General features: G+C 49.0%; 3 protein-coding genes across 3 annotated transcripts; all 3 read left to right on the forward strand.

Moving 5' to 3' along the window:
* Positions 1-1,200: 1,200 nt before the first annotated feature.
* DUSP15 (dual specificity phosphatase 15) lies at positions 1,201-24,355 on the forward strand. Its single transcript, XM_083447689.1, has 7 exons — positions 1,201-1,735; positions 6,840-6,873; positions 13,494-13,576; positions 16,344-16,393; positions 17,716-17,790; positions 19,593-19,767; positions 22,299-24,355. Exons 1-7 carry the CDS (start codon positions 1,715-1,717, stop codon positions 22,512-22,514), a joined length of 654 nt encoding a protein of 217 aa, XP_083303815.1. The 5' UTR covers positions 1,201-1,714; the 3' UTR covers positions 22,515-24,355.
* A 6,151-nt stretch (positions 24,356-30,506) lies between these two features.
* On the forward strand, positions 30,507-54,490 carry LOC310680580 (interferon regulatory factor 4-like). The gene is made up of 8 exons (XM_083447432.1): positions 30,507-31,383; positions 31,670-31,859; positions 35,032-35,123; positions 39,777-39,891; positions 41,732-41,842; positions 48,415-48,810; positions 51,472-51,590; positions 53,590-54,490. The coding sequence occupies exons 1-8, from the start codon at positions 30,787-30,789 to the stop codon at positions 53,725-53,727; spliced, it is 1,758 nt and encodes a 585-aa protein (XP_083303558.1). The 5' UTR covers positions 30,507-30,786; the 3' UTR covers positions 53,728-54,490.
* A 5,547-nt stretch (positions 54,491-60,037) lies between these two features.
* FOXS1 (forkhead box S1) lies at positions 60,038-62,744 on the forward strand. The gene has a single exon (XM_083447521.1). It carries the CDS (start codon positions 61,085-61,087, stop codon positions 62,459-62,461), a length of 1,377 nt encoding a protein of 458 aa, XP_083303647.1. The 5' UTR covers positions 60,038-61,084; the 3' UTR covers positions 62,462-62,744.
* The last annotated feature ends 7,514 nt before the right edge of the window (positions 62,745-70,258 follow it).

Below are 70,258 nucleotides of genomic sequence, written 5' to 3' on the forward strand. Positions count from 1 at the left end.
GGCTTCCCATTTGAGGACATCTGGTTTCAACCACTGTGAGAATAGAATCACAGAGTTGTAGAGTTGGAAGGGACCCGGAGGGTCATCCAGTCCAACCCCCTGCAAGGTAGGAATATGCAGGTGGCCCGCATAGGAACTGAACCCTGGACCTTGGCATTATCAGCACCACCCTCTAACCACCTGAGCTAACTTTGGGGCAACAGGCTCTTCTGATACGCTTACTCGCTCCCATCAATACAATTCGTGAGGATGGTGTCGTTCTGCAGCTTTAAAGGCAGAGCCAGCCAGCCTATAAGGATGGGAGAATCTTTAAAGAATATTTAGAAAACTATGGAATAAAAGGAAACATCTTGGCAGAATTAGACTGATCCCTGTATTGTATAAATATAAGTTTGTAGGGAGGTAAAAATAAACTATATAAGAAATATGTAACTGTGCGGTATAAAGTAATGGATAAAGTACAGTGAGATTAATTGGAAGTCAGTTTTAATTTTCCCCCTATAAATTTTATAATTGTGTTCAATACCAGGAGTGTATATGATGATAATTATATTAATCTTCTTATATCTTATAGTGTGGTGGTTTGATTTTTCTGTTATTTGTTTGATTGTATGTTCGTTTACTTGTATGTACGTCTGTTTTTCATAAATGTATTTTAAATTAATAAAGATGGAATTAAAAAAATAAAAATAAAGGCAGAGCCAGCCACACGCGATCCCATTTTACTCCGTTGCTGCTGTTCCTCCTCCTAAACCAATAGGAAACCCCGGCGATCGCTCCGGAGAGGTCTCTCTCTCCGCCCAGCTAAGGTGGCCTCGTGCTTTGCCGACTCTATTTTCGTAAAGGGACATGTAACTCGATCTGCGGCAGGCAGGCAGGCGGCCCTGCGCTCGTACATTCCGCGCCGGGAACATTGCATTCTGCCGGCCTCCCACACTCTCTGCTGCTGGAGTGAATCAACAGATTTCGAGTTGTAGATCCCAAGCAGCCTTCTGCCTGCCTTACTGCGCAACATTACACTAGAGGAGGCCTGCCATGTTCACCCACGATCCAGAGGCCTGTGTGCTGCTGGGACAGCTCCCCAGAAAGCGTTGTTGTTGTTTTTGCAGGGATGTCCCGGGAACTGAGTGGCCGGCTGCTGCGTAATTGCGCACCGTTCTTCCGAGGCAGGGAGGCGCATCTCCCCTGCATGCCCCAACAGCCCTGGCTTGTCACCGAGCCAGGAAGACTAAAGGTTTTGTTCTCTCTGAACACTGGAGCTTTGTCCCGGCGGTGGAGCCGCAGCAGCAGCAGCAGCAGCACCGCCTGCCCTTGGCACACACACACACACACCCCCACGATTACGAAAGAGGTGGAGTTTATCCTCTACTGTCAGTGTGCCAGCCACAGGAGGCGGCCAGGAAAAGGGCATTTCCAGGAGTAGCGTCTTTGCCATCTTGGAGGAAAGGAGCTTTCTCCGGAACAGGAGAAAGAGGCCGGGCGTTTGCAGCAGGTCTGCAGCCGATTTATCGGCTCCCCAAGGGGCAAGCAGAACAGCCACCTTGGAGAGATCCTTTCCACCTCCTGCCTGGTCCTAAGAAGTGAAGGGAGGCAGGCCTAGCGAGAGAAAAACCTCGCCCCCTGCTCCATACCTATTGCTGGGGATTTTGTGGAAGAGAATCACACACACACACCAGGACAACTTCTGCTATCTGCCTAGAGTGTGCGTTGGACCATGGGCAATGGCATGAACAAGGTATGACTAATGATGTGTAGAGGAAACTTTATCTGTGAATGCGATTGGGCAAAGCTGCTACGGAGTGTACCTTTGTGGCTGGCAAGGCCTGATGGGGGTTCTAGGCTCCAGAGGGCACCAGCCTGGGGGGCAAGGCTGAGAAAGAGGGTTTGTTTCAAGCCGGGGGGGAGGAAACAAGGGCTGCCCAAGTATTTATTTACTTACTTGAATGTTTTAAATAGTTGTTTTTAACTGTGATTTTCAAACAGATAATTTTATTATTTTTGTAAACCACTTTGAGATTTTGTACGTAAGGGGTTTATAAATCTTGGGAAACGGAATAAACAAGTATGGCTGGGGTCTATCTCTTACCAGCCCCTGTCAGGGATGATAAGAGTTCAGCAATATCCATAGGGCCACCAGCTCCACGTCCCAGAGATGTTTCACAAAGCTTTTAATTTATTGGAAGCCACCCAAAGTGACAGGGGTCACCCAGTCAGATGAGCGGCATATTATTATTATTATTATTATTGCCACAATGAACCTCCTCTGATTTAAGGGACACACCCCAGCCCGCAGGGTGGGACCCAGACATTTTGGCCACTTGAGAGGGAGGACAAAATGGTCACTCCTCCCCACAGCAGACACAGATGCCAGCTGGACTAGCAGTTGGATCTTTGAAATTGACACACCTAGCGATGGTGCAGCTCTCTCCCACCGCGTGATTAGAGGGGGAAACCCTCAAAGCGATTCACAAAGAGAATGAAACAATAAACGTATCAGCAGAAACAGTCAAAAGATAAAAACAGCAATAAACTAAAAGTAGATTAAAACATACACCTTCATGTCTCCGTAGGCTTAGCTAAGCAAGAATGTTTTCATCACGCACTGGAAAGAGTGCAGAGTAGGTGCCTGTTTGGTGTCATGAGGCAGGTAGTTCCAAAGTGTAGGCAGAATTAATTTCTTAAACATAATAATAAAAAATAAATAATAATACGTTTTATTTATACCCAGCCCTCCCAGGCCAGAGCTGGGCTCAGGGCGGCTAACACCAGTAAAATTACAGTAAAAACATAATGGGGGGGGGACCAATTTAAAATACAGGCTAAAATGCAGTTTAAAATGCAGTCTCATTTTAAAAGTAGCCCATAGATCAAAACCATAAGGGGAGGGAAACATAAGGGTCAGACTGAGCCAAACCAAAGGCCAGGCGGAACAGCTCTGTCTTGCAGGCCCTGCGGAAAGATGTCAAGTCCCGCAGGGCCCTAGTCTCTTGTGACAGAGCGTTCCACCAGATCGGGGCCACAGCCGAAAAGGCCCTGGCCCTAGTTGAGACCAATCTAACCACCTTGTGATCTGGGACCTCCAAAATGTTGTCATTTGTGGACATTAAGGTCCTCCGCGGGGTATACCGGGAGAGGCGGTCCCGTAGGTACGTGGTCTTAGGTGGTGGCTCTAATAGTGCCTGTTCACACGTTAGTTTGGGGGAGGGCACAGTAGGTTGTGTCGCCTGCACAGCTCTGTCCCCCACAGAGGACAATGGCCAGGGGGCTTGGGGGGCGGATGCTAGGGGCTGCAGCTGTGATGCCCTCACATTGTCCAATGGTAGGGCCGGGACCAGCAACTGCTCTACTGGTACAAAGTTACTAGTGCACAGGTGACGGTAGCAAGGATGTGGCTTGAAAGGAAAGGTTTCAGGCAGCTCACAAGCCCAAACTGCTCACCAGGTGTCTTTGGCCACTGTTTCCTTCAGGGAGGAGGGGGCTGTTGATGGCTGCTGGCCAGCAATGCCTCTGAATGCCAGCTGCTGGAAACTGCAGGAGCAGAGAGCTGCTCTTGGGTCCGAATCCTGCATGCCACAGCCAACTGCTCAGCCAGCCACCGTGAGAACAGGATGCTGGACTAGATGGGCCATTGGCCTGATCCTGCGGGCTCTTCTTATGTCCCCCTGGGAATCCAACAGCAAGGAGAGGTCAAAGAGCACTCCCAATGTGCAGAGGTTGTTTTTTGTGCTTCTGTCTAAAGCAGGCAACCACCTTAACGCCCAACCACCCAGCTTGACAACCATCTCTGTCTTGAGAATGCGACAGAATTCTGCCTCCGTTACAGAACTAAACTGGTTCAACGGATATGCCTTCCTACTCTCCAGGAAGCTGCCATCCCACAAGGAGCCTTAGTGGGGTGATTCCACAGCCCTTCCTCCCAGGATTCATTGAGAACGGGAATAATAATAATAATAATAATTTATTTATACCCCTCCCATCTGGCTATGTTTCCCCACCCACTCTGGACGGCTTCCAACAGAATATTAAAATACAATAGTCTATTAAACATTAAAATCTTTCCTAAATAGGGCTGGCTGCCTTCAGATGTCTTCTAAAAGCCTGGTAGTTGTTTTTTCCTTTGACATCTGCTGGGAGGGTGTTCCACAGGGCGGGTGCCACTACTGAGAAGGCCCTCTGCCTGGTTTCCTGTAGCTTTGCTTCTCGCAGTGAGGGAACCGCCAGAAGGCCCTCAGCGCTGGACCTCAGTGTCAGGGCAGAACGATGCGGGTAGAGACGCTCCTTCAGGTATACTGGACCTAGGCCGTTTAGGGCTTTAAAGGTTGGCACCAACACTTTGAATTGTGCTCGGAAACATACTGGGAGCCAGTGTAGGTCTTTCAAGACCGGTGTTATATGGTCTCAGTGGCCGCCCCCAGTCACCAGTCTATCTGCTGTATTCTGGATTAGTTGTAGTTTCCGGGTCAGCTTCGAAGGTAGCCCCACATAGAGCGCATGGCAGTAGTCCAAGCGGGAGATAACCAGAGCATGCACCACTCTGGCAAGACTGTCCGCGGGCAGGTATGAAACCAATATAGCTTTGAGGTTTCCCTATTCATTTCCCCTTAATGCCATTATTGGGCACACATTCCCAAGAGGAATAGATGGTGTTATGGATGACTCTCGTCTTCAAAGAGGTGCTGGAGCTTACAGAATAGGGGGCACATGGTGCCTATTTTGTATGCTGTAGTGCAGGGGTGGGAAACAATTTCTGTAAGCTAGATGCTATCCTCCTGGACCTGATTTGAAAGGTGGGTGAGGCTGCTCCTTTACCAACCACCTGGTGTCACAATGTCAAGTTACTTTGTGCTTTGACGTCCTTAAATTGGGACGTCAAAGGGCCATCCAGAGCTTGCAAAGGACCCTCCAGGGTGCTTCGGCGTTTGCTGCCCATCAATGGTGGTCTTGGTCTGTGGTCAATGGTGATGGAGGTAGCAACTGTGGCAGGTTTGCAAAGGGGCGTTGGCCAAACCCAGCAAACACCAGGAAATCAGAATTATTCCAGCGGAGCCGATAGGAGGCTCCCAATTTCTCAGATCTTTCAACCCCGCACACCTCCTAAGAGCTTGCCAGGCCCTGCAGCTTTCCTAAAATCTCCGTTCAGCACTTTGGCAGCACAGCAAACAGAGATGCATAGCTGTCAACCGTCCCTTATTTGGCGAGAAACTCCCTTATCCCCGCTGCTGTCCCTTATTGATGATGTCCCTTAAATTTCCCGGGTTTCAAAGGAAGCAGCTCCTCTCCCTCCCTCTCTCCCTGCCGGCGAGGGAGGAGGGAGGCTCCAACTGTGTTGCTTGGCTGCGTTGCTCACCCAATAAGGAGTCTAAGAACAACTGGGGGGGTAGAGCTTGCATGCTTTGTGCCGATCAAATCAGCCGCGTTGCCTGGTGACTCGCCTTTGCTCAGCGCTTCCCAGCGGAGAGGTGACGGTGGTTTTCCTTGCTGCATCCCCTTTGCCGGGTTGCTGTGCTGTGGGAACCACCGCTTGAGGCTTCGTTTGGCTGCTGGCTGGGCTTTCTGTCTTTGGCTCGGAGGGGCTCAGAAGTTGAACATACCTGTGCTATGCAAATCCCTTATTTGGGCTGTTGATCCCTTATTTTCGAGGCTGCTGGTCCCTCATTTTCAAATCTGTAAGTTGACAGCTATGCAGAGATGTGTGAAACCATCAGCCCTGGAGAGATCAGGTGCCATTGAACCACAGAGAAAGGAAAAGAAAGAGTCATGTGTGCTTATGTTTCAGGGCACTCACTCGCTGAATGAAGCCCCACAGAGCCTGAATGTTGTCAGAGTTGCCACATACAGCGCATCCGAGGCACTGAAATTTCAGGGCTCAAACCTGAGACTTAAGGGCGGATCCTGGCGATGTCACGGGGGTGGCCCCTGGAGACGGAAGTTAATTGGGAAAGGGGAGGGGAGGAACGCAGGACACCCCCCCCCCCAAGTGTCTATCATATATTTTGCAGCCAGCTCCTGCTAGGCTAAAGCTTCAAAGTTGCACGCAAAGTTAATAAGTTTCTTTTTAAATTAAAAGCACACTTGCTGACACGGATGTTCAAGTCCTCCACCTGCCACCTGGAGAGGGCCAGGTTAACCTGAACTTCAGGTCGGACCCAAAGGTCTGGCAACCCTAGTCAGAATTCAGAGAAACCTCCAGCAGCCTGGGGAGAGCCTCTGTACCATGAAAAGAAACAAAAAGAATATAAAGAAGAAGAAGTTGTTCTGTGTTTGCATCGCTCCACTTTGCCTATGGGCACTGTAATTTACCCATCACAGAGCTACAGTTCCCAGCACCCTTAACAAACTATTGCCCCCAGGAGTCTATAGGGGAAGTCATGTGCTTCAAATGTTTATGGTACAAGAGATGAGTCTTCCTGTGTTTTGGCTCATCTTATTCCCCCCCTTATTCCCCTCCTTCCCCCCCCTTTTCCTTTTCCTTTCCTTTTTCCCCCATCCTTCTTCTTCTTTCCTTTTTCTTTTTTCCTTTTCCATAATGGCTTATGCTTTATGCCATGTACTTTGATATTTTGTGTAGTTTTTTAAAGCTTTTTTCATTATTATTATTATTATTACTATTAAGGAATTTTCTTTTGTCATTTTGGTTGTCTATATTTATGTGTATCTGTTTAAAGCAAAATAAAAGTATTTAAATCAATAAATGTTTATGGTGTGCACTCAGAGCCACTTCCCTTGCAAGCAGAAGCTCTCAGGTTCAACCCCCTCCAGGAAGGGTTGGGAGAAACTCCTGCCAGAAATCCTGCAGAGCTGCTGCAACTGACAGTGACTTTTCTTTTTGTGTCCAACAGATTCTCCCTGGGCTTTTCCTCGGCAACTTCATAGGTGAGTCGTCTGAGAAATGGGCATGCTGCAGATCCTGGGAGGAATAATAGAGGCCTGTGTTTCTTTTGGATTCTGCTGTGAACCTTGGCGGGGATCCTGTGCCTGTCTTAGCCCAGTCAATGCCTGGCAGGCCCAGAGAGGCCTTTCCCTGTGGCTGCATTTTCAGGGCAGGGAAGACTTCGCCATTTCCTTTTTTTAAAAAAAATAATATTTATTAGAAGTTTAAAAGTTACAGAAAATAAGCAAAAGAAAAAAAGAAAAAAGTGAAAAAAAGAAAAAAGAGTCAATACATAAAAAGAACAAAAAAACACACAATACATAAAAACAAAAACAATTAAAAACACATCAAATATTTATCCTTATCTTTCATTAACTTATTTCCTCGACCTCCTCACACCTCCCTTTTTTGTATTCCAGTTATTAACTATATCAGCAAATCCTTTCCATCTTTCACTGCTTTCTGTCATTTAATTATCTTAATTCATTTTAACCTTATCTTACCATCAAAACCTTATTTATTTATACTTAACTCCTTATAATATTTCTACTAAAGTAAGACTTCGCCATTTGCATCTCTGCCTGTTGTCCTGACCTTTGAAACATGCTGGGGCAGCTGGGAGAGAAGCAAATCCTTATTCTGGATTGGTGTTTTCTTCAGCGTGTCAGCAGGAAAAACTGCTGAGTAAAATGTTAGACAGGTAATAGAATCATGGAATTTTGAGCTGGAAGGGACCCCGCGGGTCATCTAGTCCAACCCCCGGCAATGTAGGAATCTCAGCTAAAGCCTCCATGACAGATGGCTCCATTGGTTAGGGTGCTCATACCGCCAAGGTTGCAGGTTCGATCCTCGTAAGGGAGAGCTGCATATTCCTGCATTGCAGGGGGTTGGACTAGATGATCCCCCGGTGTCCCTTTCAACTCTGTGATTTTCTGATTCTGTGGTACAGGGGTAGGGAGTCTTGAGTCTGTGGGCCAAATGCCCACAGGCCTCTCTGCCAGGCGAGGACTTTCCTGGCCCTGTTCAGTACCTCCCTTGGGTACTTTCTTAAAATATATATAATAATTTTCTATTGGTTTTTCCACATATTTTCCAGCATATCATCCTTTTAAACATCATTCCAAAATCTTTGACTATCACAGCCTAAGACTTCCTTCAGCCTCAACTGGTGGTTTTCTAAAATCCTTTCTAATTATGCATTTTGTTACTACAGTTATTGCCATAAATCCAAATCTTAATACCTAAACTTAATTCTTTTCACAATAATTTCTATATTACTCCTTACAAAACTTATTTTAACCCTACAAGCGATGTCAATTGATTGCAATTGCTTTCCAAATACAGTGGTACCTCAGGTTAAGTACTTAATTCGTTCTGGAGGTCCGTTCTTAACCTGAAACTGTTCTTAACCTGAAGCACCACTTTAGCTAATGGGGCCTCCCGCTGCCGCCGGAGCACGATTTCTGTTCTCATCCTGAAGCAAAGTTCTTAACCCGAGGTACTATTTCTGGGTTAGCCGAGTCTGTAACCTGAAGCGTCTGTAACCCGAGGTACCACTGCATCTACAAAACTTCTTCCATTCCTTTAGGAAAGTCTGGTGCTGCCGGTTCCAAATTTTCCCGGTGAATCTCGCCATCTCAGCATCGTTCATCAATTTCTCTTGCCACTCTTATTTAATTGGCATTCCTTCTTGCTTCCAACTTTGGGCTAACAATATCCTTGCTGCAGTTATCGCATATAAAAAAAATTGGGTGCTTTTGCTTGGCTTGAATCCATCCTCCAAGACTTTAATAAGGCTTCCCGGGTGTTGGAGAGAAGGGATTTGGTACAGAGCCCTTTTGGCAAGGCTGGATTGTAACTTAGGGTCCCACCTGCTGTTGCCTGCTGCCCCCGCTCACTTCCCCCATGGCCCCTCCCACCCCTTGGATGTGGTTGCCCCCAGGAAGCTGCCTGGGAGGAGATGTGGCCCCCAAACCGAAAAATGACCTCCGCCCCAGCAGTAGCAGAAGCAACAGTTGCTGCAACCTGCCTGCCCAGCCTTTCACAATCTGCTAATGTTAAAGACTGATCCGTCAGCAGTCAGGAGCACTTCAGCCCTGTTTTTGAGCTTCTGCCCTGTTTTTGAGATTGTTTGAAACTTGAAACCTCAATTTCTTATTATCACTGCCTGTTGTTGTTTAGTCGTTTAGTCGTGTCCGACTCTTCATGACCCCCTGGACCAGAGCACGCCAGGCACTCCTGTCTTCCACTGCCTCCCGCAGTTTGGTCAAACTCATGCTGGTAGCTTCGAGAACACTGTCCAACCATCTCGTCCTCTGTCGTTCCCTTCTCCTTGTGCCCTCCATCTTTCCCAACATCAGGGTCTTTTCCAGGGAGTCTTCTCTTCTCATGAGGTGGCCAAAGTCTTGGAGCCTCAGCTTCAGGATCTGTCCTTCCAGTGAGCCCTCAGGGCTGATTTCCTTCAGAATGGAGAGGTTTGATCTTCTTGCAGTCCATGGGACTCTCAAGAGTCTCCTCCAGAACCATAATTCAAAAGCATAAATTCTTCGGCGGTCAGCCTTCTTTATGGTCCAGCTTTCACTTCCATACATCACTACTGGGAAAACCATAGCTTTTACTATACGGATCTTTGTTGAGGCAAGGTGATGTCTCTGCTTTTTAGGATGCTGTCTAGGTTTGTCATTGCTTTTCTCGCAAGAAGCAGGCGTCTTTTAATTTCGTGGCTGCTGTCACCATCTGCAATGATCATGGAGCCCAAGAAAGTAAAATCTCTCACTGCCTCCATTTCTTCCCCTTCTATTTGCCAGGAGGTGATGGGACCAGTTGCCATGATCTTCATTTTGGTTCTCTTAAATAAGGCTATGTTTAAAACTTGTCATTGAGGCTTTTATACCTTTTTTGTAAACTCAAGGAAGCATTTCAGCCCTGCTCTTGAGTTTGATATCACTTAAAATCATTTAAGGTTTATAATTTCCTTATTTCCTTTTGAGGAAACTGATTAGTTTAGTTAAACGAGTTTTGTAGCCGGCATCTCATTAATTCTAGGTTAACTTTTCCTTAAATTTTTTGGTTTTTTTTATTTAATTGAATTCTGTAGTCGATTACTTCTCGTTTCAGGGATTTTCACGGAAATTATTTTGGTTTTGTGTAATTTCTTGGCTCCGTGACTGTCTTTTTTTCACTGGTTTCACGATCTGCTGGGTTCAGCATTTGCTTCGGAAGGAATGTCAAGTGTGTGTGTCATGGAGGACGGGGAGGAAAAGGAGGCCTGGAATATTGCCACTTTGCTCCTACCCTGCCTGTAACGAAACCTGGAGAAAAGATCGCACCAGGAACTCAGTCCAATACAGTGGTACCTCAGGTTAAGTACTTAATTCATTCCGGAGGTCCGTTCTGAACCTGAAACTGTTCTTAACCTGAAGCACCACTTTAGCTAATGTGGCCTCCTGCTGCTGCCGTGCCGCCAGAGCACAATTTCTGTTCTCATCCTGAAGCAAAGTTCTTAACCTGAAGAACTATTTCTGGATTAGCGGAGTCTGTACCCTGAAGTGTATGTAACCTGAAGCGTATGTAACCTGAGGTGCCACTCTATAAGTTTCAATAGTGGGAGTGGTCCCTACTCGCAAATCAACAGTCAATTGTAACAAAAACTAATCCGTTCAAAAGTATACATTCTGACAAGGATTGCAAACGCAAATAGCGATTACAAACTCAAACAGAGATACAAACTCAAACTCATAAGGATATGTATATCCAATTATGGATCAGAAACCAGTAACTTCATATTGGTCCATAGGTTTGATGTGAAGGTCTTAGTTTCAATCATTGAGCAGAAGTCAGAAGTCAATTACAGATCAGAAGCCAGGACAGGGCCGTTTCGATGTATTCACCTTCATCCGCTGGAAGTATCAAATATTACATGAAAATACATTTAAATTCTAAATTAACATAAATTGTAAAACAGTCTGAGTTCTTGGTGTGCTCTTTTTCTCTTGGTATATTTAATAACAAGAACTCCAACTTATGTAATGAGACCTGAGCATTTCAAGACCTGAGCGTTTCACTTGCCCATTTGGAATTCCAGGAACTTCTGGAGAAAGTTGCATTTTCCTGTTTGTGTTGTGAAAAGGAACTCGTTCCAAAGCAGCTACCTGGGAATGCGCAGGCAGGCAGGCAGGTGTGGGTCCTTGGGTGAGTTAGTTCAAAACCTGTAAGCCACATGGCTCCCAAGGACTGTGCTCGACTGCCTGTTCCCTTATCGATTCCTGGAACTGTAGCATTGGAAGGGGTTCCCCTGTGGTCATCTAGTCCAACCCCCTTCAATGCAGGAATCTCAGCTGAAGAGCTCGCTCTCTGACAGAGGGCCACCCAACCTCTGCTTCAAAGCCTCTGTCACCTTCTGAGAGAGTCCGTTCCACTGTCAAATAGCTCTTTCCATCAGAAAGTTCTTCCTGATGTTTAGTTGGAATCTCCTTCCTTGTCCTTTTTTTTTTTAAAAAAAATAATTTTTATTAAGAATTTCAATGTAACAAATTATCAAAACATATCATCTTCATTGTTTCCCCCCCTTTTCCCCCTTCCGCAACCCCAGGATAAACCCTCCCTCCCCCCCCCAAGACTTTCCTCTCTGATTTTTCAACACATGTTATTCTCTGCATATTGTGAAATTGTAAAGAACCTTAAATTATCTGCCTAGTATGTTAACAATCAATAAATTTGTGTATGTTTATTCAAAACCTGCCAAGGAGTCCAATTCATTTTGGGGGTTTTTTTAAGTAGCTTGTAAAAAGTTCCCATTCTTCTTTAAAGTCACAGTTGTCCTTATCTCGCAATTTGCATGTCAATTTCGCCAGTTCTGCATAGTTCATCAATTTCTCTTGCCACTGTTCTTTTTTGGTATTTCCTTCTACTTCCATCCTTGTGCTATCAAGACTCTAGCCGCCATTGTCGCATACATAAATAAATTCTATATTTTCCTTGGCAGGTCTTTTCCTACAATCCCTAACAAAAATGCTTCTGGTTTTTTTACAAATGTTAATTTAAACATTTTCTTCAACTCATTATATATCATTTCCCTTTTTTTTAATTTCTCTAAATTCCCACCACATACGGTAAAAGGTCCTGTCTTTTTCTTTACACTTCCAGCATACGTTTGATCTGGTTTTATACATTCTTGCAATCTGTACTGATGTTATATACCATCTATACATCACTTTCACATAATTTTCTTTCAGAAGAGAACAGTTTGTAAATTTTAAATCTATTCTCCATATATTATGTCCCATATCTTGTGCCCATATCTTTGATCATGACCGACTTCACCTCCTCATCTTTTGTTTCCCATTCTAGCAGAATACAATATGCACCTTTCAGAATCTCCTTGCTTGTCCTTTGAATCCATTGGTTCAGGTCCTCCCCTTTAGAGCAGCAGAAAAACAAGCTTTCTCCATCTTCCATGCAATAGCCTTTCAGATATCTGAAGATGTCTATCATATCAGCTCTCGGTCTTCAGATGGCCAACCGTCATGGATGCTTTAGATGAGATTCCTGTGTTGCAGGGGTTAGACTACAGGACCCTTGAGGGTCCCTTGCAATTCTATGATTCTGTGATTCTCTTCTGCAGACTAAACATACCCAGCTCCCTCAACCGTTCCTCCTAAGGCTTATTTTCCTTGGTCATCTTGGTCACCCTTCTCTGCCCACCTTCCAGCTTTTCAGTATCCTTATTTTCTCATGTTAGGGCTTATCCGAACTTAGGTTTTGCTCTTTCCAGCAGATGTCTGTGCTTTTTAATGCTCCGTGTCAAAGCTTTCCCCTGAAATTTCCCCACAGAACCCGCTCTTTAAAGCTGCATCGGAGCAAACGTCAGTTCAGGTTTTCCATGGACTTTTGTTTGCACCAATTGGGCTTTAAAGAGCAGGTTTTTGTGGGGAAAGTTCCGGAGCCAAAAAAAGAGTGTTCAGACCATTCCTGGAAAGAGTGGAGGAAAGCAAAGTTTGGATAAGCCCTTAAACACAGTGCTATTTTTCTAGAAAAAGAGGTGCTGGTCTTCACTGTGAATATCTCCCTTGTTCTCTTAGAATGGCAATGGCGCCCACTTGGAGGCCTGCTTAAACATAACTGCATGTTAATGCTCTGAGTCATTATTTCTGGCAAAAGCATTAGATGGCCATTGTCAAGAGGAGGTGTGGGGATATTTGGACTTCCAGTTGGAAGGGACCCTGAGGGTCATCTAGTCCAACCCACTGCAATTCAGGAATCCTTTGCCCAACGTGGGGCTCAAACCCACGACCCTGAGATGAAGAATCTCATGCTCTACAGACTGTGCTATCCCTCAGGTGTTGCTGGACTGCAGCTCACATCGTCCCTGAGCATGAACGGGTTTAGAGGTTGCAATGAATGTTCTCCTTGTTTCAGGATCCAAGAATTTGTTAGACTGAGCATTTGTTCTTTTGCTGTCGTCTGGCACTGAAGCGAGGGCACATGATTTCAGCATGCGATTCTGCATATTCTGGTTTGCCAGGCAATCAGCAGTTTGTGCATGAACATCCATAAGTTGCTTGGGTAATAAATAAGGATGTCTGAAACAATCGCACTGTGTTCCTCCTCCTCTTTCTCCTAGATGCCAAAGACTTCGACCAGCTGAGCAGGCACAATATCACCCACATCGTCTCCATCCATGAATCCGCACAGCCATATATTCCGGTATGAGTGAGTTGGGTTTTTATTGGAGGCAGGGAGGGGGTTTCAGTGCGCTACTCTGAGACAATGCGAGGCAGTGGCCTCCGACAGTGGATTTTGGACATCACTGGGGGTGGTAAAGCAGCAGACAGATCTAATCCTTGGGTCCCAATCCGCTGGAAATTCCTCCTCCTTTGGGAGCTGTATAAAGGTAAAGAGACCTCTGGCCATTAGGTCCAGTTGCGGACGACTCTGGGGTTGCGGCGCTCATCTCGCTTTATTGGCCGAGGGAGCCAGCATGATGAAGCCGCTTCTGGTGAACCAGAGCAGCGCATGCAAACGCCATTTACCTTCCCGCCGGAGTGGTATCTATTTATCTACTTGCACTTTGATGTGCTTTCGAACTACTAGGTTGGCAGGAGCAGGGACTGAGCAACGGGAGCTCACCCCGTTGCGGGGATTCGAACCGCCGACCTTCTGATTGGCAAGTCCTAGGCTCTGTGGTTTAACCCACAGCGCCACCCACATTCCATGGGAGCTGTATGGGAGCACACTATTGAGATCAAGCAGGCACGTTCCCTGTACTCTTTTTGGCACCTGCTAAAAACATTCTTATTTAGACAAGCCTAAAGTTTAGAATTTGGGACGCGGGTGGCGCTGTGGTCTAAACCACAGAGCCTAGGGCTTGCCGATCAGAAGGTCGGCAGTTCAAAAGCACATCAAAGTGCAAGTAGATAATTAGGTACCGCTCTGGCGGGAAGGTAAACGGTGTTTCCGTGCACTGCTCTGGTTCGCCAGAAGTGGCTTTGTCATGCTGGCGACATGACCCAGAAGCTGTACACCGGCTCCCTCGGCCAATAAAGTGAGATGAGCGCCGCAACCTCAGAGTCGGCTATGACAGGACCTAATGGTCAGGGGTCCCTTTATCTTTAAAGCTTAGAATCTGGGGTGTGGGTGGCGCTGTGGTCTAAACCACAGAGCCTAGGACATGTCGATCAGAAGGTTGGCGGTTCAAATCCCCGCGACGGGGTGAGCTCCCGTTGCTCGGTCCCTGCTCCTGCCAACCTAGCAGTTCGAAAGCACATCAAAGTGCAAGTAGATAAATAGGTACCGCTCCTGCGGGAAGGGAAATGGCGTTTCCGTGCGCTGCTCTGGTTCGCCAGACGCGGCTTAGTCATACTGGCCACATGACCCGGAAGCTGTCTATGGACAAACGCCGGCTCCCTTGGCCTATAGAGCAAGATGAGTGTGCAACCCCAGAGTCCTCCGTGACTGGACCTAATGGTCAGGGGTACAATTTACCTTTACCTTTACAGTTTAGAATGTTGGTGTGAGTTTTAATCTGCATTTCAAGGAAAGAGAGCCCACAACCTCCTGAGGGAGACAGTCCCACTGTTGAGCAGCTCTTACCATCAGAAAGTTCTTCCTGCTGTTTAGCTGGAATCTCCTTTCATGTAACATGAATCCTTTGGTCTAGGTTTTAACCTCGAGAGCAGAAAACAAGCTTGTTCCCTCTTGCATGTGACAGCCCTTCAGATATTTGCAGATGGCTATCATATCTCCTCTCAGTCTCCTTTTACCCAGGCTCAATACACTTGCTAGGGCTGGAGTTATACCATGGTGCTAATGCTTCTGCCTTGAAAGCAGAAAGGGCCCAAATTCAATCGCCGGAATCTCCAGACAGATTCCCTGTCTGAAATCCTCTTAGGAATTTTAAATGATGATATTCCAAAAGATAAAACTAAATTTTTCTTATACGCGACGTCTGCAGCAAGAATCCTGGTTTGTTTAAGTATTGGAAAGGGAATCAGCTAGCCACTAGGGGCGAGTGGTTATGTAAGCGTTCAGAATATTTAGAATTAGCCAAATTGACAGATATAATAAGACAAAAACCCAAAAGTGAAGTGAAAAAGGAACGGGAGTGCGTAAAGGAATACCTTAAAAGCCAAGGTTCGAGGGCAGAAATCTGGCTGTGTCTGGAATAACCTTGTGAAGTGAAAGGATAAGAAAGAGGGATTTATAGCTAGATGCTAGGATAGAGACGATAAGGAAAACAGGAAGACACAATGAGAGGTAAAGGAGGTGCTGTGGGATTGGTGGAAGTCAAGGTTTGTTTTTCTTTTAGTGTTTATATTATCATTTTGTAAGATTTGGATATATATTTTTGTATGCTTGTTTTTGTGCATTGTTATTTTTCATATTGTTGTTGCTGTTGTTGTGTGGAGAATACTAATAAAATTAATAATTAAGAAAGGGGGGGGGAGAAATCCTAGAGAGCTTCTGCCAGTCAGTGTAGACAATATAGAGTCAAGTGGACCAATGATCTGACTTTGTATAACTCAACTTCTGCTGCTTCTGTGTTCCTCTGCCATGGATCTATGGCCACTCCCAATCAGCCTTATAAGAAAAAAGGAAGAACAGTTAAATTGGGCAGAAGGAGATCTGGGGTGCAATGCAAAAGACCCAAAGTTTAGCCCGCCTTAGATCACCACCTGCTCCGCACAGCGAGATAGAAAGAAAATGTTTGGAATTCCTCCTGACCTCAGCCCAGGTGCAAGGGAACCTAGGAAACTGTCTTTTAATGAGTCAACTCATTGGTCTATTCAGGTCAGTATTGTCTGCACGGACTGGCAGCAGCTCCCCAGACTTTCAGGGAGGGGACCTTCCCAGTCCTACCTGGAGATGCCTGGGGGGATTGAACCCAGGACTTTATGGCAGGCGCTGCACCTCTTGAACTGCTGCCTTTCCTCCTGGGAGCCTCATCTCAGTCATTGGGTGCTTGTTTTTCTAGGGAATCATCTACCTCCGCATTGCTCTGCCAGACACACCAGAGGCCAACATGTAAGTAATAATAATAATAATAATAATAATAATAATAATAATAATAATGTTACTATTTATACTCCACCCACCTGGCTGAGTTGTCCCAGCCACTCTGGGCAGTGTCCAGCACATGTAAAACATAATAGAACATCAGACATTTAAAAACCTCCCTAAACAGATCTCTTCTAAAAGTTGTATAGTTACTTATTTCCTTGACATCTGATGGGAGGGTGTTCCTCAGGGAGGGCACCACTGTTGAGCAAACGAATGAATAAACTGAAACTGAATCCTGACGAGACAGAAGTCAGAGATGTTGGGAACCTGGGTTAGGGTCTGCCACATGTTTTGCACAATCGCGGCCAGGCTTGTGTTCTCTCCTCCGCCATCAATTGCAAAACTGAAACTGGTCCATTGAGGAACGAGCATGTAACACACCGCAGACCTGTCGCTCAGCCACATGCAGAGTCCCAGTAAACACGATCACTTATATAATCCTATGGCCTGGAGGAAGATCTCGACGGTATCGCTTCACTCCAGTTCTGCAACTTTTGAATTTGCGCAAGAAGCCAAAACCAGGTCAGGAAGTTTTGGTTCTATTATGACTGAAAGTGCAGCTTCAAGCTGAAAGGCTTCAGATCCAAACCTTGAGGGAAGGAGAGGGGCAGAGAAGAAGTTCCACGTGGGGTAATGGGGCATAGTAAGAGTTATTTTTTGAGAGCTTGTTGTTTAGTTGTTTAGTCGTTTAGTCGTGTCCGGCTTGTCGTGACCCCATGGACCAGAGCACGCCAGGCACTCCTGTCTTCCACAGCCTCCCGCAGTTTGGTCAGACTCATGTTCGTAGCTTCGAGAACACTGTCCCACCATCTTGTCCTCTGTCGTCCCCTTCTCCTTGTGCCCCCAATCTTTCCCAACATCAGAGTCTTTTTCAGGGAGTCTTTTCTTCTCTTGGAGCCTCAGCTTCAGGATCTGTCCTTCCAGTGAGCACACAGGGCTGATTTCCTTCAGAATGGATCGGTTGGATCTTCTTGCAGTCCATGGGACTCTCAAGAGTCTCCTCCAGCACCAGAATTCAAAAGCATCCATTCTTCGGCGAACGGCCTTCTTGATGGTCCAGCTCTCACTTCCATTCATCACTACTGGGAAAACCATAGCTTAAACTTTTGAGAACCAGTCAGAGTTATTTCTGCACTGCTGGAAGTTGGACTAGATGGTCCATGGGGACAAGTCTCTAATTCTATTCCATCCCATGGTCTTTTGGGGCTAAGCTTGTACAGAGTCTGCTCTTGAAATCTGGTACCCTGGCATTGAAACCTGTTTTGGCTTTGTTTTCGTCCTTCCAGCAAGAAGCACTTCAAGAAATGCATCCATTTCATCCATTCCTGTCGCCTGCATGGTGGGAACTGCCTTGTTCACTGGTATGTTGACCTTTTTTTAGGGTTGTTTCACTCGGCTGTTGTGGGCTTTCTGGCGGGGGGGGGGGCACCTGGTGGGTCCCTGGGAGAAACAGGACGCCTGCACAGCCTACTATGATCTGCCAGATGTTGCTGGACTACAACTCCCATCATCCCTGGGCACTGGGGCTGATGGGAGTTGGAGTCCAACTCAGCACTTTCTGCACTTTTTGAAACGTTTGGCAAATGGGAATAATAGTCATCCTTTGAAATGGACACTTCTCCAGATTTTGCACATTTCAGCAATGTGTACTAAAATTGCACATACAGTAAATTGTGCATATAACTGCATATATTAGTGAAAAAATATAATACAAGAATGCATATTGGAGAAATTTTATTTGCAAAAAAAAAAAAAATGCATGTTGGGGAAAATTGCATTTAAAAACTGCATATTAGAAGAATTTGCATTAGAACGCTGGATAATTTCCATGAGGATTTAAAAAAAAAAAAATTAAAGAAAGAATTACAGTCATACCTCAGGTTGGAGATGCTTCAGGTTGTGTTTTTTTGGGTTACGGACCCGCCGAAACCCGGAAGTGCTGGAACGGGTTACTTCTGGGTTTCAGTGGTCGCGCATGCGCAGATGCGCTAAATTGCGCTTTGCGCATGCGCGCTGAATCGCAACACATGCGTGCGCAGATGCGGCGCTGCAGGCTGCACATGCTGCGGGTTGCGAACGTGCATCCCGCATGGATCATGTTCACAACCCGAGCGTCCACCGTACAAACCGATATGGAAATGTGGGGATGTAACTTGCCCCAAAAGATGAGAAAGCAAAATTGATGTTTTTGCTCACCTGGAAGGCACCAGGAGGATGAAGGCTGCTGGGGGGGGGGGCAGGTAACAGAGCCATTCTGTCTTGCCCCCCCCCCCCTGCAGCACATGTACAGGTCCTTGCCCTTCTGTTTCCCTGCCCCCCCTTTCTGTCCCTCTGGGTCTCTTCCTATGTTCTTCAGAAAGGGTGTCCCTCACCATTTGCCTTCCTGTCACACTGAGCCATATCCCGGCCAGGGATCCTCTAGTGCTGCCTTGAGGTCCAGGGCTTTTCTAGAAGTGAGGTTCATGCTCCATAATTTTTGGTTGGCAAGGAAAAATAGGTTTAAAAATCCTGGACGCCAAGATCCAGGCTTTAGGGAAGTACTCTTTGACCAGAGAACCCCAGCAGAGATTTAAAATCACAAATCATGCAGCAAGTAAAGTGTGGAAATCTAGGCTGTCAGACCATTAAAATATGTGACTTCCAAGACAGTCCCCTCTTCCCCCATCGTAGGAAAAGACTAGACGTTTGGTAAGTTAGAAACGGTTTACTTACAAACTCTCCAAAGGTCAGATTCATGTGCTTTCCCACACAGCAGTCAGAAAACACAGGTGAAAAAACTTGGCTTTGTTACAGTGGCTTGTTAGGGTGGCTTGTAAGAGACACGCGGCTGAGCTGCAGCAACCAGCTTAGCCTCTTCACACGCTGAGCTTCTCAGGTAGACTGTAAAGGGAACAATAGGCTTGATTACTTTCCTCCCAAGGATAGGGGGAGTGACCTAGCTAAGCCTGGCAGGACACCTGACTCTATGGCTTTAACCCCTTCATGCACTGATCAGACTTAAGCATGTTGGTTCCAGGAGGCTGGTTGTCCCCCAATAACAACCCCACGAGAAGGTCCCAAGCGTGGCTTCGCATTGTTGGTGGGTAGGAATGCAGGCAGAGGGCCTTGCGACAGGCCAGGAGGGGAGGCAGAGCTTTCTGATGGCTTCTCCGTCTGCCTCCAGCCTCGCAGGGATCTCCCGCAGCACCACCATCGTCCTCGCGTACGTCATGGCCGTGACACAGCTGAACTGGCACGATGCCCTGGAGGCCGTCAAGGCAGCCCGGCCAGTCGCCAACCCCAACCCCGGTTTCCGTCAGCAGCTGGAGGAGTACGGGGGCAGCCGGTCTGTGAAGAAGGTGAGAGCAGGAGACACATGTGATGTGGTGTGCCTGTGAAGGGTTTGGGCATAGCCAGAGATGATTTAACATCTGGATGCTGTGTTAATCTTTATATTTTGATGGTTTAGCACCTGTCATTTGCACAAACCCTGGGATCTTATAGAATGAAGGGTGGTCCAGTCATGCCATCAATCCTTCAGATGCAGTTTTCCTGTTGCCTCGTCAAGCTCTTAGCGCATCTGACTTGGTGCTGTCTGTGCTGATTGGCAGGTGGCGGTGATGGGAGGGATGAGAATACAGTGGTACCTTGGTTCTCAAACTTAATCCATTCTGGATATCTGTTCCAAAGCGTTCCAAAACCAAGAAAGTAAAGCAGAACTGATTAATCCGTTCCAAACTTTTAAAAACAACCCCAAAAACAGCAATTTAACATGAAATTTACTATCTAACGAGACCATTCATCCATAAAATGAAAGCAATAACCAGTGTACTGTACCATAAAATAAATAAAACAATATGGTAGATGATAAAAATTAAAATTACCATTTTTTCCTTACCTGCACTGATGATAGTCATTGTTTGGATGGGGGGCTTTTATCCATTTCTGCAGTCACTCAATCAATCAATAAGTAGCTGAACTGAAAAAGCCTAAAAACAAAACAACGCTAAATAAATAGCAAAAACAAAAGCACCAAATATAAGCTCCAAATATCACCTTAGAGCACTTCAATCAGAAACAGATGGCTTGAATTAGAATGGGGCGACGCAAATTAGCAGTGCAACAGGAAACACAGCACACTCGGCTTCTGAAAAAATGTTCGGAAACCAGAACACCAACTTCCAGTTTTGCAGCGTTCAGGTTCCAAGTTGCTCTTGAACTAAGCTGTTCAGAAATCAAGGTACCACTGTACAGAGCGCAGCATTTGAGTGAGGCTCAAGGAGTCCAGCTCAGGGGTTTCTCCCAGGTGAATCTGAACATACTGCCAGAGATTTAACCTGGCACCTTCTGCATGCAAAGCTACCAGGTGTTCTACCTCTGCACTGCGACCCTTCCCTTAAGACATAGGAACCTGCTTCATACCAGGTCAGATCATTGCTCCATCCAGCCGACTGGCTCCCTGGGCACTCAGGTGGTGTCTCTGTCCTTCATGCCGGGGATTTGAACCTGAAACCTTGTGTGTGCCAAGCAGGTGCTGTGCCACCGGCCTGCATCCTGCTGAACGGGCAAGGACAGCCTTATGCTGGGAAGGGCATATTTGAAATAAAGGATTCTGAGCGGGAGACGGAAATAGGATGCTTGCAATCATCTGCTTTTTGTCTTGTGTGCTGGAGACAGAAAAAGACAGATCACAGGGGTGGACAGCGGTCCGGTTCACGCTTGTTTACAATTCTATGATTCTATGATTCTAGGTGCTGTGCCACCGGCCTGCATCCTGCTGAACGGGCAAGGACAGCCTTATGCTGGGAAGGGCATATTTGAAATAAAGGATTCTGAGCGGGAGACGGAAATAGGATGCTTGCAATCATCTGCTTTTTGTCTTGTGTGCTGGAGACAGAAAAAGACAGATCACAGGGGTGGACAGCGGTCCGGTTCACGCTTGTTTACAAAGTTTGCATGATGTTGTCATATCTCTGACTTGTCATTTCGCAAAGCCCTCGCCTCTCAGTCTCTGCAATGTTGGTGGCCGTTGTCGATGTTGTCATTCTTCCAGCTTTTATTATAGAGCCATGACTGATGAGTCTGCTTATTTATTGTCAATAATAATAGCAATAATAATTTTATAATTCACATTCTGCCCATCTGACTGGGCTGCCCCAGCCGCTCTGGGCAGCTTCCATCAAAATATCAAAACATAATAAAACATCAAACATTTAAAAATTTAAAAATTCTTTATACAGGGCTGCCTAAAGTCAGATAGTTGTTTATTTCCTTGACATCTGAAGGGATGTTGGTCTTAGACTTAGTTGGTCTCTATGGTCCTACTAGACAATTTTTTTTATTTTTATATATATTTCTACTGCATCAGACCAACTTGGCTACCTACCTGAATCTGAAGGGAGGGCGTTCCACAGGGAGGGTGCCACCACTGAGAAGGCCCTCTGCCTGTTTCCCTGTAGCTTCACTTCTTGCAGTGAGGGAACCACCAGAAGGCCCTCAGAGCTGGACTGCTTGCCTTTGTACCCCACCTTTCTTCTGTCAGGGTGGCACAGATGGGGTTCCCTGGTGGTCACCTATACAACGCCAGGGATTAATTTGCATGTGTTCGGATATTACCTTCGTAGTCATAAGGGCCAGTAACTTGCTGGGCTTTTTTGAAAGGCTAATTCTATGCTTTCATGGTGTAATTGCAAGCATCCTCGCTGCCCTCTTCTTTGCGAGACATGCATCTGCGGCCGGAATGGCAAAGGAACTCTTGCGAACTGTCCTGTTTTTAAATAGGTTTTTATTTTATTTTTTTATTGGTATTGTTTTACTACTCTGTTGTTTGCTGGCCCCGGTTCCTTTGGGAGGAGCACTCACCACCCTTGCCCCTTTTTCTCGTTGACAGATCCACCGGAGACTTGAGCGCAAGTATGGAGCATCGCCTTTTACTGACGAAGAGGACATCAGAGCCCTGCTCCCACCTGGGAAAAGGCAGCTGGTCCCCAGGACAGAGGGGGCTCCGCAGACCCTGGTGCCAAAGGAGAGAGGAGCCAAGCACACCGACCCCTTTCTGTTACGGATGAAGCAGACCTTTTCCTGCCTCCCGGGGTGTTTGAAATGACCCCTCTTCCAGGCGTTTTTTGGGGGGAAAGCACAGAAGCTTAGCACATCGGACTGGTCGGAGTCAAAACCTGGCAAGGGCTGTTCCAATCTCCTGGCACCATGAAATGCGCTCGGCTGAGAAACCGGCAGCACCCACCAGTAGCTACTCAGATCCATTGCCCACCTCAGTCCCTTCCACTCGCTGAAACGGAGGAAACTGTTAGGAGAGCCGGCACCAAGGGACTTCTCTGCAGGTTCAGATGGTAAACAATGCCAGGCACAAAGGTCGCCAGCTCCAGTGTCCGGCTGAGGAGGGGGAGCCAGGGCTTCCCAGAAACAGATGATTCTTTGGAGGATATTTTCCCCCCATTGCACGGGGTTCAACTAGATGACCCTTTAGGATCTCTTGCAACCCTACATTTCTATGATTCTATTATCCCGAGGAAGAACAATTCAGGGACTTCAGCCGTCCCAGAAATCAAAATCAAGTGGATGCCTTTTTATTTATTTTTTAGCCAAATGGAGGTGGTTCTTGCACAACAAATGGCTTCCTCGCCCAGATGGCGCGCCAGGCCTCTCAGTTGCGAGTGTAGGCGGGTGCGATCGAGAGAAGCGAAAATAGCAGGATGGAGTGGAACAAAGCAGTCGCTCGTAGATGAGCAGAGACGCCAACAGTTGGACCGAAGGAAGGATTTTGGCCAGCGCAGTTTGTCCCGTTGCTCCCAGACGCCGACGAGAGAAGCTGCGCTTTGCCAAAATTCTCTTCTGCGCAACTACTATTGCAGCAGGCGCACAGAGGGGCTTTTCAAGCACTTCCTTGACCGAATGAACGTTACACCCAGTGGCCTCTTTCCCTACAGCGCAGGAAGCTGGCTGCCAGCGATAAACAGAGGTGGGTGGGTTTTCCCTCCCCCCTCCCCGCCCTTTGACCTAACCCTGCCCTCTGATGCGCTCTTAGACCAAACAGCTTTCCAGACTGAGGAGAGTCAGAGCCTGGCGCAATCCCCCAGGCCAGAGAGCTGATGCGCTCTGATTATTTCCTGCCCGCCAGCTGCGGGAATGTGAGCTTTCAAAAGGCTTCTTAGCGAAGGTTTGGCAGGATGCAAAAAGGCAGGCGTCGCATCATCACCGCCATCATCATCACCGTCCCCAGCGGGACAAAAAATGATGAATTTGCCAGCGACTCAGCAGTCCAAATTGCACTTCCCAAGGGAGCGATCGTAAAGGACACGCCACACTAATGATCAGGGTAAAAAATGATGCTGTTCACGCCTTGCAATGCAGCCACACACACACACACACCCCAACCCCACCAGCCTGCTAAGCCCCATTCTCTCAGGCTGTTAAATCCCTTCCTGTGCATTGGGGGCTGGGGGACACCCCCCACCCAGAGCAGATCTGGCTGGGCAGGGGGGCTGCAAGTGGGCGCAGAGGAAGGAGAAGTCACATCAGCACGCAGGCAGAAGTTTGCTTCCTCAACATCAGATATCTGTGGCCGCAACATCAAGACAGCTTTTTTCTGGGCTCACCCAGACCTCCTCCTCCTCCTTTTTAACATTGCAACTTAGGAAAAGTTCTGGGAAACTTGAAGGCTTGCTTCCTATTGTGACACTTCGCTGGGTCCTAATAAAGGCAAGGCCCAGTTGTGGATGTTGGATTTTTTCTTAAGGGCTGGCAAACTTCCTTTAATTTTTGTTTAGCGGAGAGACTGATATTGTACACACACACACGCGGATGAGTATGGGTAGAGTAAGGGAACAGTTTCTTCTGGCATTTGTTATCCCAGGGATAACCAAACAGTTATACCTTTCTAGTAATAATAATAAATTAAATAAAACATACATAAGTATTTAAAAACAATGTTCTGTATTTATTTATTTGACGTGGAGGGGAACGGCATTGTGTTATATGTGTGCATATATGCAAACAGAGACCTCACCCTAGAAACCCTCATGTTCTCTTTGCAAGTGTGCACACAAGCTCATTATTATTATTATTAAAATTGATATATTGCCCTTCATTCAAAGGGCAGTTTGCAACACAAAAACACAAAATACCTAACATAATACTACTACTAATAAAATAACCCCGACAGACACATTTTAAAGGGCATCAATTGTTCAATCAGCCAAAGGCCTGGGAGAAGAGGAATGCTTTGCCTGGTGGAGCCTAATTTTGGTGCCATGTGAGCCTCCCTGGGGAGAGCATTCCACAAACAGGGAGCCACCACTGAGAAGGCCCTGTTCCCTTGTCGCAACCCTCCAGAGCTCTCAATCAATTTCTTTATTCGACCGATAGTCAGAAATAAAAACATTACACAATAATTATAAACTATAACAGACCCTCCAGAGCTCTTGTGGAGGAGGCACATGAAGAAGGACCTCAGAAGATGATCTCAGGGTCTGGGTAGGTTCATATGGGGAGAGGCAGTCCTTGAGCTATTGTGGTCCTGGGCCGTTTAAGGCTTTATAGGTCAAAACCAGCACTTTGAGTTGGGCCCAGAAAGCAACTGGAAACCTGGATGCCGAATTCTGTACCAGCTGAAGTTTCTGAACCACCTTCAGAGGCAGCCCCACATATAATGCACTTCAGTAATCTAACCTAAAGGTTATAGATACACACGCTCTCACACACATGTATATGTTTTTAAAAAACAAGGTTAAACATATATATTAGTCCCCTTTTTAAGCAAACACAGGGCCCCAGGGCTTCCTAGAATATTTGAGTGTTTGGCCACGGCAAAATAGGAGGCAATCAAGTGACAAAGGACATGTCTGCACATAACAATAATTCCAGCCACAGAAATTTGCTGGCTCCTTTCTGGAGAGTAGAGCACAGTGACGTTTGCTCCCCTCTAGTCCTTTTAGCGAAGTGTGGCATGACAGCCAAGCCAAGCTTTGGCTCGGCGTGTTGTCCAAACTGGAGCTGTGCTTAAACTCCTTCCTCAGTCAGTCAGTAGTCAACCTGTGAAGCAGAGCTCAGAAGATGGTGAGGATCCAGGGAGAGGCACCATCTTTCCGTCTATGTTTTGCTTCCAGAGATGCAACTTGAGGTCCTGTTTGTTGGGATGCGTCTGGGGAGACAGGGGCAATTGGCAGGCGCCCAGCTGGCTCCAGCCCACTGGCCAGCAGCTGGGCGAACTCCGGTTCTCGGAACAGCATCAAAATTGTGACTCAAGCCTCAGAGACCTTTAGAGACTGAGCACGCAGGCTAGCAGAGATAAGAACTCTTTGCAACGATGGACAAATTAACTGGGAAGATCAGATATCAACGAGACCATAAGTTCATCGAGGACTGGGGAAAATTTGTAGAATATCTGAAAAATATATGTGATGAACAAACAACGTTCATGGGATTTCAAGAAGCTCTGTGAAAGGTTGAGGAGTATTGTAAAAAAGAAAATAAGATTAGGAAGGCATATAAAAAGACAGTATTAAATTTAGGAAATGCGTAACTAAGATTTAATTACGGATGATTGGCAGATAAGCTGAAGGAACTCCATAATATATAATTTGTGATAAACCTTTGATATGGCATTATATGTATATTGTATTGAAAATTAATAAAAACTTTATTTTAAAAAAAAACTCTTTGCAAAGGAAGGGCAGACAAAGGCATATGTAAGCATATTTACAAGCATTAGAACAAAGGAAAAACATGTCTGCTACCCTTCGTATCCAAGCAAAAAGCGTAGGCAAAAGCTATATACAACGGACGTTCCCAGCAGACTGTGCTGGAAGTAAACAGACGTGACATACAACAAAACTCCACATGCCTGTACTAAAGGTGGAACGGAACTATATCTAACACTTTTTGATGCTCCTACTTCAAACCCTGCAATGGAAGCAATGTGTTCATCTCCCAGAGGCCTCTTGGGCTTTTCATGCGCAACACCAAGCCTTTCTGATCTGCTGCAGCAAATGCGGTTGAACGGATACATAGCAAAAAAAGGAAGGGGGCAGATGTGTTTTATTTCAAATACTCTGGGATAGCTCAGTCGGTAGAGCATGAGATTCTTAATCTTAATCTCAGGTCAGGGTTGTAGAGGGTTCAAGATCTATGTTGGGCAAAAAATTCCTGCAATGCAGGGGGTTGGACTAGATGACCCTCGGGTCCCAAATCTAGGCTTCTGTGGTTTTTTTCTTAGCACTATGCAAAAAGCCTAGAATGACATGGGCACCCCCTAGTGGGAAATTCTGTCCTCATTGGCAAATGCTCCCCTAAGAAGATCTGCATGGGAGTTTCAGCGATCACTCTCTGAGCTCTGATTTCAGGCTCATTATTATCCTGCTACCTTTGCAGGTGGCGCTGTGGGTTAAACCACAGAGCCTAGGACTTGCTGATCAGAAGCTCGGCAGTTCAAATCCCTGCAACGACGGGGTGAGCTCCCGTTGCTTGGTCCCTGCTCCTGCCCACCTAGCAGTTCGAAAGTACGTCAAAGTGCAAGTAGATAAATAGGTACCGCTCTGGCGGGAAAGTAAATGGCGTTTCCGTGCGCTGCTCTGGTTCGCCAGAAGCGGCTTAGTCATTCTGGCCACATGACCCAGAAGCTGTATGCCGGCTCCCTCGGCCAGTAAAGCGAGATGAGCCCCGCAACCCCAGAGTCAGTCACAGCTGGACCTAATGGTCAGGGGTCCCTTTACCTTTACCTTTTATTTCCATGCGCTGCTCTGGTTCGCCAGAAGTGGCTTAATCATGCTGGCCACATGACCCAGAAGCTGTACACCGGTTCCCTTGGCCAATAAAGCGAGATGAGTGCCACAACCCCAGAGTCGTCTGCGACTGGACCTAATGGCCAGGGGTCCCTTTACCTTTACCTTTGGAAGACATGATCAGAAGGACAGCCTGTACAGCAAATGGGTTGCACAGGAGGTTTTCAGTGGGAAACTGGAATGGGTCCCTGATCCAGATTGAAGCCCCACTGTTTCCCTTAAGGAAAAAAAGGAGGTAAGGAGATGCTACAAAATTAGATACATGTGTGTAATCAAAATAAAATTGTGCTTTGCTCAGGGGCCCACAACTTCGACGAGAACCAGCCCTCCGTATGAATTTATTTGCCATGACTTGTACACCACCTATCTACAAACTGCAGTCAAGGCATCTTAAGAAAGAGTACAATGCCATGGTGTAAAAAACAAAAATGCGTCAATTATTTGTTTGTTTGCACATTTTTCTATACCGCTCCATGAAATGCTCTCTCTGTTGAAGAAGAGCATAGAATCAGATAATTGTAGAGTTGGAAGGGACCCACAGAGTCATCTAGTCCAACCCCAGGCAAGGCAGGAATCGCAGCCCTGTGTGTGCAAGTGCGCCCCCGCTGTTCAGCAATAAATGAAGGTAAGGGATATAAAAAGGTCCAGTAACAGAGGCCACAGAGGGATGCAGATGGCGCTGTGGGTTAAACCACAGAGCCTAGGACTTGCTGATCAGAAGGTCGGCGGTTTGAATCCCCGCGACAGGGTGAGCTCCCGTTGCTCGGTCCCTGCTCCTGCCAACCTAGCAGTTCGAAAGCACGTCAAAGTGCAAGTAGATAAATAGGTACCACTCCAGCGGGAAGGTAAACGGTGTTTCCGTGCGCTGCTCTGGTTCGCCAGAAGCAGCTTAGTCATGCTGGCCACATGACCCGGAAGCTGTACGCCGGCTCCCTCGGCCAGTAAAGCGAGATGAGCGCCGCAACCCCAGAGTCGGCCACGACTGGACCCAATGGTCAGGAGTCCCTTTATCTTTATCAGAGTACCAACCTGTGGGAATCACTAGAGGGAAGACTGTTGTTGCGTCTGGATTCTACATGCAGGCTTTCCAGAGGCATTGGGCTGGCCACGGTGAGAACAGGATTTGGGGCTAGGTGGGCAACTGGCCTGTTCAAACAGGTAAAAAAGGTAAAGGTAAAGAACCCTTGGATCATTAAGTCCAGTCAAAGGCGACTATGGGGTTGCGGCGCTCATTTCGCTTTCAGGCCATGGGAGCCGGCATTTGTCCACAGACAGCTTTCCGGGTCATGTGGCCAGCAGGACTCAACCACTTCTGGTGCAATGGGACACTGTGATGGAAGCCAAAGCACACAAAAATGCTGTTTCCCTTCCCACTACAGTGGTACCTATTTATCTACTTGCGCTGGTGTGCTTTCGAGCTGCTAGGCTGGCAGGAGCTGGGACAGAGCAACGGGAGCTCACCCCGTCGCGGGGATTCGAACCGCCAACCTTCTGATCGGCAAGCCCAGGAGGCTCAGTAGTTTAGACCACAGTGCCACCCACGTCTTTTGGTTCAAACAGGGTCTGGGTACTGGCAACACTATTGGCTTGTCTTATTTTAAAGATGTAAGCACAAATTGTGGTTCTGTAATGACGATGCTTTAGCTGCGATTCCTGCATTGCAGGGGGTTGAACTAGATGACAGTTCTATGAGTCTATGAACGTACAAATCTGTTCCTTTTAATTTTTTTCAAAAGGCAGATCAGTCAAAAGTACAGACTTATCTAATGCACAGCGTGGTTTTCACCCTCTGGCAGATGGATAACTGACAAAGTACTTTGATTGCACTGAAAGTCACAGAGCGTTCCTTATTTTGAAACACTGAAATGTAATATTTGAACACACACACGCCCCCAAAATGTGGGATGAACGAACGATTGCCAGGAAGACGTGTCAACGTGCAAGCAAATCGGGATGAATGCACAGTCATGCAACCTCCTTGCAAAGCGCCGGGGCTCAAAGAAAGCCCCACACAGACCGGGCAGGATCCAGCCTCCATGTCAGATTTGTGCAAGCTAGTCAGGGTGGCTTTTCAATACACAGACCGTCCCATAGCCTAAGGCAGGATTCTGACCACCAGGCCACTACGACAAGGCCCAGATCAACAGCCATGCAATGTATCCCCCCCCCCCAGCGTAGAGGGGCCTCTTGCCTCCCCACGATCCGGGCGGGAGAGTCGGAGACATTTGTATTCCAAAGTCATCATGCAAAAAGTGTTCAATTATTCATTCTGGCTAATTGCCGCACGGAGCCTGAAATGCACATTAATCGCCTCATCAGCCTGAGAGCCGTTAGATGAGGTCATCCCTTTGACGAGGCTCGGCAAATTGGTTCTCCCCTCACCTGTCCTGATCTTGCAGCAGCTGAGCTTCTACCTCTAACGTTAAATAAGTTGGAGTTCTTGTTATTAAATATACCAAGAAAAAAGCACACCAAGAACTCAGGCCAATAACGAATCATTGTGTTATACATATCCTTAGTTTGAGTTTGTAATCTCTATTTGCGTTTGCAATCCTTGTCAGAATGTATACTTTTGAATGGATTAGTTTTTGCTACAGTTGACTATTGATTTGCGAGTAGGGACCACTCCCACTACTGAAACTTATACTGGCCTGAGTTCTTGGTGTGCTTTTTTCTTGAGCTTCTACTTCTGACACCCATGCAAAAGAACCCAAGGAGGTTTAGGAGAGCAGTCAGTGCTTTTAAGGGAGATTCCCAATGGCAAAGTATCTGCACAATAAAAGGTAAAGGTAAAGGGACCCCTGACCATTAGGTCCAGTCGTGACCGACTTTGGGGTTGCGGCGCTCGTCTCACTTTATTGGCCAAGGGAGCTGGCGTACAGCTTCCAAGTCATGTGGCAACATGACTAAGCCGTTTCTGGCGAACTAGAGCAGTGCACGGAAACGCCGTTTACCTTCCCGCCGGAGCGGTATCTATTTATCTACTTGCACTTTGACGTGCTTTCGAACTGCTAGGTTGGCAGGAGCAGGGACCGAGCAACGGGAGCTCACCCTGTCGTGGGGATTCGAACTGCCGACCTTCTGATCAGCAAGTCCTAGGCTCTGGTTTAACCCACAGCACCACCCACGTCCCTAATTTATGGACCTATAATGTATCTAAAGCCATTTGCACATAACAAATAGGAGCCTACACAACACAAAACACTGTTGCTGTATGTAGGTTTTATTTTATTTGTTAGTTATCTTATATTTTGGAAATGTACATGCGGGGTTTTCCCCCCTTTAAATTTTTTGGGGGCCCCAAGAAAGTGGGGCCCTAAGCTATAGCTTGTTTAGTTTATACTTAAAACCAGCACTGATTCAGAAGCCTTATCAGGCTTGCTGTAAGGAAAGCGATGGGAGAATGCGCAGGGTCCACGTTTGCTCGACGACGCAGCGCCATCTAACCTCGCGGATGAGGCCGGATACTGGTGCAATAGCGGCCTCTGGAAGCCCCCCGCGTGGCTTACCACGAATCCGAACCTATTTATGGGAGCCTGGAAATGGTTTTGCCCTTGGTGATTTGCACAGAAAAGGAATATGGGGAAGGCTCACCGCTTTCGGCGCACCCGAATTCTAGGTCGACGACACCCCAACCCCCACTCCGCTTTGCCATCCTCCTCCGCCTCCCCGAGGGAGGGACCGCTCCCTTTTGGCGGCCGGGCCGGAGCGAAAGTGAAACCGACGCGGCACAGTTTCGCTTTCCCGTCGCCCGCGCAGCTCGGCGTGGCGCAGCAGCCGCCCGCGCAGATCCGTCCGCGATTCCTGCGCGGGGCTCACTCTCCACCGGCCCTGGGGGAAAGAAATCGGGGAGCAGAGAGCAGGGTCGAGGGGGAGATCGGGGTGAGCAGCCCCGACGGTGCGGCGGCGGCTCTTGCCGGCTGGAGCGCACGAGCGGCGTCGCAGGAGGCGCGCATGGTGGGGAGAGCGCGGCTCCCCGGAGCCCGGGCGCAGCAGCACATGGCGGAGCCGAGGCCGCCCCCGATGCGCCTGAAGGAGTGGCTCGTCGCGCAGGTGGACAGCGGCCGCTACCCGGGGCTGCGCTGGGAGAACGGCGAGAAGACGCTGTTCCGCATCCCCTGGAAACACGCGGCCAAGCAGGACTACCGACAGCAGGAAGACGCGGCGCTCTTCAAGGTATGGGCGCCATCCCAAGCATCACTTTACCCCATTCCCAAATTCTTGCGGGACCCTGGCCGGCTGCTGCCTCTCGCTTTGCGCCCTCGCCGTCACCCCGATTTCTTTGCGCATCGCGCCCCGTTCCAACCTCCCCGACGCGCTCCTGGCAAGCGGGCTCTGCGCCCTGCGATGCTGGGGAGTTTCTTGGGACTCGGCTCCAGGGGCGCGCCCTTGAACGCCCTTGGGAATCCCGCGCCCTCGTTAGTTTCATGGTGACCCGTCTCCCCTCTCTTCTCCGTTGCAGGCCTGGGCCGTCTACAAAGGCAAGTACCACGAAGGGCTAGACAAAGCCGACCCCTCCGTCTGGAAGACCCGCCTGCGCTGCGCCTTGAACAAAAGCACCGACTTCAAGGAGGTCCCCGAGAGGAGCCACCTGGACATCTCGGAGCCCTACAAGGTGTACCAGATCCTCTCGGATGCGTCCCAAGAAACAGGTGTGTCTGGCGGCCTGAAGCCCCAGGAGTTGGTGGAGAGGTGTTTCTCTTGCTGTGAAAAACAGACCCCCTCCTCAATCCCCTTAACCCTTGTCACCAGCCCTGGACCAGATCCTACCAGCCAGAGGGCCATTACTGTCAACATTTCCATTTTTTAAGGGAAAGTCCCTTATTCCAAATAGGATTCCTCGCAAGAAAAGGGAAAAGTTGACAGCTATGCAGAGGGCTAGGGAAGTGTTCCCAGTGGCGTAGCGTGGGGGGTGCAGGGGGGGCCGGCCGCACCGGGGGCAACATCTGGGGGGGGGGCGCTCGCACTCGCAGCTCTCTGCCCCTACTAAAATCCACGGGTTAGGGGGCGCAAATTACTTGCCTTGCGCCGGGTGCTGACAACCCACGCTACGCCACTGAGTGTTCCCAGTGGTTCCATTGCATTTCACGAAGGCAAGTCACTTCCACTGGCCACCCCTGATTTTAAGCCTCTCCTGATCTCTCTCTCTCTTCACAAGCACTCCGGGTTCGTATACAAAGCAGCTTTGCACGGAATCAAACCACTGGTCCAGAAAGCTCAGTGTTGTCTACATCAGGGTGGTCCAGCGCGCAGCCCTGCTGGGCAACATTTGACGCCTTCCTAACCTCACAGTTCTTGTGCTGCTTTCCCAAAGTCCAGCGCCTCGCTCATCAGCAGGCTTTGGGAAGGCAGCATGAGGGCTGCAGGGGGTGTGTGTCCCTTTTTTGTCCTCCCCCGTTCTGTGCGAGAAGGCAGTATGGCCTGTGGGTTCCATGTGAAAGTACTCTTGCACCCCACTTGGTATGAAAAGGTAGACTGCCCTGGTCCACAGTGGATCTCCAGCGGCTCAGGCAGGGGACTCTCTCAGCCTTACCTGGTGATCCCGGCGAAGAGTGAACCTGCGACCTTCTGCGTGCGACGCGCATGTTCTGCTCTGGAGCCACAGTCCCTCCCTTTTAGTTTCTCCTGCTTTCATCAGCTGATAGAATCATAAAATCGTAGAGGTGGAAGGGTCATTTCATCCTATAATAATAATTTATTATTTGTACCCTGCCCATCTGGCTGGGCTTCCCAGCCACTCTGGGCGGCTTCCAACAAAGATTAAAAATACATTAAAATGTCACACATTAAAAACTTCCCTGAACAGGGCTGCCTTCAGATGTCTTCTGAATGTCAGGTAGTTGTTTATCTCTTTGACATCTGATGGGAGGACGTTCCACAGGGCGGGGGCCACCACCAAGGAGGCCCTCTGCCTGGTTCCCTGTAGCTTTGCTTCTTGCAGTGAGGGAACCGCCAGAAGGCCCTCGGCGCTGGATCTCAGTGTCCTGGCAGAATGATGGGGGTGGAGACACTCCTTCATCCATCTCCCTGCAATGCAGGGATCTCAACTTGTGGGGCAAGGAGAGGGCTCAGGCAGCAGCTCCCACAAGGTCTGGGTGGGGCCCCTCATTCCTGTCCCTAAACCTTGCCATTATTTTCCATGCAGGTGGCTTTGCATTTCCCATTCCTTTCTCCCAGCATCTGAATTTGGTTCTTGGGTCCCATTCCTTAAAGCCCAAAGAAGGAACCTAACTTTGGTCCCCTCTGTTTTCCCCATAGGCTTAGGCAAGGGGGACAGCTGCCCCCGAAATCAAGTAAATAAATACAAATACTTAACTGCAAGTAGAAATTGTAGAAAGGTTTTGACAGGTCTTTCTGAGCTCTTGGAGTCAAAAGGAAGTAATTTAAAGCAACTGTTGTTGAGACATTTCGTTCTGAATCTGCTGGACCAGAGCCGGACAGGATGGTGAAAGTTGGGTGTCCAGCCCCCACTAACATAAATCTTGGCTGTGCCCATGGGGGCACCCAGGCTATCTCATCCCCCAGCTGCCCAGAGGCTGATCTCTGCAAGATTCCTCCACCTGGTCAAAAGGTGATTTTCTGTGCAAGGCAACATGATCACATGCTAAACCTCTCCTGATATTCTCCTGGTGCATCTGAGCCAGGACTTTTGGGGAGAAGCGATGTGCAGAGGATTCAGGCTTGCGAGGCAAATCCCCCTTGGACTGCCACACTCCTCCGCTCCTGCCAAACCATCTGGAAGGCAAAGTAGGGAGCGGAGACCCTTGCCCTCCTAAACCTGCTGTGCCAGTGCCTCTTCACATAGCTCAATAATTGAGGCCCTGGTTGATTTGCTCGCAAAACCTTCCGGGCTCCTTCCTTTGCAAACGCATTTTAAAAGGTAGCAGCAGCTGCTGGCGTGGACTTTGCTCTCCAGAAAGCTGCTTCTGCTGCCAGCCAAGATAACACTGTTAGGCTAGATCAGGGGTCAACAACGTTTTTGGACCTGGGGCTACAGCGGCTCATGAAGAAATGGGACAGAGCGCACTCCTGAAAGGGGAGATGGCTACTCTTTTTACACTGCAAAAGTGAATGCTTTGCGCCTCCAGTTTTAATTCAAGAATGAAAGCGTGCCTTGGCGATCAGCCATTGGGGGGAAATTGCCCTGGAGACAGACCCTAAGAACCTAAGCAGTGCTCTGCAGGATCAGGCCCATCCAGCATCCTGTTCTCCCAGTGGGAAACCTACAATCACAAGAGCCTTCTCCCCTCCTGGGGTTTCCTGCAACTGGGATCTCCAAGAGTGTTTCCTTAAGAAAGGTTCTGTCCCTCTGTAGCCTCAGCTGAATACATATTGTTATTGGGTCCCCATTGGTCAATCTTTGCTGGATCTGTCTATATCTATTCACGCAGATAGATCAGTGACATCTATGTAGGCAGCACCAAAAAGGGAGCGAGACTAGATCCCTGCCCTGAGGACCTTACAGTCTTAAGTAGTGACACAGCAGAGAGAAATGGAGGCCTCGTGGCGATTTGCGCAAGTATGGCACAGTTTCCACAATCTGTGCTGTAATAATTCCAGAAATATCCAGTAGACCAGGCACTGAGATCTATGTTTGAGCTGCGTCATTGTTTTTTGCCTGAGCACAGCAGGGTTATCTGAGCAGCACAGCTATTAACGGGGAGAAAGGAAAGTGAAACTGAATTAAAGCAACTGGTCAGAATTACTGACTGATCAAGGAGCAGATATAGGTGGCAGTCCTAACATGACTAGTGCGTAAGGGGCAGCCGGGACTCAAATAAATGTTATCTGGGATTAAACAGATTTTCTCTCTCTGCCTTTCAGATAAGGAAAATAGCAAAGAGCCCCTTTTGCAGGCAAGGCAGCCCCCAACGTCGGCACACCAAGAGACCAGAGAAAATGGAAAGCCAAACAAGGTATAAGGGTGTTGCTGGCACAATCCTGGGGCATGGACACTGTCATGCATATAAAAATAAATAAACCCAGTTAATTTGATGCCATTCGCGGAATCCAACTGCTTTAGCTTTCAAGCTGCATGCCACTGTTGTTGCCAACCCAGACGGATCAAGTTTTGCAGCAGAAATTGGTTGCTGTGTTTTGCAAATGTTTCCCTTTTTCTTTCTTAAATATAATTTTCGGGTTTGTTACTTTTAACATTGCAGGCTAGGCTTCCCTGAACCTGACACCGTCCAGCTGTTTTGGCCGGGGCTGATGAGAGTTGTGGTTCAAATGAGGTGGAGGGCACCAGGTTGGGAAAGCCTCTTGGCAGGCAAGGCAGCGCATCAAAAGTATTCTGTGTCTCCTTACCTGTCCTCTTGCTGCTCCATTGAAAATCCATCCTAGTGATTTCCTTCATTCGTATAACCAATATATAGGCGTCTTAATGCATAGAAGCAACACCTCTAAGCTGTTTGCAAAGTGAAAACCATAGAATCAGAATGTGAAATATAAATACAGTAGTACCTCGGGTTACATACGCTTCAGGTTACATACGCTTTGGGTTACAGACTCTGCTAACCCAGAAATAGTACCTCGGGTTAAGAACTTTGCTTCAGGATGAGAACAGAAATCGTGCTCCAGCAGTGCAGCAGCAGCAGGAGGCCCCATTAGCTAAAGTGGCGCTTCAGGTTAAGATCAGTTTCAGGCTAAGTACGGACCTCCGGAACGAATTAAGTACTTAACCCGAGGTACCACTGTAAAATGAAAATGCACGCTATCAATCAAAACCCATGCTGCAAATACTAAAATACTATTCATGTCAGGGTTTGGGCGTTGGCAGTAGGAATTATAATAATTATATCTGCAATGTGCTGTGGGGGTTTTTTTTAAAAAAAAGAAGAAGAGGAAAGGGGAAAAATAGGTTTATGAAGCAGACATAATATAAGAAGAGCCTGCTGGTTCAGGCCAGGGCCTGTCTAGGCCAGCATTCTGTCCTCAAGGGGCCAACCATACGTCTTTGGAAAGCACACAAGCAGGATGCAAGCACCAGAGCCATCTCCCTTCCTGTGGTTTTCAGCAACTGGTACTCAGAAGCATTGCTGCCTCCAACCCTGGAATCCTAGGCTTGTGGAGTTGGATCTAGTCCAACCCCCTGCAATGCAGGAATCTCAGCTAAAGCACCCATGGCAAACGGCCACCCAACCTCTCCTTAGAAACCTCCAAGGAAGGAGAGTTCACCGCCTCCCGAGGGAGACTGTTCCACTGTCAAGCAGCTCTCTGGCGGCAGAGCATCGCCGTCATGTGGGAATGTTAAGGAAGGTAGGAGAGGATGTGCAGTGGTACCTCTAGTTGCGGACACGATCCGTTCTGGGGTGCCGTTTGCAGCCCGAAAAGTTGGCAACTGGAGTGCCTCTTCCACGCATGTGCGCGGCGCGATCAAGCGCGCATGCGCGAAGCACGCAGATTGCTTTTGCACATGTGTGAAACACGCAGATTGCTTTTGCACGTGCACAAGGTGTGCAGATCACTTGCACATGCGCGCGCAGATAACTTTTGCACATGCACAAAGCGCATAGATCACTTTTGCGCATGCGCAAAGCACGCAGAACGCTTCTGCACATGTGCGCAGGGTGAAACCTGGAAGTATACACTTCCGGGTTTGCCGCATTCGCAAGCTGAAAAGACGCAACGTGGACCTAACGCAACACGAGGTATGACTGCATTGTTTTGATATGATCCCTCCTCACTCACGCTAGAGTGCAAACAGCAGAGCACGTTCCCTTTGCTACTTAATTGGAAGCAAGTTGATGATTTGTTAGAATACTTTAATTAAGCAATCCAGTCTGGCTTATCCAGTCTGGCTTGTTCCTGGTAAGTTTCCCCTTTATTTCCCTCCCATAATAACATCTTTCTGCAAAGATGAGCCATGTGCTGGCTAAGCCAGAAGAGGAGGTCCGAGAGAGAAGTTGGAAAAGGGAAGATGGCTGTGTGGCTAGCCCTTTTACAGGGTCTGCTAGGATCCTGCTCATCTACCTGGTCACACACAAGGGGAGGAGGCTCCAGAGCAGGTGTGACACGAAATCCTCCCTGTCTGGAGCCACATTCCCCTGTGTGTCCACTCTGGGAAACAGGAAAAGGTTGTACGTAGGACCCTCGTACCTATGGGACTGCATCTCCCGGTATGCCCCGTGGAGGACCTTAAGGTCCATAAATAGTAGCACCCTAGAAGTCCCGGGCCCTAAGGAAGTCAGATTAGCCTCAACCAGAGCCAGGGCCTTTTCAGCACTGGCTCCGGCCTGGTGGAACGCTCTGTCACATGAGACCAGGGCTCTGCAGGATCTGATTTCTTTCTGCAGGGCCTGTAAGACAGAGTTGTTCCGCCTGGCCTTTGGCTTGGAATCAACTTGATTCCCTTCCCCTCTTCCTTTTTTCCTTTCTCCTTCTGTGATGGAGCTCCTGTCTGGGGACTTCCCTGGCTTTTTTCTGGCCCATGTAGGACCAGTCTAGATAGTTGGCCTTGGTGAAGATTTGACGTTTTTATCCCCAAAGAAGTTTTTGATTTGAGTTCCTACTGAAACGAGGCTGCATTTTAATGTTGTATTTTAATCTTGTTTTTAAGTTGTATTTCAATCAATTGTTTTTATACTGGTGTTAGCTGCCCTGAGCCCGGTCTTGGCTGGGGAGGGCGGGGTATAAATAAAATTTAATAACAATACTTGACAGCTCTAGCAATACATCCCACACATCATGACATCGCTGCAAGTGTTATAGTCCTCTCCTCTATGGCGAACTTTCCTAAGAACTGGTGACTGCCTTGGGGCCACCCATAGCCTCTGATCAGCTGGTTCAAGCACATACAGCATCCAACCCACCAAATTTCTGCAGTTCCAAAGTCACCAGCCATGTCAGTGGCAGCTTGCAACTGACCTTGCCTGCAACGTGACTGGCATTGTGGGCACATGCTCTCTGTTTGTGGTGCCAGACCCCGGTGCCACCTGGAACAGCAAACACACCCAAGTTCCTGAGCCAGCGTTCCTGGTGTTGCCTGAAGCAGACATCTTTGAAAACTTGCTTCTAGCAGTCGGAACATCCACGCAGCTGCAAATTGCACACATACCTCTTGCATTGCTCAGATGGGAGGCTTTTGAAGCGAGAGATGTTGCGATGGAAACAGTGGCGTAGCGTGGGTTGTCAGCACCCGGGGCAAGGCAAGTAATTTGCGCCCCCCCCCCGCTGCACTGTCCCTCCCCCAGATAGTCCCTCGCTCTCTCTCCGCACCGCACGCCTGGCACGCTCCCCTCCACAGTGGGCGGTGACCCGGTGGCTCGGATCGGATTCGCACAGCCAGCACTGCAGTGAGAGAGAGTGAGTGAGCCAGGTAGGGGCAGAGAGCTGCGAGTGTGAGCGCCCCCCCCCCCGATGTTGCGGCCGGTGCGGCCGGCCCCCCCTGCACCCCCCACGCTACGCCACGGGATGGAAAAGTTTTCTGCTGAGATGCACTGAGCCTACCTTTACGGTTTGAAGGTCAGGGTGTGGTAAATCTGTCAACGCTTAGAAATTCCCTTCTTTTCCTCCTTCTGAGCAGTTTGATCTGACTTCATGCCTTGAGGCCGCTCTATCTTCTGGCTGCAATGCCTGAACTATTAATCAGTTAGAGTGATTAATTGGAAACATTTAATCAACTCAAAGGGTGCTCCTGGTTCATCACGCTTAAAAGGGGCGTTGTCCCTTTCCTCGCACCCAGGAGGAAATGCATGCTCCTAGAACGATTCCTGCTATGACAAATCTGTGCATCTGTCTAAAAACAAGGAACCCAAAACTAGGCTTTTTGCTTCAGGGACACAGTTGGAGGGAATAATGTTTCTGAAAACCAGTTGCTGGAAACCACAAGAAGGGAGAGAGGGCTCTTGGATCCTGCTTGCAAGTTTGACATTGGGGCATCTGGTTGGCTGCTGTGAGAACAGGGTGCTTGACAAGATGGGCCATTGGCCTCATCCTGCAGGCTCTCCTTATGTCTTACATTATTATTATTATCCTCTACCAGGGCCAGGGCCTTCTCAGTGATGGCTCCGACCTGGTGGAATGCTCTGTCCCAGGAGACCAGGGCCCTGCAGGATTTAACCTCCTTCCGTCGGGCCTGTAAGACAGAGCTATTCCGCCTGGCTTTCAATTTGAACTTAGCCTGATCTTTTGTTCCCCTTCCTTACCTCCCCCTCTCTGTTTTGTGAAGATTACCCACTCTGGGATCCCACAGCTAATTCTCCCCTGGTCTCCTCGCTGGCCCAAGTGGGACTAATTTAGCCAGCTGGTGATCATCTAATGTTTATTGGATAGATTTCCCCCCTAAATTGATTTTTGATTTTATTGTTATTTACTCTTTATACCATATTTTATGGTTTTTTGTAGCATCAATTAAGTGTTTTAAATTTGTTGTTAGCTGCCCTGAGCCCGGTTTCCTGAACCGGGAAGGGCAGGGTATAAATAAAAAATTATTTATGATTTATTTATTACAAAGTTAGGGGGCACTATAAGCCCAAATGCAGCCACACCCCAAGTCTATTTCCTGTCCTTAGCCCTGGGAGATGGTGCCTCGTTCAGAATTACACCTGCTGTGTTTTCTTTCTTCCCAGGTCGGAACACCTTCAGAGTCAGGCCAGGCCAGCAAGGATGAGCCACTGGTGACTCTACAGAGCGCCCCAGGGACACCCCAGGCCCCCCCGCAGCCAAGCCACGGAGAGCACCAGGGTAAGGAAGAAGAGCTTCCCTGCATTCCCAACTTTGCAAATCGTTGGCTCCCTTTTTGAGTTGGCCCTGCTGCTCTGGGTCCCTGCTTCCCCTTGGCAATTGGATCTATTTCATCTGCTACCTGGAAGAAATCGCTAGGGACCTGATCCAACGCCCTAGCCAGCCTCTGAAGGAAGCCTGTTTGCTGTGCCTCTGAAAGGTTCTGCAAGACGAAAAGCCTGCCACCCAGCCAGATGGGCTGGGCATAAATAATAAGATGTTTATTATTATTAAAGTGCCAATGCCCATCCCCAATGCCCTGTTGGCCGTATCCTTCCAGTGGCCCACGTGGATACAGGAAGTTGCCTTCTCTGAATCAGAGCATTGGTCCATCAAGGGGCCACGTAATAATCATCCTGCAATGTAAGACATCCATCTTGCAGAATAGAAGCATCTGCCTTTGGGAATTCCCTGCCTCTTGGCACCAGGCAGCCGCCTTCCACTTAACTGCTCTTGGTGTCTGATGAGAACGTTTCTGTTTAGGCAAACCTATCCAGATATAGGGACGCGGGTGGCGCTGTGGGTTAAACCACAGAGCCTAGGACTTGCCGATCAGAAGGTCGGCGGTTCGAATCCCCATGACGGAGTGAACTCCCGTTGCTCGGTCCCTGCTCCTGCCAACCTAGCAGTTCGAAAGCATGTGGTGCAAGTAGATAAATAGGTACCGCTCCAGCGGGAAGGTAAACGGCGTTTCCGTGCGCTGCTCTGGTTTGCCACAAGCGGCTTAGTCATGCTGGCCACAGGACCCGGAAGCTGTACGCCGGCTCCCTCGGCCACTAAAGCGAGATGAGCACTGCAACCCCAGAGTCTGTCATGACTGGACCTAATGGTCAGGGGTCCCTTTACCTTTACCTTTCACCAGATATAAAGAATATACGTCAGGTTGATAGCCTATTGTTATCCTTCTTGGATGTTTTAAATAGTTGTTCTAAACTGGAGTTTCACTGCTTCCTTCTTTTTGTAAGCTGCTTTGAGGTGAGAGAGAGAATGTGTATTTTACTACCTAGTGGCATCTTCTTCTTCTTCTTTGGCGATCCCTTGTAGCCGAGTAAGATTGTCTTCCACAAACACAGTTTTAACAGTGAGTCCATAAGTGACTGTGGAGGCCAATTCTGGATCCACACGTCCTTCCACAGTGGGGACATTGGTTCCCAGGCGGGAGTTGATCAAGGTGTGGATTTGCCAAGCGTGCCTTCCTCTTAGCACGTTTCTCCCTTGCATTCTGAGTTCGAGTGTCTTCTACGCCCATGACACCTTTGGTCAAGGCTGTTCTCCAACTGGAGCGCTCACAGGCCAGTGTTTCCCAGTTGTCGGTGTTTATACTACTTTTTTTTTTTTTTTAGATTTGCCTTGAGACAGTCTTTAAACCTCTTTTGTTAAGTTCTGAAATAAATAAATAGATTTTATTTATTTCAGATTTTCTGAAATAAATAGACTCATAGAATTGTATGGTTGGAAGGGACCCCTAAAGTCATCTATTCCAACCCCCTGCCTGCAATAACACGTTGTTGTCCACACTGTTTGGCAGCTGCTCTCCAGGGCTTCACGCAGGCAGTCTTTCACAGCCCTACCTGGGGATGTCAGGAATCGAACCTGTGACCTTCTGCATGCATGAGCTACGTCCCTTCCTTAAGGAGCTCTGCCATATGTGTTGTCTGGGGCTCTTGAGAGTTGCAGTGTGAAGCCTCTGGAGAATATGTACCTGGGGAAAGAGATGGCTTTGTCCAAGCTGCTGTTTCACATCTTGCAGGGACAAACGAACCAATTTTAAAGCTCTCCTGTGTTGCACTTCCTTTTCCAGGGTACCAGGTGAAAGGTTTTTTCTACAGCTGTAACCTGGCACACTGCCATCCGAGCCCCACCGCTGCCGGTCCCAATCCCCAGTACGCTGACAATCAAAACATCAACTCGGGTAAGGAGAGGAAGAAAGGGTCTCTGTTCGAAGACAGCCAATAGCGGTTAGAGCATCGGGACTGGGACCTGGGAGAGACCAGGGTTCGAGTCCCCACTCAGCCACAAAGCTCTTGCTGGGGGTAACCTGGGGCCAGTCACTGCCTCTTTGTGCCTAGCCTACCTCACAAGGTTGTTGTGTGTTGGGGGGTGACGTGAGGAGGCGGAGGAGACCCTTGAGCTCCTTGGAGATGAAATGCCATAAATAATTTTAAAAACAATGAGCGCTAGCTCAGATGCCTTTAAAAGGAATGGGAGAAGACAATAAAGGACAACAAAGGCCTCTCCTGGTATGCCCCGCGGAGGACCTTAAGGTCCACAAATAACAACACTTTGGAGGTCCCGAGCCTCAAGGAGGTTAGATTGGTCTCAACTAGGGCCAGGGCCTTTTCAGTACTGGCCCCGATGTGGTGGAATGCTTTGTCACAAGCCCCTGCGGGACTTGACATCTTTCTGCAGGGCCTGCAAGACAGAGCTGTTCTGCCTGGCCTTTGGTTTGGACTCAGTCTGACCCTTATGTTTCCCTCCCCTTATGGTCTTGATTTATCAGCTACTTTTAAAATGAGGCTGCATTTTAAATTGCATTTTAGCCTGTATTTTAAATTGGGTTTTCCCCCTGTGTTTGAGCCGGGGAGAGCGGGGTATTTATTATTCTTATTATTATTATTAATAGTTCTGAGGTTCCAGTTTCTCACACAGGCCAACCAGATTTCTCTTCTGGGAAGGGAAAGACGCCTCCTGCTCTTGTGTTTATGGAACCAGAGAATTAAGGAGTTGGAAGGGATTCCGAGGGTCATCTAGTCCAGCCCTCTGAAATGCAGGAGTCCTGCTCACAGCTGTCCCTAGGTGGGCTCAAGCCCCAAGCTTATGGTTGACAGCCAGACCCACTGACCCATTGCGCCACAGCGCGAGGCTGCCTTTGATTCCGGGAGTAGATAAGGGCTGTGTCCGTGGCTGTTAGCCAGTACAGGGAAATGAAACCTCCATGGCCAGGGGCAGTTGGAGGCTTTTAAAATCTTTTGTTTCCCCCGCCACGCTTTTCAAGAGGCAGAAAATCCCATTGCATTGTGCCCAGCCAGAGCTCAATTCAGTGCAGAAAGCAAGAAGAAAATGAAAAAGAGCAAAGGTTGGCCACGCTGCTCTGCGCAGGAATGCCAAAATCTGTAACTGGGCTAGAACTTGATGAACCCAAATTTCACCCTCTGCAGGCCAGAAACAACAACAACAACAACAATTTATTTATGCCCCACCCATCCGACTGGGTTTCCCCAGCCACTCTGGGCGGCTTCCAACAGAGTAGTAAAATACAATAATCTATTAAACATTCAAAGCTTCCCTAAACAGGGCTGCCTTCAGATGTCTTTTAAAAGTCTGGTGGTTGTTCTCTTTGACATCTGGTGGGAGGGCGTTCCACAGGGTGGGTGCCACCACCGAGAAGGCCCTCTGCCTGGTTCCCTGTAACTTGGCTTCTCGCAGGGAGGGAACCGCCAGAAGGCCCTAGGAGCTGGACCTCAGTGTCTGGGCAGAATGATGGGGGTGGAGATGCTCCTTCAGGTATACAGGACCGAGGCCGTTTAGGGCTTTAAAGGTAGCACCAACACTTTGAATTGTGCTCGGAAACATACTGGGAGCCAATGTAGGTCTTTCAAGACCGTGTTATGTGGTCTCGGTGTCCGCTCCCAGTCACCTGTCTACACAAAGCAGGGAGAAGGGGATAACTTAGGTTGAAGGGCCAGTAATAATAATAAAAAAAATACATCTTATGCCAAGCTACCGTATTTTTCGCCCTATAGGACGCACTTTTTCCCCTCCAAAAATGAAGCGGAAATCTGGGTGCGTCCTATGGGGCGAATGCAGGCTTTCGCTGAAGCGTGGAGAGCGAGAGGGGTCGGTGCGCACCGACCCCTCTCGCTCTCCAGGCTTCAGGAAGACATCCGCAGCCTAGGCAGCCCTGCGGGAGGTCCCGCAGCGATGTCTAGGCTGCGGATAGCAGCCTGCTTCCCGGAGCGTCGGGTGCCCTGACAGCAGAGCGCCCGGCGCTTCGGGAACACGTCCGCACCCTAGGCAGCCCTGCGGGAGGTCCCCGCAGGGCTCCCCATGCTGCGGATAGCAGCCTGCCGCCCGGCGGGTGGGGCGCCCTGAAGCAGAGCGCCCCTCGCGCGGGGCAGACACCCGCAGCGTGGGGAGCCCTCCAGGAGTTCCCCGCAGCGCTCCCCACGCTGCGGATAGCAGCCTGCTGCCTGGCGCGAGGGGCGCTCTGCTTCAGGGCGCCCCTCACGCCAGGCAGACACCCGCAGCGTGGGGAGCCCTCCAGGAGTTCCCCGCAGCGCTCCCCACGCTGCGGATAGCAGCCTGCTGCCTGGCGCAAGGGGCGCTCTGCTTCAGGGCGCCCCTCACGCCAGGCAGACACCCGCAGCGTCGGGAGCGCTGCGGGGAACTCCTGGAGGGCTCCCCACGCTGCGGATAGCAGCCTGCTGCCTGGCGCGAGGGGCGCTCTGCTTCAGGGCGCCCCTCACGCCAGGCAGACACCCGCAGCGTGGGGAGCCCTCCAGGAGTTCCCTGCAGCGCTCCCCACGCTGCGGATAGCAGCCTGCTGCCTGGCGCGAGGGGCGCTCTGCTTCAGGGCGCCCCTCACGCCAGGCAGACACCCGCAGCGTGGGGAGCCCTCCAGGAGTTCCCCGCAGCGCTCCCCACGCTGCGGATAGCAGCCTGCTGCCTGGCGCGAGGGGCGCTCTGCTTCAGGGCGCCCCTCACGCCAGGCAGACACCCGCAGCGTCGGGAGCCCTCCAGGAGTTCCCCGCAGCGCTCCCCACGCTGCGGATAGCAGCCTGCTGCCTGGCGCGAGGGGCGCTCTGCTTCAGGGCACCCCTCACGCCGGGCAGACATTGGCCAGCCCCACAAGCTCGGGGGACAGCAGGGAGGCGCAGCGCCGCCACCCCGCTGTTCCTCGACCTGGTTCGCTTTCCCGGACCTGCTTTTGGGGGGGAAATAAAGGAAAAAAATTTTTCCTTTATTTCCCCCCCAAAAAACTAGGTGCGTCCTATGGGACGGAGCGTCCTATGGGACGAAAAATACGGTATATATTTTTAACTGTTGCTATATCTGTAGTGTCCCTGTTATACCTAATTGCCAATTCAAATGTGTCCCTATCGTGTTTTATGACTTCTTTGATATTGTATGTGGGCTGGAACTGGTCTGTGACCGAAATAATAAATTCAGTCTTATGCCAAGCCTAGAGGAAGATGAAATTAAAAGCAGGCTTTGCACTGAAACGGGTTTCTCTCCCACATCTAAGGAAGTTGTGATTAATTGGCAGGAGCCGTTCCTTTTCAGTTCTGCAATTCCCCTTTTCAGCTTCCCCTGTTTAGGACATGAATTTAAGGGCCTTTCCAACGCTGCCGTTCTGCGATTTCTATTATCCTCCTCCGCCTCCATTGCATCATAGAATTGTAGCGTTGAAAGGGACCCGAAAGGTCTTCTAGTCCAGCCCTCTGCAATGCAGAAATAAGACACAGTGACATTTCCCCCCCCCCATTTTTTTTAATTGGTTTTCCAAAAATTTTAAACAAACATACATCTTATTTGTACTTAATCCAATCTTAGTAACATTGTTAAGTGACTTCCTCAAATCCCCCGGCTGAATTTCAGTATATATCATTGTAACAGTTTTCCAAAACCAATTTTCTCATAAAATTAACTTAATCACTTAACATCTTTCTTTCTTTTCATTTTAACTTTAAACATGTTATTCTCTAACATTACATATTTAAATCCTAAGCCTATCTGGTATTTGCAAGTTTTTCCCATTAAGTTATCTTAACATATTTAACTAAGCAGTCTTTGAATTTCCTCCATTCCTCCTGGTACTCCTCCTCCTTCTGATCACGGGCTCTTCTGGTCAGGTCGGCTAGCTCCGAAAAGTCCATCATCTTCATCTGCCATTCCTCCACTGTTGGGACTTCTTGTGTTTTCCAATTCTTAGCTGCAGTTGTAGCATACAAAAACAGTCTGACATCTTTCTTGGGCAATTCCAAACCTGTTATTCCAGAAAGAAAGGCCTCTGGTTTCTTAATAAATGTATATTTCAACATTTTCTAAAATTCATTATAAATCTTCTCCCAGAAGTCTTTTACCTTGGGGCAGGTCCACCACATATGATAAAAAAGACACAGTGACATTTTAATTGGATAGCTCGGTTGGTTGGAGCATGGTGCTGATCATGCCAAGGTCGTGAGTTCGTTCCCCGTGTGGGACAACTGCACAGCCCAGCAATGCCAGAGGGCTGGACATAATAGTAATAGTAGTAGTAGTAGTAATAATAATAATAATAATTTATTATTTGTACCCCGCCTACTCTGGGCGGCTTCCACAGAGACCAAAAATACACTAAAGTGTCACAGATTAAAAACTTCCCTGAACAGGGCTGCCTTAAGATGTCTTCTGAACGTCAGGTAGTTGTTTATCGCTTTGACATCTGATGGGAGGGTGTTCCACAGGACAGGCGCCACCACCAAGAAGGCCCTCTGCCTGGTTCCCTGTAGCTTTGCTTCTCGCAATGAGGGAACCGCCAGAAGGCCCTCGGCGCTGGACCTCAGCGTCTGGGCAGAACGATGGGGGTGGAGACGCTCCTTAGATGACCCTCAGGTTCCCTTACAAAGCCTGCTCTTTGCAAACTGGGCAAGATTTAACCCTCTGCTTGTCTGCTGTCAGGTGGGGGTTAAATTCTGCTGTGTTTGCTGGGAGCAGGCACACGCAGCCGGTGCAGAATTGAACCTCGCTCACCAGCTGTTTCATGACCCCTTTTGTGATTAATCTTGTTTACATCAGTTGATGCATGGTCTTTCTTGATTCCGGTCTGCGTTCAGTCATTGTTTAATGTCACTTCGCAATGCAGGGATTGTGGGTGAAACGGAGGTTGCCCTGACTCCCTTCGCCCCAAGCTGCACTAAGTTCAGGAGCAGAATTGCAGGGCTTGGCTTTGTGGAAACTCCCGGTTCAGCTCAAACCATGTGATCCTCTGACGCAGCTCCTACAGAATTCAGCCCCTTGTAAGCAGCTTAGGATTGCACTTTTAAGGTCACCTTGGTCGCTTTTGCTTTATTTGCAAACACAGTTTGGACTACTGCAATGCGCTCTACATGGGGCTACCTTTGAAGGTGACCCGGAAACTGCAACTAATCCAGAACGCGGCAGCTAGACTGGTGACTGGGGGCGGCCGCCGAGACCATATAACACCGGTCTTGAAAGACCTACATTGGCTCCCAGTACGTTTCCGAGCACAATTCAAAGTGTTGGTGCTGACCTTTAAAGCCCTAAATGGCCTCGGTCCAGTATATCTGAAGGAGCGTCTCCAACCCCATCGTTCTGCCCGGACACTGAGGTCCAGCACCGAGGGCCTTCTGGCGGTTCCCTCACTGCAACAAGCCAAGTTACAGGGAACCAGGCAGAGGGCCTTCTTGGTGGTGGCGCCCGCCCTGTGGAACGCCCTCCCTTCAGATGTGAAGGAAATAAGCAGCTATCTTATCTTTAAAAGGCATCTGAGGGCAGCCCTGTTTAGGGAAGTTTTTAATATTTAATGCTGTATTGTTTTTAACACTCGATTGGGAGCCGCCCAGAGTGGCTGGGGAAACCCAGCCAGATGGGCGGGGTACAAATAATAAATTATTATTATTATTATTACAGTCTTTTGGAAGAAACCTGGCTTCTAAGAGCAGCCACCGGTTTCCCAAAGAACGACAGTTTCAGCCAGTACCAAACTTTCTCTGCATTGGTTTTTTGGGGCTTCTCCAAGCAACCTTGAACAGTCGTCCTGATTTGCTGACATAACAACAACGACAATTTTTTTTATACCCCACCCATCTGGCTGAGTTTCCTCAGCCACTCTTGGCGGCTCACAGTCGAGTGTTAAAAACAATACAGCATTAAATACAGCGGTACCTCGGGTTACAGACGCTTCAGGTTACAGACTCCACTAACCCAGAAATAGTACCTTGGGTTAAAAACTTTGCTTCAGGATCAGAACAGAAATCAGACGGTGACAGTGCGGCGGAAACAGGAGGCCCCATTAGTTAAGAAAAGTTTCAGTTTAAGAACGGACCTCCAGAACAAATTAAGTTCTTAACCCAAGGTACCACTGTACAGCATTACATATTAAAAACTTCCCTAAACAGGGCTGCCTTCAGATGTCTTTTAAAAATAGGAAAAAATGCAACCTGAAGCGTCTGTAACCCGAGGTATGTCTGTACTGATTTTACCTCCTCCTCCTCCTTGACTTCCTAGTCAAAGAGGAGTCTATATATTTTAGAGAGGGTTTTTCCTTTGGAGTTAATTGGCTCTTTTTAAAACCGGGTTTACGTGAGATCTAGACAGATCTCTAGACAGCAATCTGGCTGCTGCATTTTGGGCCAGCTGAAGCTGTCTTCAAGGGCTGCCCCATGTAGAGCGCATTGCAGTAGTCCAGTCTGGAAGTTCCCAGAGCGTGGAGACTTTTAACTGTGTCCAGTATCCTCACCTCTGCCTCCTTTTGTCCCCCAGACTCCTGGCTCCGTGTCCGCCTCTACTACTGCGACACGTTGGTAAAGGAGGTCACCACCAAAACAGCAGAGGGCTGCCGGATCACCTATCGCCCGGTGCCAGCGGACAACATGTGGTTTTTTGGTTCGAGCGGCCTGGAACAGGTGTTGTTCCCATCTCTGGATGCCGCGGCTGGGAGCAGCCAGGGCGGCAGAGCAACCGGGGCTTTGCAGAGGCTTCTTCCCCACCTGCACCGGGGAATCCTGCTCTGGGTAGCCCCCGAAGGGGTCTTCATGAAACGGCAGTGCCAGGGCAGGGTGTACTGGAAAGGGCCACTGGCCCCCCACGAAAACCAGCCCAACAAACTGGAGAGGGAGAAAACCTACAAACTCCTCGACACCCAGCAGTTCCTGCAGCGTGAGTATTATTATCGTTTATTAAATTTATTTTTTCCTTTCTCCTCCTGCGATGGAGGGATGCAGGTGGTGCTGTGGGTTAAACCACAGAGCCTCGGACTTGCCAATCAGAAGGTCGGTGGTTTGAATCCCCGGGACGGTGAGCTCCCGTTGCTCGGTCCCTGCTCCTGCCAACCTAGCAGTTCGAAAGCACGTCAAGTGCAAGTAGATCAATAGGTACCACTCAGGCGGGAAGGTAAACGGCGTTTCCGTACGCTGCTCTGGTTCGCCAGAAGTGGCTTAGTCATGCTGGCCACATGACCCGGAAGCTGGACGCCGGCTCCCTCAGCCAATAAAGCGAGATGAGCGCCACAACCCCAGATTTGGCCATGATTGGACCTAATGGTCAGGGGTCCCTTTACCTTTACCTGTGATGGAACTCCTATTTGGGGACTTCCCTGGCTTTTTTCTGGCCCATGTAGGACCAGTCTGGATAGTTGGCCTTGGTGAAGACTTGACGTTTTCATCCCCCAAAAAGTTTTTGATTTGAGTTTCCATTGAAATGAGGCTGCATTTTAATGTTTGAATGTTGTATTTTAATCTTGTTTTTTAAGTTGTATTTCAATCAATTTGTTTTTATATCGGTTGTTAGCCACCCTGAGCCCAGTCTTGGCTGGGGAGGGCAGGGTATAAATATTATTATTATTATTATTATTATTATTATTATTATTATTATTATTTCCCCGCAGGTCTCGGGGCGGTTCGCAAGAGAAAACCACAATATAAAAACGCCAAACACACAAAATAAAAACAGAAGTAACTCAATAACTCCCCCTCCCCCACACACATTTTAAAAGGGCATTGGATGATAATTAGCCCAAGGCCTGGTTAAAGAGGAACGTTTTTTCCTGGCGCCTAAAGGTGTATAAGGAAGGAGCCAGGTGAGCCTTCCTGGGGAGAGCATCTCACAAACAAGGAGCCACCTCAGAGAAGGCCCCGTTCTCAGGTTGCCACCCTCCGGACTGTCATTGGAATTCTACTCAATATTGATCCAGAGCAGATCTCCAAAAACGTATAGTTAGCAAAGTAAAACTTAAACATGTTGCAGGATTCCCCCAAAAATAGACCAGAGGCAGTTAATATTTCATAAAGCAGAGCTTTACTGCTACTGAAGATCAATAAAACTTTATTTATCTTCAGTAGCAAATGAACATAATGGTCACAATTCCAGTACATTCGGGATTGGCCCTGTCCAGTGGCATAGCGTGGGGGGTGCAAGGGGGGCCGGCCGCACCGGGCGCAACATCTGGGGGGGGGCGCGCGCTCGCACTCGCAGCTCTCTGCCCCTACCTGGCTCACTCACTCTCTCTCACTGCAGTGCTGGCTGTGCGAATCCGATCCGAGCCGGCGGGTCGCCACCCACTGTGGAGGGGAGGGTGCCAGGCGTGCGGTGCGGAGAGAGAGCGAGGGACTATCTGGGGGAGGGACAGTGCAGCGGGGGGGGGGGGGCGCAAATTACTTGCCTTGCCCCGGGTGCTGACAACCCACGCTACGCCACTGGCCCTGTCCATACGAAATCCAGTTGCAGCAGACTTAAATTTACAATAACTTATAATAAGACTAAAACTTACACAGAACAACACACCAGAAGGAAAAGAGATCGAAAGAGAAAGTGAAACCCAGGATCCCTCTGGTCTCTTATAGCTAGCATGACCTTGGCAGAAGAGATAACAAAACCAGTTAACACCAACTGTAATCAGCTTCTCTGAAGGAATGACCCAAACATCATGAACCCCCCCCCCCCTAGGAAGACTTGCCTGTGAGGGAATCCCGGGACCTTGGCCTGCAAATGGCCGGTTCAGAGAGCCTTGGGTCCTGGCATGGAAAAGATGAACAGGTTAAATCTGTAATGATACACTGGGCAAACTATTTGGGGCATAACGCTCAGATGGCAGATTGGGAAAGGTTATAGAAATTGAATCTGAAACGGCACGTACACTAAAAGAGAATTGTATGAAAGTGATGTGCCGGTGGTATTTGACTCCTAGGAAGCTAGCAAAAATGTATAGAACAAGTAAAAAAACCTACTGGAAATGTAAGGAAAAATAAGAGGTCATGTAAAGTACTGAAGGCTTTTTGGGGAAATGATATATATAATGAACTGGGAAAAAATGTTTAAAATAACATTTGTTTAAAAACCCAGAAGCCTTCTTATTAGGAATTGTTGGTACCGACATCCCAAAGGAAAAGAAAATACTTTTTATGTATGCAACAACGACCGCTGTAAGCACATGAAAACATTAACAGATTTTTAACCTCACTTGTAATGTAACAAGTGCTATGGGCAATATGGATAATTTTAAAATACAGATTATGATATAATACGCAGTTGAAAATGTGAACGTTAGGACCCATGGGCGGCATAGCTGTCAACTTTTCCCTTTTCTTGCGAGGAATCCTATTCGGAATAAGGGAATTTCCCTTTTAAAAAAGGGAAACGTTGACAGCTATGATGGAGGGGATGGTGGGGAAGTCTCGAGATTCAGAGAAATCTCTTTATATGGATATGTATTTGGCGTTGTTATAAATTTATATCTGTAAAATCAAATAAAAACGATTTTCTTTTTTTTAAAATAAAGAGAGAGCCTCGGTTCCTAACCACGATCTTTTGTGTGCCATTCAGAATTACGGGGCTACCTGGTCCACGGACATGCACCGCCTCAGTATCAGATCTGCTTCTGCTTTGGGGAGGAATATCCTACAGCTCCCGACCAGAAACTCCACAAGCTCATCATGGCACAGGTAGGTATTGGCCAGCAGCCGCAGAGTGGCGAACTCAGGATTCGGACCAAGGGAGTGGTGGGTGTCAAATAGGGATGGGTGATATATTGATGCATTGCCCATATCGTGATACTGGTTTCATCATTTTTGACCTGGCCATATATTGCAAATCATGATGTGTGTGTTTGGGCAGGGGGATATATTGTCCAAAACCAGTTTGAAGTCCATAATGTGATACCGATTTCATAATGTGGCAGTATATCACGAATCAGGGACGCAGGTGGCGCTGTGGGTTAAACCACAGAGCCTAGGACTTGCCAATCGGAAGGTCGGCGATTCGAATCCCCGGGACAGGGTGAGCTCCTGTTGCTCGGTCCCAGCTCCTGCCAACCTAGCAGTTCGAAAGCATGTCAAAGTGCAAGTAGATAAATAGGTACCGATCCTTAGCCATGCTGGCCACATGACCCGGAAGCTGTACGCCGGCTCCCTCAGCCAGTAAAGCGAGATGAGCACCGCAACCCCAGAGTCAGCCACAACTGGACCTAATGGTCAGGGGTCCCTTTACCTTTTTACCTTTCACGAATCATGAGTTGGGAGGATATGCCAAAATCACAATGCAGGTAAAACCGTGAAGCCGGCCGGTGCCTCTACCTGGCTTCATCCTTGTTTCAGACACACAGATGCTTCAGGTTACAGACGCTTCAGGTTACAGACTCCGCTTACCCAGAAATAGTACCTCGGGTTAAGAACTTTGCTTCAGGATGAGAACAGAAATCGTGCTCTGGCGGTGCAGCGGGAGGCCCCATTAGCTAAAGTGGTACCTCAGGTTAAGAACAGTTTCAGGTTAAGAACCGACCTCCAGAACAAATTAAGTTCTTAACCCGAGGGACCACTGTATTTCACGATCTTCAGCTGGTGATATATCGCAGTGTTGAAAACCCGATATCGCCCAGTCAAAAACGTCCTGGTCGTGAAACTAGAATCATAGAATCATAGAGTTGGAAGAGACTACAAGGGCCATCGAGTCCAACCCCCTGCCAAGCAGGAAACACCATCAGAGCACTCCTGACATATGGTTGTCAAGCCTCTGCTTAAAGACCTCCAAAGAAGGGGACTCCACCACACTCCTTGGCAGCAAATTCCACTGTCAAACAGCTCTTACTGTCAGGAAGTTCTTCCTAATGTTGAGGTGGAATCTTCTTTCTTGTAGTTTGGATCCATTGCTCCGTGTCCGCTTCTCTGGAGCAGCAGAAAACAACCTTTCTCCCACCTCTAGGTGACATCCTTTTATATATTTGAACATGGCTATCATATCACCCCTTAACCTCCTCTTCTCCAGGCTAAACATGCCCAGCTCCCTTAGCCGTTCCTCATAAGGCATCGTTTCCAGGCCTTTGACCATTTTGGTTGCCCTCCTCTGGACACGTTCCAGTTTGTCAGTGTCCTTCTTGAACTGTGGTGCCCAGAACTGGACACAGTACTCCAGGTGAGGTCTGACCAGAGCAGAATACAGTGGCACTATTACTTCCCTTGACCTAGATGCTATACTCCTATTGATGCAGCCCAGAATTGTATTGGCTTTTTTAGCTGCCGCGTCACCCTTGCCCAATAAAAAGCATTATTCAGAATAGCAGTTTGCATGACCAACTTAGTAAGACAATAAAATTCAGATCAGTAACAATTAATTGCACACCTATTCAAAATGGTATAGTGGTGAGCATAGCTTCCTTCCAAAATCCAATCCAAACTGTTTAGTTCAATTCAACAATAAATGATGAACTACGGTTGCCACGTCTCAAAAAGTGGGAATCTGGACACAGGAAAATGCTGCCAAGCGCTGCTGCTGCTCTGCCCGCCACCTCCTCTCCTCCCCCTTGCAAAATGCGACCAAGGCTGGGGGGGGCAGAAAAAGCAGCTGTGGAAGTGTCTCCCACGATGCAAGTGACCCACTCCCTGTTTGTGGCCAAACAGCCCACTTCCTGCCTTGTTGTGACCTTCCATTTCTCACCCCCGCCCCCAGGTTGAGCCGGTGTTTGCTCATGATCTCTGTCTCCATGCCCAGCAGCTGGGGCCTCGGTTCCTGCAGGACTCTCACACGGGCATTCCCGACGTTCCCAAGAACATCATCCAGATCCTGAAACAGCTGTGCCCGCCTTGAATCTGCCGGAAGTGGCATCCTTGGCTTGGTGGCTGAAGGACAAGGGACTTGCGGGCCTTAGGGTTCATAGAATTGGAGAGTTGGGGGGCACACCGGAGGTCATCTAGCCCAACCCTCTGCGATGCAGGAATCCGGCAGAGGAGAGATCTTGGTGCCTCTCTTGACTGTCCTGGTTTAGTCACCTGCCCCTGCTATGCTATCTAGAGTGCCTGACTGGCATGCACTAAAAAGCTTGTTTGAATAGAGGGGTTTATTTTTCACAAGCCCAGATGATGTTTCTTGACTGTCCCATTTCAGAAGCTCACATCTGAAATGCACACATAACAGGGTTCTAGCTTAGGTTTCACACTGCAACACTTTTGGTTGGAATTTTTCCCCCCTGCATAGCATCTTATGAGCCTGAAGTGGTACAGCTCAGATGCAAACCCTCAGTTTGGAAGGGCAGTTCACTGTTTTGAGGTGTCCTCTGCTTGAGGGTCGCCCAGTCCAAGTCTGGTTTAAAGGTCAGGAACCCTCGGGGGGGGGGGGGCTTGGATTTGCCCACCTTGTCAGCACCCCGAGCAGGCAAGACAGAAGTTACCTGGGCAGTCGATACCCCATCATGGTGAGACGCACTGTATTTCTATTTAAATTACAGCAGTCATTTCTACATTTCATGCTATAGCCACAAAATTACCATCATAATATTTTTGTTATTTATATGCTTGACTGGGTTGCTCCCGACAAAATCTTAAAAACACAATAAAACATCCACCATTAAAAATTGGCATGTACAGGGCTGCCTTCAGCTGTCTCAATATGCAAACCAATGTCCTCTTTGTTTCCCCCCAAGCATTCAGGCAGCACCAACGACTGGATATTTTTACTCTGGGTGTGCTTTTAATGTCTTTATGCACTCTTATTGCAGTCTTTTATTCTTGTCATAAATTGGCTCAGGACTTCTTGTCCTGGGAAGCGATTTGCAGATTCAGTCGACCAACCCTAGCCTTCTCTAAGGCACACTCTCTCTGTGCTTTTGTGCTCTTGAAATACATTGAGCAAATCTCAGTGTGGTTTGGAGCAGGCTTTCAAGCGACCCAGCGAGCATTTATTTGCATTTATTTATTTGCTTTGAAGTGTGTGATTTGCTCTGTCCTTCCTTACTTAAAGAGTTGAAGAGGAAAGTTTAGCACATCACTTTAGAGATGGTGGGGGAAGGAAAGGCAAAAATTGGACTACCGTGCCTTTAATTATAGTTGTGTAGAAGAGAGATGGCAGAAAGCGAGGAGGAATTAAAGAACCTTTTAATGAGGGTGAAAGAAGAGAGCGCAAAATATGGTGTGAAGCTCAACATCAAAAATATGAAGATCATGGCCACTGGTCCCATCACCTCCTGGCAAATAGAAGGGGAAGAAGTTGAGGCACTGAGAGATTTTATTTCTTGGGCTCCTTGATCACTCCAGATGGTGACAGCAGTCACGAAATTAAAAGACACCTGCTTCTTGGGAGAAAAGCAATGACAAACCTAGACAGCATCTTAAAAAGCAGAGACATCACCTTGCCAACAAAGGTCCATATAGTTAAAGCTATGGTTTTCCCAGTAGTGATGTATGGAAGTGAGAGCTGGACCATAAAGAAGGCTGATTGCCAAAGAATGGATGCTTTTGAATTCTGGTGCTGGAGGAGACTCTTGAGAGTCCCATGGACTGCAAGAAGATCAAATCTCTCCATTCTTAAGGAAAGCAGCCCTGAGTGCTCACTGGAAGGACAGATCCTAAAGCTGAGGCTCCAAGACTTTGGCCACCTCATGAGAAGAGAAGACTCCCTAGAAAAGACCCTGATGTTGGGAAAAATGGAGGGCACAAGGAGAAGGGGACGACAGAGGACAAGATGGTGGGACAGTGTTCTCGAAGCTATCGGCATGAGTTTGACCAAACTGCGGGAGGCAGTGGAAGACAGGAGTGCCTGGCGTGCTCTGGTCCAGGGGGTCACGAAGAGTCGGACACAACTAAACAACAAGAAGAGAGAATTTCAGCAGCTGCAGCCCAGGACTATTAAAGGCAGATGAACCTTGTCGTCTTCTGTATCTGGGCACTCTAGGATGGGAATGGGCAGCAGGGACACCTGAAATTGGTGTGTCAGTCCTGTTTCATCCCTAGTTTTTTAGAGACTGGGGCTCTTCCAGGCTGCCACGATTTCTGCGGGGGATTCCGTCAAATTCAGGTTGCGCAATTGCATTTGCTTTGGATGTGTTGTGCAACAATTTCACTTCCTGCAAAGGCTGGACTTTTTGCAATTGGGAAAGTGCACTCCAAAGTGTGCGAGGACACTCTTGACGCAACATCGTGTGACCTCCCCCCCCCCCAAAAAAAATAACAGAATGAATCTTCTTTAAATAGCTTAAGTCGTCTTAACCTCTCTGCAAATAGATCAGGATGAAGCGCCCTGGACAAATCTCTGGCTTGCAGCCTCGCAAGCCCCCTGCTAACCTTCGCTGAGGTCCTGAGCAAACACATGTCCTCCCCCCAGGATTGCAGGCCTGTGCAAGAGAGACAGGCAGAGACCGGGTTGTTGTAATGCGGCGAAATTTCGGACCTGAGCAGCCACAGATGAATACTTCCCAGCCTGCTCTTGGAGCTTCTGTGTTATGTACTGAGTTGAATAGGATCCAAACTGCAGCAGTCTGATTGGTCCTAGAACAATAGGATCCAAAATGCAGCAGTCTGATTGGTCCTAGAACAATAGGATTCAGAATGCAGCAGTCTGATTGGTCCTAGTACAATGCAGCAGTATGATTGGTTGGCAGGAACCACCCAATCATGCTCCAGATAGAAGTGAATCCACAACCTGATTGGCTTACAGTAGAATTCCGGAATTAGCCAATCATGGGCAGCCCATTGTGTAAATAATGTATATAAAGCAGATACTTTGAGGGGACTTTCATTCATTCCTCCTCACCACTATGAGCTGAATAAAGAGCATGAAATCACTTTGCGACTCTGAATATATTTCATTCTGACAACAGCTTGATACACAGCCATGCTGGCAAGGGATGATGGGAGTTGTAGTCCAAAGTGGGCTGCGACTGCTAAGAGTTGTAGTACACAACAACAACTGTAGGGAAGTTTACAATGTTTTATTGTGTTTTGTAATATTTTGTTGGGAGCCACCCAGAGTGGCTGGAGCAACCCAGTCAGACGCGTGACATATAAATAAGAAAATAATAATAATAATAATAATAATTATTATTATTATTATTATTATTACTACTACTACTGCACCAGATTGTCAAGGGTCATTGTAAACAAACAGTAGATCATGGGTAGGCAAACTAAGGCCTGGGGGCCGGATCCGACCCAATCGCCTTCTAAATCTGGCCCGCAGACAGTCCGGGAACCAGCATGTTTTTACATGAGTAGAATGTATCCTTTTATTTAAAATGCATCTCTGGGTTATTTGTGGGGCCTGCCTGGCGTTTTTACGTAAGTAGAATGTGTGCTTTTATTTAAAATGCATCTCTGGGTTATTTGCAGGGCATAGGAATTTGTTCATTCCCCCCCCCCTCCAAAATATAGTCCGGCCCCCCACAAGGTCTAAGGGACAGTGGACTGGCCCCCTGCTGAAAAGGTTTGCTGACCCCTGCAGCAGACTTTGGAGAAGATATTTTCTTGCATTTGCCGCTAGGGGGAAGCAGAATCCCATTTTACAAGACACCGCTGTTTTCATTCCCAGTGCTTACCTCAAGTTCTCAAGAGATTCCCAATTTAGTTTAAAAACAAAGTGATACACAGGAACCTCCCAGGGGGCTGAACCCTAGTTCAGAAGCAACATCTGGATATCCCTTCCACGTATGGTACATGTCAGACAAGCAGGATAGCAAGGGAATAAGAAGTTTAAATCACTGGGTGCTTTTCTCCTAGTGGTGGTTCATGTGCAGGAGAGAGCAGAGAAGCATTTGTAATGCAGATGAGCAGCTTGGGCAAGGTCCAGGCCTTCTCAGGGATTGTCAGCTGCTGAAACTTACGCATGTGAACTTGTCGAAAACTCTTCTTTGAGGAACCTGCCCACTGTGGATTTCATAAGAGGTTTGTTCCAAGATATGTCTCGTGACTCTGAAAAAGCACTCAGCCAGGACTGTGAAGCTACAGGACTTCTAGTGCTCATAATATGGATTTCTTAAACTTCCCATCTCAAAGGGATCCTGAATAAGAACTCTTGAAACCAGCTACCTACTGAGCCTCTATATTGCTTTTTTGGCTTATACTGTGCCTTCGCCAATATAGTTTTAATTGCATTTTATCTATGAGCATGAGTTCTTTCTACAAAAATGGTATGCAGTTATTGAAATAATTTGTACTTTGCACATTTGCATGGTCTGCGCATGTTTCTCGCTTTGATTCGGCGAACTTCATAGTTCTGCAAAGACCTAGCGAAAGATGAGAGAAGGTAGAAAACGAAGAGGCAGGCGGCCACTAGGGGGCATGTTTGCTGTGCTGGGGGGTTCAGTACAGTGGTACCTTGGGTTACATATGCTTCAGGTTACAGACTCCGCTAACGCAGAAATAGTGCTTCAGGTTAAGAATTTTGCTTCAGGATGAGGACAGAAATTGTGCTCCGGTGGTGCGGCGGCAGCGGGAGGCCCCATTAGCTAAAGTGGTGCTTCAGGTTAAGAACAGTTTCAGGTTAAGAACTGACCTCCGGAATGAATTAAGTACGTAACCAGAGGTACCACTGTACTTTAAAAGGGTATTTTTGAAAGGCTGCGTCTCATGTTGATTTTTTAAAATTATTTAGGAGGAAATAATAGTAATGTTAAAGTATTTTAAATTGTAATCATCATCATCATCATCTGTTCAAATGCTCCTAAAGTGATGTTGGTGCAATTAATGTCACTTATTTATAAAGCATGACAGTTATGCTCTGCATAATGATAGCAAAGACCCTCTGTGAAGGTAACATGTCAATCATCACCCAGCCCTAGCATTAGGCAATAGCAAGGATAAAGCTCTCATTTGCTGCTAGCCATGATGGCTGGTTTGGGCACTATGCCCCTGAATACCAGTGCCTGGATGCTGGGTTAAATGGCCACTGACTGTTCCAGCAGCTGGGCTCTTAACATTCTTATGAGGCAGTGGGTTCTGGGGTGCCACTGGAAAGGCCGCAAGTGGTCACTTAATTCAGGCTGCAATCCTGTTGTTGTTGTTTAGTTGTGTCCGCCTCTTCATGCCCCCATGGACCAGAGCACGCCAGGCCCTCCTGTCTTCCACTGCCTCCCGCAGTTTGGTCAAACTCATGTGGTAGCTTCGAGAACACTGTCCCACCATCTCGTCCACTGTCATCCCCTTCTCCTTGTGCCCTCCATCTTTCCCAACATCAGGGTCTTCTCCAGGGAGTCTTCTCTTCTCATGAGGTGGCCCAAGTCTTGGAGCCTCAGCTTCAGGATCTGTCCTTCCACTGAGCACTCAGGGCTGATTTCCTTCAGAATGGAGAGGTTTCATCTTCTTGCAGTCCATGGGACTCTCAGGAGTCTCCTCCAGCACCAGAATTCAAAAGCATCAATTCTTCGGCGATCAGCCTTCTTTATGGTCCAGCTCTCACTTCCGTACATCACTACTGGGAAAACCATAGCTTTAACTATACGGACTGTTGTTGGCAAGAAGATGTCTCTGCTTTTTAAGATGCTGTCTAGGTTTGTTCAGGCTTCAATCCTAGAGACTTCTTATTAGGGGTGCCAACTTGAATAAAATATTTGGGAGGAACAGGTAAGCCTCACCCCGCATAATTGATCACAAGACATGACACACACAACCCATTTATATGGCAATGCCCATCAACTGGGGTGGGGCTCAGCACCCTCAAATATTTTATTGGGGGCAAAGGGACCTCAACTGCTAGGAGTTGGCTCCAATGATGATGATTTATTACTTGTACCCCACTTGTGTGACTGAGTTGCCCCATCCACTCTGAGCAGCTTCCGGCAGAATATAAAACAACGCAGTGATGGAATTGTCAAAAGGCCCTCGGAGCTGGACCTCAGGGTCCAGGCTGAACGATGGGGGTGGGATGAGGCCATTTAGGGCTTTCAAGGTCAGTACCAACTCTTTGAATTGTGCTCAGAAACGTACTGGGAGCCAATGTGTGTCTTTCAGGACCGGTGTTATATGGTCTCGGCGTCCGCTCCCAGTCACCAGTCTAGCTGCCGCATTCTGGGTTAGCTGTAGTTCCTGATTCACCTTCAAAGGTAGCCCCACGTAGAGTGCATTGCAGTAGTCCAAGCGGGAGATAATCAGAGCATGCGCCACTCTGGTGAGACAGGTGTGCAGGCAGGGAGGGTCTCAGTCGAGAGTAAGACCCGCTGACCTCAGTGGGACTTCTAGGCAAACCTACATAGGAGGAATCAAGCCCAAGAGCCCTCTCGCCTCCTGCAGTTTCCAGAAACTGGTTTTCAGAAGCATTGCTGCCTCCCAACTGCAGGCGGAAGAAAAGAGTTTTGGATTTGATATCCCGCTTTATCACTACCCTAAGGAGTCTCAAAGCGGCTAACATTCTCCTTTTCCCTTCCTCCCCCACAACAAACACTCTGTGAGGCTGAGAGACTTCAGAGAAGTGTGGCTAGCCCAAGGTCACCCAGCAGCTGCATGTGGAAGAGCAGGGAATCGAACCTGGTTCACCAGATTACAAGTCCACTGCTCTTAACCACTATACCACACTGGCAGAGCATCACCACCTTGGCTTTTAGCTATTGATAGCTTGTCTAATCTGCTTTCCAAGTTGGTGGCCATTTCTGCCTCTTGTGGGGGGGAGTTCCATAGTTTAACTATGTGCTGCGTGGAGAATAATTCCTTCCTTTCATCTGTCTTGAATCTTCCAGCACTTAGCTTCACAGGATGCCCACAAAGTTCTAGTTGTCAGGGGAAAGGAAGAGCAGTAATTACCCATCCAGGCCCAGATGTAGTCGCTGACACCAAACATTTATGGGGTAGCGCCAGTCTTGCCCTGCTGCCTGGTCCTGGGCTGCTGCCTTCTAGTTCATAAACTCTCCTTTGACTATTGAAACAACCCAAAACGACCTAGCTGCAGCTTCCAGGCTGCCTTCACCACCTCCATCCTTGCCTCCCGCCAGCTGCGTCTGGGAAAGGCTTTGAGGTGGCATTTCCTCTTGCGCGGAGGAGGCGATGATGCTCAGAGGCTGGCCGGCTTGCGAAGGAGCAGGAGCTGCTCTCAGCCCCTCCTCTGGGTCCCTGTGGGCAGGAGGTGGAGCCGCTGGGCTCTGCTTTTCCATGCGGGACAGAGGCTGGACCGCAGCAGAGTTTCAAACCAAGTCAGAGGACAGCAGTCTCCCCAGGACTCGCGGCTGCTTGGAGGAGAGAGAGTGGAGATGCAGCTGGAATATCTCCATCCGGCTGCTGCTTCCCGGTCCAGCCTGCCTCCCCTCTGCGAGGCTGGAGGAGGAGGAGGAGAAGCCAGCCAGCTGGCCATGGGCTTCGGCAGGTTCGCAGCCCCAGAGCCGTTCCAGGGGTCCCGTTTGCCGCTGGCCCCGGAAGGGACCAAGCCACCGTACAGCTACATTGCCCTCATCACCATGGCCATCCAGAGCACGCCGGAGAAGAGGATCACCCTCAACGGCATTTACCGCTACATCACGGCGCGTTTCGGCTACTACCGGGAGAACAAGCAGGGCTGGCAGAACAGCATCCGCCACAACTTGTCTCTCAACGAGTGCTTCGTCAAGGTGCCTCGGGACGACAAGAAACCTGGCAAGGGCAACTTCTGGACCCTGGACCCTGACTGCCACAACATGTTCGAGAACGGCAGCTTCCTGCGGCGGAGACGCCGCTTCACCCGCAAGAGGGGCGCTGAGGGCCACAGGAAGCCGCTGGCCAGATGCCCGCTGTTCGTGGAGAAAGCCATCAAAGTAGAAAGTTGTTCCGGTCCTTCGCCGGCTGCTGTGGGCCTGCTCCAGGGTTCCTGCCAAGAGAAAACACTGCCCTTAGAGGTGCCCGTCGTTGGAGGCCGAAGCCCCGGTGCCCCGGCCCTTGCTTGCCAGGAGCACCTGGGCTCCGGAGGCCTGGCCTGCACCAAGAGCTACCCACCAAGGCAGCCGTGCCTTGCTCCGCCGCAGCCGGCGCCCAAACTTCACCCGTACGACCGACAGGCCTGCTACCAAGCCCTGCTGGACTGCTCCCAGGCGAAGGAGCCAGCCCTGGAGGGCATGCAAGCCAGCCCTCTTGCCCAAGCAGGTGACAGGATGGCGCAGGCACCCACAGAGGCTAAGGAGCCCCTTCAGGGCAGCCCCAAACCATCTCTGGGGCCTCCCAAATGCGGGCAGGATGGGAAGGTTTTCGGGCAGCTGGCCCCAACTTTCCTGGGCACTAGCAAGGGTGCTCAGGCCTGCAGCCGCCAGCCGTCGCCTATGGAAGGCGAGGCCTATGCCAAGCCTGCTGTCTTGCCCGTCTTCGGCTCCCTGGGCTACTCGGGAGCCGATTCCCTGAGCGGGAACTACCAGTGCCGCCTGCAGGCCCTGAACTTCTGTGTCAACGAGCATGGTGGCTGCAGCACAGCCTTGGAACACCTTTTGACAGCCACCGTGGCCACTGGGTCCTCAGCTGCCAGCCAGCCAGCTTCCTTCATGCCACTTCAAGGAGAGCCGGAAGCCTGGGGTGGGGGGCCCTTCTCCCTCCAAGGGGGCAGTGGGTACCAGCTGGGGCTCCCCCACTGTCTCTACAGGACCCCTGGGATGTTCTTCTTTGAGTGATGGAGGGGTGCTGGGGGCGTGTTTCAGGACCAGACAGCACTTGCGTCCCGTCCCCCACCGGGGAACCAGGGCTCGACCCCCCATGTAAGTTATTGACTCCTGGCTGGCAGAGCGAAGAAGAGACTCTAAATTAGCAGAGCCCTCCAGCTTCCGAGTGGCAACGCTTTCGTCCCGTCCGGATAAAAACAGCAACGGCAGCTCTCAGCAGGCGGGTGCAACCTGTGCTTTTTTAAGAAGGAAAAATTGGTTAGCGGAATAAATGCACTCCCCACATCTTTATGCAGATTCGCTTTCTCTGTCGGCCGGGGTGGGAACTGGGCAAAGGGGAGGGGGCAGGGGTCGGGACACATCTGGGCATGTGGTTTGTGGCAGGACAGGGCTGTGCTGGGAGGGTTTAGAAGTGAGTTTTTGCCAGGACATGAAGGGTGTTTGCAAAACATCCTCTGAGTTCGCCTTGATTAACCACGTTGCATTCTGGTCCGCAGCTCGCTAAGCAAGCAAATGTGCTCAGCGTAGGGGGTGGTCCAAGGTCTCTGCGCCCAGAGGGGTCTGCTGGTGGGTCCTTTTGACCCAGATGTGGCTGCCAGGGGGCCAGAATTTTGCCCTTGACCAAGGAGAAAGTGAAACCAGGGCTTGTGGAAGATGTTAGGTGGTTTCGTGTTGTTTTCCTCCTTTCTGTGAGTTTTATTTTATAGATGGAACCCTTAAGAAGCCTGCCCTCTGCACATGCACATAGGTAGCCTTGCCTTGTGGCAACTTATTTAACAGGAATGTTACATGTCATTGGGGAAAAGCCACTGTGCACATGCTGTTTATTTATTGCAGTTAGAGGTAAAGATACACCTGACCATTAGGTCCAGTCGTGGACGACTCTGGGTTTGCGCACTCATCTCGCTCTATGGGCCAAGGGAGCTGGCATTTGTCCACAGACAGTTTCTGGGGCATGTGACCAGCATGACTAAGCCGCTTCTGGCAAAACAGAGCAGCGCACGGAAATGCTGTTTACCTTCCCGCCAGAACTGTACCTATTTATCTACTTGTGCTGGTGTGCTTTCAAACTGCTAGGTTGGCAGGAGCAGGGACTGAGCAACGGGAGCTCACTCCGTCGCGGGGATTCGAACCGCCGACCTTCTGATCGGTAAGCCCTAGGCTCTGTGGTTTAGACCACAGCACCACCCGCATCCCTACAGCTACAATTTATTGCAGTTAAATCCCAGCTAATCCCTCCTTTCCTCCAAGGAGCTCAGGGTGGCAGATACGTCCTCCCCCCCCCCATCTTTAGTTCACAACAACCCTGTGAGGTAGGTTAGCATAAAAAAGGCCAGCTGGTCCAAGATCGCACCCGTGTGACAAATTGAAGATTGAACCCTGCGCTTTTCCACGCCTGTTCCAACAATTTAACAATTATATGGCTACACTAGCTGTCAGAAGAACTCTGTCTCCTTATCTGCATTGGGGAGGGAATAGTTTTTCTTTGCAATATGCCTCATGGGGTTTCTAAAAAGTGCTTTTCTTGAAGGAAAGTACTCCGTATATGCTCTAAATCACCAGAGGATGGAAAGATAATTCTGCAACCTTTTACACACCCTTGGCTGACTCCTTATTCCACTTTCTTTTGGGTCCACCGCTCTGTGTGTGGTGAGGGCAGAGCAGCCCCTTGGGATAGGTTGGTATTTGGGCCAGTGGCCAGCAATTACTACCCCCCCCCCCAAAAAAAAGGCTCCCCAGTGAGATCTGCCCACACTCCGGACTGAAGGAGTTTTAGAGCTGTATGTTGGGTTGGTGTTTTTAAGCAATAGAGAAGGATGTCTCTGCGAAAAAGCAGCAACCCACACATCTGGATTCTGGCCCCCCCTTTTTTTTTAGCATTTTGGCAGGTCTATCCCTGGTCCAGTGCAAATATCTAGGGTGCTCCCAGATGACTTGTTAACTCTGCATTCAACCAGATTTGTTTGCAGGGAGTTTAGACGATGTTGGATTCATTCCTTCTGGGGAGGTTGGACGCTTTCCCAGTCACTTCGCGTACTGCAAAGGGCATGTCCAGACTGTGCCCTTTCTATTGGGATTCTGTCCTATCCAGGCTGCACAGTTAGTGGATCTGGAGCTCTCCCCTAACAAATGCAATTCCCCCAAAATTGAGCTTTTTGCAATGAGGAGAGTGACGGGGAAATGGGAGTAAACAGTGTGAGGCTGACTCTTGCCTTGAAGCAAAGTTGTGCAGCGCTCAACAGGGGGAAAGGTTTCAGGGCTGCGGCATTCTCTCCTCTGGCCCCGATCCCTCGCTTTCCAGACACTGACAGGACATGGCAATTCCACGGCTTATACCTGTGCCAAGGGGAAAGGTTGCCTTCTTAATGCCTGAGGTTCAAGCCCCTGTGGTGGGGCTGAAAACGCCCACCAAAAGTTCCCCAAATTGAGTGAGTGTCTCAGAAGATGCTGCATTTTCGGTCCTGTTGCCCATCTTGGCTGCCAGATGTTCGGAGCAAAAGGCAGGAAGCGAGATTGGCCCCCTAATTTCCTGGGGCTGTTTGTTCAGCGGTATCAGATGGGCCTCAGCCATCCTGATAGAGCCCGTCCATCACCTGGGTGAAAGGAAGCCTTTGTTTGACAGGGCTCCTTGGAAGCAAAGACTCAGAATTGCAACCTTCAGGGATGCAAAAACCCACCCAGCCTCAGAGCAGGCAGAATGGGACGCTCCGTGGTTCACTGTCTCGACGACAAGTGTGCATGGATGCCGCCTTGAGCCCAGGCGAGTCCTGTGTTCAAATCCTGGCTCAGCTGCTAAGCTCACAGGGGAGACATAAGCCAGCCACACTTGAGCCAGCTTCTCAAGAAGGGGGTGGTGGGAGTCAGTTTCTCAGGGATATATGCAAGGTTTCTATGTGCTGAAAGGGTTTCTGTACGTCGATAAGAGCCAGGTCTTATTGCCCCTTTTGGGAATCCTGAAACGGAATCAGAGAGGTTGCTTTCATTCCTGCATTGCACGGGGCTAGACTAGATTGAGTCCCTTCCATCTCCATAATTCTGTGCTTCTAAGGTGTTCTGGATGTCATCCACTCCAGCATCCATGACCAATGTGTGTCCAGCTTCTGCCTACCTCCAGGCCCTTCCCACCCCCTGCTTGCGGTCACCTGTTCCCTGAAAAGCAGCTTGTGAGTTAGGAAGCTTTTCCTTCTCATGTTCATCTTTCTTCTCCTTCCATGCCATTCCCATGTGTGGTTCTAGTCCCTCCCATTTCCTGCGGGACAGAACTTCAGTTATATGGAAACTGCTGTCCTAATAGGTCTCTATCTCTATCTCTCGCTTGGACTACTGCAATGCGCTCTATGTGGGGCTACCTTTGAAGGTGACCCGGAAACCCGGCAGCTAGACTGGGGACTGGGAGCGGCCGCCAGGACCACATAACACCGGTCTTGAAAGACCTGCACTGGCTCCCAGTACGTTTCCGAGCACAATTCAAAGTGTTGGTGCTGACCTTGAAAGCCCTAAACGGCCTCGGTCCAGTATACCTGAAGGAGCATCTCCACCCCCATCGTTCAGCCCAGACACTGAGGTCCAGCGCCGAGGGCCTTCTGGCGGTTCCCTCGCTGAGAGAAGTGAGGTTACAGGGAACCAGGCAGAGGGCCTTCTCGGTAGTGGCGCCCGCCAATTCTGGACCCACACATCCTTCCGCAGTGGGGACATAGGTTTCCGGGCAGGAGTTGATCACAATGAGGGTTTGCCAAATGTGCCTTCCACTTAGCACATTTCTCCCTTTCATCCTGAGTTTGTGTGTCTTCAAAGCCCAGGACACCTTTGGTAAAGGCTGTTCTCCAACTGGAGTGCTCGCAGGCCAGTGTTTCACAGTTGTTGGTGTTTATACTACTTTTTTAAAAAAAGATTGGCCTTGAGAGAATCTTTAAACCTCCAAGCCAACCATCATTCTATTTATTTCAATCATTTCTTACTCACTTTTTCACTAAACTAGAACACCCCAAAGGCTGTAACCTTTACTTCTAAGGGAGCTGCTCCAATCCCCTTGATCATTTTGGCTGCTTTCCGTCCATGGCTACAGCATTTGGCCACAAGCAGATACCTGAACACAACTGTCTGCATCAACCATGTTGATCTGGAATTCACCCTCCCCAGTTCCATCAACTGGAGTTTAGGAGCATAGATACTGTGGCCAGTAGCCATCGATAGCCCTTTCTTCCCTGAATTTGTCCAGTCCTCTTCCCACAGTCATCCTGGATGGATGGTGGCTAACAGATTGAGGTTGAATCCTGACAAGACAGAAGTACGGTTTTGGGGGGACAGGGGGCAGGCAGGCAGGTGCAGGGGACTCCCTGGTCCTGAATGGGGTAACTGTGCCCCTGAAGGACCAGGTGCACAGCCTGGGAGTCATTTTGGACTCACAGCTGTCCATGGAGGCGCAGGTCAATTCTGTGTCCAGGGCGGCTGTCTACCAGCTCTATCAGGTATGCAGGATGAGAACCTACCTGCCCGCAGACTGTCTCTCCAGAGTGGTGCATGCTATAGTTATCTCCTGCTTGGACTACTGCAATGCGCTCTATGTGGAGCTACCTTTGAAGGTGACCTGGAAACTGCAACTAATCCAGAATGCAGCAGCTAGACTGGTGACTGGGAGTGGCTGCCGAGACCACATAACACCGGTCTTGAAAGACCTACATTGGCTCCCGGTACATTTCTGAGCACAATTCAAAGTGTTGGTGCTGATCTTTAAAGCCCTAAACGGCCTCGGTCCAGTATACCTGAAGGAGCGTCTCCACCCCCATCGTTCAGCCCGGACACTGAGATCCAGTGCCGAGGGCCTTCTGGTGGTTCCCTCATTGCGAGAAGTGAGGTTACAGTGAACCAGACAGAGAGCCTTCTTGGTGGCGGCACCAACCCTGTGGAACGCCCTCCCATCAGATGTGAAGGAAATAAGCAGCTATCTTATCTTTAAAAGACATATTTAATGCTGTATTGTTTTTAACACTCGATTGGGAGCTGCCCAGAGTGGCTGGGGAAACTCAGCCAGATGGGTGGCGTATAAATAGTAAATTATTATTATATATATTATTATCCTGTTGGGCCTTGTGAGAACAGGATGCTGGACTAGGTGGGCCGTTGGCCGGATCCAGCAAACAGGCTCTTCCTTATGTGTTTGTGACTCAGAATATCCTTGCATTTTTACTTCTATCGTTTCGATTGCATTACGTTGCTTGACTCGCTTCATTCTTTAAAACAAAATTAAGCCCAAGCATTTTGGTTTTCTCCCTCCCTCTCCATCTCCTCTCTGCTTCCCACACACTCCCCGCTGCCTGTCCCAGCACACATTTCTGGATCTGTCCTCGGACGAGCGAGGACCCGACTGCGGTCCAAGTTCTGGTGATATCAGTCCCTCTGCACCCTCTTCCCTTCTTCTCCTCCACGCCTGAGCCGGCAGTGGAAAACAATATTTTGGGACATACATCATGCTGGCGTCTGAGAAGCCGTCTGTGCAGGGAACATTTGGCCTGGGCGCCCCTCCTTCGCACAGTCCCCAGGGGCGCTGGAGGAAGCCAGCCTGGATGAACTGTGCCCAGGGATGTCTGGTTCCCACAGACCCGGCCTGCGCCTCCACCGGCCCCGCGCCCGAGGCTCCAGAACCGGGGCTGGGAACGCAGCTGCCGGCGGCCTCTCTGCTCCCAGGGAAGGGAACTGACGCTGCGTGAGATAAAGGGAAGGAACACAATCCTGCCCCGGCTCTTTGGGGAGCAGGGCTGTGCTGGTAGGGGGGAAGGGGCAGCGGCAGAGAGGGACTCCAAGGTCCAGAAGGAGGGACAAAGCCAGCTCTGAGGGAGGGCCCTGGGTCCAGAACCATGGGGGGAAGCCGGTGATAAGGGACAGACCCAAAATTCCAGAAGGATGGGGGGAAGCCAGCTCTGAGGGAGGGCCCTGGGTCCAGAAGGGTGGGAGGAAGCCTGCTCTGAGAGAGGGACCTGAGTCCAGAACCATGGGGGGAAGCCAGTGATGAGGGAGGGACCCAAAGTTCCAGAAGGATGGGGGGAAGCCAGTGATGAGGGAGGGATCCTGGTCCAGAAGGATGGGAGGACGCCCGCTCTGAGGGAGTACCTGAGTCCAGAACTCTGGGGGGAAGCCAGTGATGAGGGAGGAATCCTGGTCTAGAACTCTGGGGGGAAGCCAGCTCTGAGGGAGTACCTGAATCCAGAACTCTGGGGGGAAGCCAGCTCTGAGGGAAGGTCGCTGGTCCAGAAGAATGGGAGGAAGCCTGCTCTGAGGGAGGGACCCTGGTCCAGAAGGATGGGAGGAAGCCCGTTCTGAGGGAGGGACCCGAGTCCAGAAGGATGGGGGGAAGCCCGCTCTGAGGGAGGGACCGTGGTCCAGAACTCTGGTGGGAAGCCAGTGATGAGGGAGGGATCCTGGTCCAGAAGGATGGGGGGAAGTTAGCTCTTTCAAAAAGCGCTCCTGCACTTCCGATGTAAAGCTCTTTGAAGCTGCATAGGCGATTACTTCTCAGCCACAACAGGCATCAGAGGTGAGCAAAGGAAGAGACCGGGCCGGCCCACCCATGAGGCAAGTTGAGACAACAGCCTCGGGCGGCAGGTTCCACAGGGGCAGGCGATCCTGAAGGAGATCTCTCTTTTTGCTTGTTCCTGGTGGAGATCTTCACTCACCCCTTTTCCCCTGGCAAGGTGGTGGAGGGAAAGCATTTTGTGGTTCACCTGAGCTGCCGAAAGGTCTTGGGCCGGCCCTACCAAGAGACATGAACGACCTGGGCTTCTGCTGGCCAGAGACAGCAAACCAGGCAACACTAAGTTAGGCACATGACCCATGGCCTGGAGAGTCAGGTGACACTAGGGGGCTAATCAGGTGCCATTGACTGATTTTATATATATATATGACTGCCAAGTCAACTGCCTTTCTTGATTCCGGCCACTTATCTCCAAGGAAGACTCAGGCCGGGTCTTCTTCACGCTAAACCCCAGGACACTGGACCACCAGTCTGGGTGACCACCAAGTCACCAAGTTCCCGGGTTGAACTTGTATTTTATATTGTTTTAAATATACTAGTGTTTATCAACTTTTAAACTGTTATCTTTGTATATGTTTTTAGCTTGTGTCTCTTCAATTTGCACATGCCATTTTGGGAAGAAAGTGGGATATTAATAATCATAATCATAATCATAATAATAATATATTTATACCCCACCCAATTGCTTTGGAGTATAGAGGGAGAATGCAATGAGAATGCTTTTTAAATACTTGCTTCCTCAAACACACAATTTGCCCCCAAATACAATTTAGTTATCTATTTAATTGCATTTATAGCCCATATTTTTCCTCCAAGTTGTTCAAGGCAGCATACATAAATCTCCTCCTCATTTATTCCCCACAACCACCCTGCAAAGTAGGCCAAGCAGAGAGGCAGTGACTGGCCCAAGGTCATCCCGTGAGCTTCATGACTGTGTGAGGATTCGAACCCAGGGCTCCCAAGGTCCTAGTCCTCATTAAACCCCCGCAACAACCCTGCGATGTAGGTTTAGGCTGAGAGGCAGGGATAGGCCCAGGGTCACTCAGTGAGCTTCATAGCTGAGTGGGGATTCGAACCCTGTTCTCTCCCATGTCCTAGCCTGACACTCTAACCACTGTACCACACTGTCTCTCAGAGCACAGGGGCAGGAAAGCAGCACGTGCTCCTATGAGTCTACGAGTCCGCTTCCCACTAGGAGAGGGTAAAGGAGAGAGAAATCCTTTGCTTACAGGAAGCCTCTAGACTGCCAGGGAGTCACATACCAGAGCGTTAGGTTTGCG

Source organism: Podarcis tiliguerta (genome assembly GCF_965153285.1).
Source record: "Podarcis tiliguerta genome assembly, chromosome: 6".
Classification (NCBI taxonomy): Eukaryota; Metazoa; Chordata; class Lepidosauria; order Squamata; family Lacertidae; genus Podarcis; species Podarcis tiliguerta.

What these genes read in the sequence shown, in the direction of transcription:
- FOXS1 (XM_083447521.1), top strand. Translation starts at nt 61,085, where the DNA reads ATGCAGCTGGAATATCTCCATCCGGCTGCTGCTTCCCGGTCCAGCCTG.
- LOC310680580 (XM_083447432.1), top strand. Translation starts at nt 30,787, where the DNA reads ATGGGGAAGGCTCACCGCTTTCGGCGCACCCGAATTCTAGGTCGACGA. An exon ending in AAGCCACGGAGAGCACCAGG is followed by an intron (nt 39,892 to 41,731) that starts GTAAGGAAGAAG and finishes TTCCTTTTCCAG; the next exon opens with GGTACCAGGTGAAAGGTTTT. An exon ending in CAATCAAAACATCAACTCGG is followed by an intron (nt 41,843 to 48,414) that starts GTAAGGAGAGGA and finishes TTTGTCCCCCAG; the next exon opens with ACTCCTGGCTCCGTGTCCGC.
- DUSP15 (XM_083447689.1), top strand. Translation starts at nt 1,715, where the DNA reads ATGGGCAATGGCATGAACAAG. An exon ending in GACACACCAGAGGCCAACAT is followed by an intron (nt 16,394 to 17,715) that starts GTAAGTAATAAT and finishes TCGTCCTTCCAG; the next exon opens with CAAGAAGCACTTCAAGAAAT. An exon ending in GCAGCCGGTCTGTGAAGAAG is followed by an intron (nt 19,768 to 22,298) that starts GTGAGAGCAGGA and finishes TCTCGTTGACAG; the next exon opens with ATCCACCGGAGACTTGAGCG.